At 45.9% G+C, this 67,537-nt stretch overlaps 9 protein-coding genes and 1 long non-coding RNA gene across 13 annotated transcripts in view; 7 read left to right on the forward strand and 3 right to left on the reverse strand.

Annotated features, from left to right (window-relative positions):
• Positions 1-559: 559 nt before the first annotated feature.
• Positions 560-12,760, reverse strand: rpap1 (RNA polymerase II associated protein 1). 2 transcript variants are annotated; one of them, XM_062469717.1, is made up of 26 exons: positions 12,692-12,760; positions 11,956-12,142; positions 11,677-11,831; positions 11,339-11,431; positions 10,829-11,000; positions 10,524-10,691; positions 9,878-10,129; positions 8,677-8,792; positions 8,314-8,412; positions 8,003-8,104; positions 7,751-7,918; positions 7,276-7,455; positions 6,954-7,088; positions 6,511-6,681; positions 6,257-6,414; positions 5,942-6,112; positions 5,567-5,762; positions 5,282-5,391; positions 5,005-5,197; positions 4,664-4,813; positions 3,996-4,138; positions 2,991-3,423; positions 2,028-2,378; positions 1,591-1,767; positions 1,256-1,312; positions 560-922 (listed from the first exon to the last, which is right to left on the reverse strand). In XM_062469717.1, exons 2-26 carry the CDS (start codon positions 12,137-12,139, stop codon positions 773-775), a joined length of 4,284 nt encoding a protein of 1,427 aa, XP_062325701.1. In that variant the 5' UTR covers positions 12,140-12,142; positions 12,692-12,760; the 3' UTR covers positions 560-772. The 2 variants fall into 2 exon arrangements, with proteins under 2 accessions (XP_062325701.1, XP_062325700.1); XM_062469716.1 differs by lacking the exon at positions 12,692-12,760 and having other exon boundaries at positions 11,956-12,604.
• A 605-nt stretch (positions 12,761-13,365) lies between these two features.
• Positions 13,366-18,354, forward strand: si:dkey-13p1.4 (transmembrane protein 151B). The gene is made up of 2 exons (XM_062470256.1): positions 13,366-13,664; positions 16,142-18,354. The coding sequence occupies exons 1-2, from the start codon at positions 13,536-13,538 to the stop codon at positions 17,741-17,743; spliced, it is 1,731 nt and encodes a 576-aa protein (XP_062326240.1). The 5' UTR covers positions 13,366-13,535; the 3' UTR covers positions 17,744-18,354.
• Positions 18,355-18,384: 30 nt separating this feature from the next.
• heatr4 (HEAT repeat containing 4) lies at positions 18,385-24,825 on the forward strand. Its single transcript, XM_062469553.1, has 19 exons — positions 18,385-18,722; positions 18,980-19,463; positions 19,575-19,772; positions 19,960-20,043; positions 20,209-20,396; positions 20,498-20,653; positions 20,951-21,154; positions 21,464-21,607; positions 21,733-21,909; positions 22,012-22,172; positions 22,320-22,424; positions 22,562-22,680; positions 22,878-23,058; positions 23,136-23,205; positions 23,304-23,493; positions 23,796-23,874; positions 24,009-24,162; positions 24,267-24,301; positions 24,522-24,825. The coding sequence occupies exons 2-19, from the start codon at positions 19,006-19,008 to the stop codon at positions 24,642-24,644; spliced, it is 2,826 nt and encodes a 941-aa protein (XP_062325537.1). The 5' UTR covers positions 18,385-18,722; positions 18,980-19,005; the 3' UTR covers positions 24,645-24,825.
• On the reverse strand, positions 24,386-26,733 carry haus2 (HAUS augmin like complex subunit 2). Its single transcript, XM_062470259.1, has 7 exons — positions 26,504-26,733; positions 26,238-26,377; positions 25,969-26,064; positions 25,780-25,849; positions 25,533-25,665; positions 25,205-25,313; positions 24,386-25,039 (listed from the first exon to the last, which is right to left on the reverse strand). The coding sequence occupies exons 2-7, from the start codon at positions 26,325-26,327 to the stop codon at positions 24,923-24,925; spliced, it is 615 nt and encodes a 204-aa protein (XP_062326243.1). The 5' UTR covers positions 26,328-26,377; positions 26,504-26,733; the 3' UTR covers positions 24,386-24,922.
• lrrc57 (leucine rich repeat containing 57) lies at positions 26,632-31,152 on the forward strand. The gene is made up of 6 exons (XM_062470258.1): positions 26,632-26,978; positions 27,322-27,575; positions 27,736-27,871; positions 28,092-28,360; positions 28,558-28,743; positions 29,331-31,152. The coding sequence occupies exons 2-6, from the start codon at positions 27,492-27,494 to the stop codon at positions 29,370-29,372; spliced, it is 717 nt and encodes a 238-aa protein (XP_062326242.1). The 5' UTR covers positions 26,632-26,978; positions 27,322-27,491; the 3' UTR covers positions 29,373-31,152.
• A 147-nt stretch (positions 31,153-31,299) lies between these two features.
• Positions 31,300-44,632, forward strand: tyro3 (TYRO3 protein tyrosine kinase). The gene is made up of 19 exons (XM_062470238.1): positions 31,300-31,680; positions 33,058-33,241; positions 35,047-35,147; positions 35,245-35,415; positions 37,552-37,638; positions 37,820-37,929; positions 38,048-38,228; positions 39,157-39,299; positions 39,984-40,122; positions 40,359-40,485; positions 40,632-40,726; positions 40,863-40,958; positions 41,380-41,460; positions 41,550-41,642; positions 41,832-41,953; positions 42,289-42,398; positions 42,670-42,829; positions 43,043-43,179; positions 43,303-44,632. The coding sequence occupies exons 1-19, from the start codon at positions 31,623-31,625 to the stop codon at positions 43,727-43,729; spliced, it is 2,622 nt and encodes an 873-aa protein (XP_062326222.1). The 5' UTR covers positions 31,300-31,622; the 3' UTR covers positions 43,730-44,632.
• A 332-nt stretch (positions 44,633-44,964) lies between these two features.
• LOC134027091 (uncharacterized) lies at positions 44,965-45,564 on the reverse strand. Its single transcript, XR_009931416.1, has 2 exons — positions 45,319-45,564; positions 44,965-45,218 (listed from the first exon to the last, which is right to left on the reverse strand). It is a non-coding gene; the product is annotated as an uncharacterized LOC134027091 (long non-coding RNA).
• Positions 45,565-50,096: 4,532 nt separating this feature from the next.
• mgaa (MAX dimerization protein MGA a) lies at positions 50,097-61,434 on the forward strand. The gene is made up of 24 exons (XM_062469554.1): positions 50,097-50,177; positions 50,424-50,538; positions 50,937-51,047; positions 51,179-51,301; positions 51,416-51,544; positions 51,717-52,453; positions 52,670-52,943; positions 53,112-53,341; positions 53,424-53,463; positions 53,579-54,138; positions 54,395-54,662; positions 54,833-55,135; positions 55,214-56,136; positions 56,337-56,459; positions 56,766-56,877; positions 56,969-57,171; positions 57,290-57,393; positions 57,632-57,674; positions 57,847-57,951; positions 58,043-58,154; positions 58,386-58,604; positions 58,722-58,880; positions 59,033-59,110; positions 59,425-61,434. The coding sequence occupies exons 1-24, from the start codon at positions 50,097-50,099 to the stop codon at positions 60,291-60,293; spliced, it is 6,021 nt and encodes a 2,006-aa protein (XP_062325538.1). The 3' UTR covers positions 60,294-61,434.
• Positions 61,435-62,299: 865 nt separating this feature from the next.
• LOC134026663 (type-1 angiotensin II receptor A) lies at positions 62,300-63,400 on the forward strand. Its single transcript, XM_062469555.1, has one exon. The coding sequence runs from the start codon at positions 62,300-62,302 to the stop codon at positions 63,398-63,400; it is 1,101 nt and encodes a 366-aa protein (XP_062325539.1).
• A 685-nt stretch (positions 63,401-64,085) lies between these two features.
• Positions 64,086-67,537, forward strand: part of mapkbp1 (mitogen-activated protein kinase binding protein 1) — a 34,750-nt gene continuing 31,298 nt past the window's right edge. The window contains exon 1 of one of the 3 annotated variants that reach the window (XM_062470217.1): positions 64,086-65,006. In XM_062470217.1, the coding sequence (XP_062326201.1) occupies positions 64,893-65,006 (114 nt within the window). In that variant the 5' untranslated portion in view covers positions 64,086-64,892. The remainder of the gene's footprint in view (positions 65,007-67,537) is intronic. The other 2 variants (XM_062470218.1, XM_062470216.1) reach the window with 2 other exon arrangements.

Raw genomic sequence — 67,537 nt, forward strand, 5'->3', positions numbered from 1 at the left:
AACCTTAACTCTGTACTTCACCCGACTTCAGCTTAAACGATTGATTTTCTCAAAAATTGCCACTACAAAGTCCTTCCCTAAGCCTGCCAAACTGTTGTCTGAATCCTCACACAGTGTGACACAAACACGTCTTTGTTCCTAATATCAAATTAAATGAAACTTCAAATTTGATTTTACACAGGCACTAGTTGAGACGGCTTCCACTTAAAAGTAACAGGGTCCATACTGGTTAAGGTTAGAGGGATTCACAGAGAGCATGTCTGGCACGGCAACAATGTGAAGAGACAGAGCTCCCTAGTAGTCTGGTGTCTGACATCTCAGAAAGGAACCAGTTATCCTACATCTGACCAAGTCTGATATGACGTGATTTGTAACCATCTTAAGAAAGTGTTTATTTTCTTTGTTAAACTCTGTTGTGGCAGCCAACCAAAAACACGTCTACAAATTTCGTTTGTGAGGGTTGAACCGTAAGAAATGAATACAATATAATTATTGCCATGTTTACAAGACAAATTGAAACAGCATGGTGCTAAAAATGAGAACAAAACCATACCCCATGCATACTTACAAAACCATCTTTATTCAAAATAACAGTTTTGACAAGGCCACTTTCAGGCACTATTACAGCAATGTCCTCCCCAGTGAATCCAGCACAGTCTCAGACGTACACAAGTGAACAAAAAGGAATAGGTACCAACCCATTCTGCTCTATCCCCCTCTCTCCCAATTCTCTCCTCTGTCCCTAATCCCCCCCACTTCCCCACCCTCTTCTTCAGCTCTGGAGCCCCACCGAGCTCTCTGGGGAGCCCAGGACAGCCTCCAGCCTGCGGGCCCTGACAGGAGGCAGCTGGTTGTAGGTGGAGAAGCCCAGCTCAGAGTGCTGCTCGGGCAGCTGAAACAGCAGCAGGTGGCCTCTCAACACCTGGAGACAGGAAGGGAGGTTGTTAAGAAAAGAGGGGGGGAGAGGGAGATACAGGAGGGTACAGTCAGACACTCAGGAGGAGGGAATCGGCGGAGGGGAGAGCGGGATTGGAAAAGGAGAAAAGTGGGGTCGGAGGGGTGAGGGTGGGGTGGAACCAGAACAAGGTAAGGAAGCCTGTCTAGACCCAGGGAGTTAGAAACAAGGGAGGGGACAGGAGGAAGAACACTCAGAGAAAGAATGAGCTAAAGGAGAGCTAAACAAAAGGGTGGATAAGAGGAAAGGGAGAGAAGTGAAGTAATGTCAAATTGTTGAGGTGAAACGATGTACAGCTACCTTGTCAGTCAGGTAGTGTGTTTTTCTCAGCATACTGCGTCGAGCCGACTCCACCTGCTGCGGTTGGGAAACATACAGGCAACATGACGGCTATAAATTGGGGAGTTCTGCAAAGTATGCCATCTGTCAATCAGGAGTGAGTCATAAGAGAGTGCACATTAACGCACGTGCGCCTATGTGTTCGAGTGAGTGTGTGCGTGAACTATGTGTATGCTTGCATGTGTATGTGTGTGCGAAAGTGTCGTATGTCTGTGTGTGTGTGCTTGTGATTGTGAATGTAGGTTTGCACGAGTACGTGTGAGCGCCCACGTGTGTGTGTGTGTGTGTGAGTGTACCTGTGCGGCGGCATCCTGAGAGAAGATGAAGAGGTTGAGGTGCGACAGCGCCACCACGTAGAGGACAGGACACCAGCGGTACTGCAGGGCCCCCGTCACCAGCGCACGGAAGTAGAGCCGGAGCAGTGGCAGGGAGTCTTCAGGAGGAGAGGTGAACCTCTCTAGAGGCAGGGACAGCTGAGAAAACCAGAGGCAGAGAGAGTCAACCTATTATCTAAGTATACAAGTATTATATATTACATGTATACGGTATATTTCTATGTAAATATGTCTATATGTTCCCATGTTATACTTTCTCATGGCTCAGGGGTTGTTCTCGTACAGAACGTGAGCTCAAGAGCGCCACCTAACGTCAACTAGGAGAATGTTTTTTTTTTTGCTTCAGTTTATAGCTCTCATCAAAAAAACATGACCCTAGTCCTGGTCGTTATGGTTACCTGTTCCATGGAGACCCCCAAGGAGCGTAGAAGCCCTACGTGTTCCCCGAACACCTCCAGCCTCATGGTGGCGCTGTAGCGTCTCTGTAGGGGAAGCAGCACCATGCAGCCAAACAGAGGGTCTCCAAAGGACACAGCCTCGTACTGGGCCAGCAGGGCCGAGTACAGGTCCTGGAAGGACGCCAGGCCCGGAGGGGGGGTGTTGAGGTCCAGGGTGTCCAGCCTGGAGGGCCTGGTCAGCAGCCGCAGCAGGGCCCAGCACAGCCTCTGGACCGGACGCTCCAGGAACAGGTCGCTGGAGCAGAGGAAGACACAGGCCAACCGGGCCAGTTTGGCCACGGGAGGGACCACCTAGGAGCGGGGGAGAGAGGGGAGAGAGGGGGAGCCAGGGGAGAGAGGGGGAGCCAGGGGAGAGAGGGGGACGGTCGCTTAATTCGGGGTGAGACCTGTGCGCACCTGCTTCAAACCCTACGTTGTCCTAGAAACGCTCGAAGACATCCCCAAACACACGTGTCTCTCGTCCCTCTCCTCCACACTCCCCGGGACGTGTGCGTCTGCCCGCTTCTTCTGCATTGGACACGCTTACGACACCCAGCCAGAGGGGAGTGAACAGGCGCACACTTGAGGGACAAAGGGAAAAGAATATTCTCTAGGACTCTTTGATGTGCATGTTTCTCTTTCCCCTCTCCTCCCACCCCTCCTCCCCTGCCCGTCTCCCTCCTCCTCCCCTGCCCGTCTCCCTCCTCCTCCCCTGCCCGTCTCCCTCCTCCTCCCCTGCCCGTCTCCCTCCTCCTCCCCTGCCCGTCTCCCTCCTCCTCCCCTGCCCGTCTCCCTCCTCCTCCCCTGCCCGTCTCCCTCCTCCTCCCCTGCCCGTCTCCCTCCTCCTCCCCTGCCCGTCTCCCTCCTCCTCCACTCACCGTCTCCCTCCTCCTCCCCTGCCCGTCTCCCTCCTCCTCCACTCACCGTGAGCACCTCCTCCCTCCAGACCTCCAGGAGGAGCAGCCACTGCAGACAATGTGTGACCGACTGCAACGCCCCCTGGGGCAGGTCCTCTACCTGAAGCCCTCCTCCGCCCACCACTCCTGCCCGCTCGTACAGGCTGACCAGTGGCAGGTAGGGCCAATCGGACGGCAGGGTGGGGCCAGAGAGCTCCGGGAGGAGCTGAGAGGCGATCGACGTGGTGCGGCCCAGATAAGCATCGCGGGAGGTCAGGACGGAGGGCTCCAGGTGGCCGAGGTGGGTGAGGTAACAGCCGCGGAGGGAGGGCATCTGGACACAGGCCTCGCGCAGGAGAGAGCCCACCTTCTGGGGGGAGGGAGAGGAGGAGGAGGGGCCCGCCTCCTGGAGATGAAGCTCAGCCAGCTCTGCAGCCTCTGGGCCTCCACTCTGTCCCTCTCTGAAACAGAAGACAGAACTAAAGTCTGGATGTGATTTATTATCGCCGTAGTAACGTACTTGCGAACCCCAAAAAGAAGGGCCCAACTGCAGACCTTCCTCCTCAGGCCCCTCTCATCCAGGTGTAGCTGCAGGCAGTTGTTCATGCATTCAGGCAGATCAGTCATACTATCATAACCTGGGGTCTGAGGAGAGGTCCAGTCTGAGGCAAGCAATACATTGGTATCCCGGATGTTGAAATAAGATTTTTTTTTGGCTCCAATTATTTTGCCACCAATTATTTCGGCTCTAATTTTTCCGCCTCAATTTTTTCAGACTCGATTTTTTTTGCCCCGAAGTTCACCATTCATATTAGAGCAGCCTGAATTTCTGAAGCTTAAAAAAAAAACTTACTGTTTGAATTTAAGCAACCTGATTTTCTGAACCTTTACTTTTTTATCTGTTTTTCAGAAGGGGCTGAGCAAATCAATGTTTTTTTTTGCCATGTGAAACAGCAAAAAATATAAAATAAACACTGGGTCACATCTTGACACCCTCTCATCACTACCTTGCAGACACAGAGCAGTGACTCACGGTATGAAGTCCTTGTTGAAGATGATGGTGGACAGGAGCTCGTGTGCTAGGAACTCGCTGCCCGGCAGTAACCATGGTAACAGGACCAGCGCCACCTGATGGAGTAGAGACGCGTGTCTGGCCAGCTCTGGATCAGCAGGCACCTGAGAGGAAGCAGGTACAGAACAACACACAGGAGCATGGTCACCATGGCTTGTATGTTACGGTACTGTGAACATTTACATTTACATTTAGTCATTTAGCAGACGCTCTTATCCAGAGCGACTTACAGTAAGTACAGGGACATTCCCCCGAGGCAAGTAGGGTGAAGTGCCTTGCCCAAGGACACAACGTCAGTTGGCATGACCGGGAATCGAACTGGCAACCTTCGGATTACTAGCCCAATTCCCTCACCGTTCAGCCACCTGACTCCCAGTACACCAACCTGGGAGTGACACACATGACTGTGAAGGTCATGTGTGTTTGTCAGACTGGTCTGGGGTATGCAGGGGTCAAGGGTCAGGGGTGTGGAGGGGTCAGGGGTATGGAGGGGTCAGGGGTATGGAGGGGTCAGGGGTATGGAGGGGTCAGGGGTATGGAGGGGTCAGGGGTGTGGAGGGGTCAGGGTTGTGGAGGGGTCAGGGGTATGGAGGGGTCAGGGGTATGGAGGGGTCAGGGGTGTGACATACCAGCCTGTGCGCCAGCCTGAGAAACAGGTAGAGGAGCTGGTGTTCGTGGCGGAGAAGCCAGGCGCTGGCATGGGACAGGTGAGGGGCCGTGGCCTTGCTACAAGCTTGTAGGTATACCAGGACACTGTCCAAGAGGAGGAGAACACTGAACTAGGGAGAGAGAAACAGAGAGAGAGACAGAGATAGGGAGAAGGAGAATAGCCAGAAAAATTATCGTTTCACAGTATATGACACTTGATTCTAGTTTTACTTAAATAATACTCATTTAAAACTTAACTTGGGTGTTTTTTCAGTTGGATAATATACATAGATGGTCAAAAGCAATCAGATCTCCATTTTACCTTGCGGCTGAGGCCTTTGTGGATGCCAGTGAGAGCGTCCAGGAGGTAAGCCAGGGCGGTGAGGAGAGGGAATGGGGAGCTGGGAGCTGGCAGCCCCAGACGAGCTGTCCATCCTGGGCAGCCCAGGGCAGGCAAGCTGGGGGGATTCTGAGGGCCTGGGCAGGACTGGGGGTTGCACACCACTGAACAGGACCTGGATCGCCCACGGACATGCAAGGTTAGACCGAGACACTGACTTTCGTATGTTTGAAGGGAAGATAGCTAACACATGACTCACTTGAGGTTGTTGATGAGGCCCTGCACAGCCTTGTGGGATAGCAGCGGGAGAAGCACCTCTGATGTCATCTGCTCCAGCTCCTGGAGAGTGTCCACTGGGCGGAAACAGCTCTGAGATATGCACACAAATACATTTATTAAGATGCTCGAGCAAGGCCTATGGTGTGTGTGTGAGACAGAGTGTGCCTGTCTGTGTGTGTGTGTGTGTGTGTGTGTGTGCATGCATGTGTACTGCTTGCATGCCAGGTGTATGTGTGAGCTTGTTTCTGCACGTGTGTGCATCTACCTGTCCAGACAGCTGGGAGTAGTAGGCCCCCAGGTAGAGCAGGTATGCAGGTAGCAGGGTGAGACAGCTGGGCCTCTGAGCTGGGTTGTCCAGCCCCCTCACACAGCCCTTCAGGAGGCCCAGCACCATGGGCTGCAGACCCGACACATGACCCCACGACACTGGGGGGGGCGGGGGACACTCGGCACCCTGGGAACTGTAGTGAACAGAAAACTGTTTACTGTGTGACTCTAAAAACAGAACAGGGTGGAAGGGCTAAGGGTCAATGCTGAGGCCTGTTTGGATAAGGCCACAGGAGAACCTGGAGATGCCAGGGGGAGATGAATAGGGCCTTAGAGGTTGAGATGGAACTCCACACTGAGAACCAGGGCTTACCTAACCAGGCCAGCCTGCAGTTCCTGGTGGCAGCCGGCGGTGTGTGTGACCTGGGTGAGCAGGGTGACGAGGGCCTGGGTCCTCTGGAGCTCGAGAGCCAGCAGGGGGTCCCCAGGGGGCCGAGCATGTTGGCCAGACTGAAACACCCTCACCAGGACTGGGTACAGGTCTCTGGGGACACAGGAGAGGTAGATACACATGTCATGAAATAAACACAACCATTTAACATGACTCTTTTTACATAAAAACAGAAAATATAAATGTTCAGTAAATGTTTCACTGTGTGGTCCATGTGTGTTGGTATGTGTCCCTCACATGTATGTGTTGGTGGCTTGTCCATAGCTGGCAGCCACAGCCCAGAGCCTGTATGTTTCTGTGGTAACTCTGAGGGCCTCGCCCTCCTCCAATAGCAGCGCTGCGGGGTCAGGGGTCAGGAAGCGGGACAGACGCTCCCGTGCCCCCAGAGAGTTCAGCTGGTGAAAGCAGAATCCAGCGCAGGGTTGACAAGTGAAAACAAACATAAAGGTCATGTTCCCTCACTGATGACAAAGCCCTGTAAGCATACTCACCACCCTGGCACAGACATTCCTACCGGAGGTGGACAGGACACGGAGCAACTTCACCGCGCTGGCCAATGGCAGGCCATACACGGACAGGGGGAGGGGCAAAGTGAGTGTGGACCAGGAAGTAGGAAGGAACTCTGACATCACAGTCTCCATGAGTCGAGGGCAATCCAGCACCTTTCCACATCACAAACAGGAAACACTACTTATACACAACAACATATATAAACTAAGAAAATCTTGACCAATGTCCTAAGTGAACTGAATATACTCTAACAAATGGGGTTAGTGTTTTCAGTTGGATTATAAAACAATGACATTCTGTTACAAGGAGAACCGAGTGGAAAAACAGTTTACAGTCAATGCATTTCCTCTCTTGTTCAGGTTGGTGTTGATGGCCCGCTGTGTATGAACAGCTGAACGTCTTAGCTGCCATTGGCTGGTTGTACCTGGGTGGCAGCAGAGGAGGAGTGGCGTGCGATGCGGGTCAGAACCTCCAGCAGGTCCTGGACCACCCTGGGAGCAGGCCGGACCACCTCCAGGATGTAGCGCAGCCTGGGGAGCAGCTTCATCCGTAGCAGACCCTGGGAGGGAGGGAGAGAGAGAGAGAGAGAGAGAGAGAGAGAGAGAGAGAAACAGAGAGAGAGAGACATAGAGAGAGAGGAATGATTACAGAGCGTACCTCACATCTTGAACCTTAGCAAAGGTGAGAAGACCCTGCAGATTAAAAGCGATGTGAACAGACACAACAACGTTACGATCTCTGGTCACCTTGACGACATCGTCACTGGCGACATCGTGATCAGTCTTCTTTTCCTCCTTCTCTTTCTGCGTCTCTCTGAATCTCTCGTCCAGCCCCTCGTCCTCCTCGTCCTCCTCTTCCTGGGCGGAGGGCAGCAGGGGGAACCAGGCCAGGCCGTGGAGCCAGGAGAAGCTGCTGTCCACACAGTCCTGGGTGGAGGACCACATGGGGCAAGACGCAGGCAGAGGAGAGGCAGAACCACAACAGAGGTGTGAGGGAAGAACTCTCCTACCCCATTCCGCATCAAGATGGCTTGAGTCTCTACACTCTGATCAGACTTCTGGAAGGACGAGGAGGTAATGTCATCCAGCCTTAGCCTAAAACCACTTTGCTTAAACATGTCACTAAGAACTGACATTTTATATAGCCTCTGTCTTCATGGTCTGTACATATCTGTAGTCTGTTTGTGTCTGGTCTGTTTGTGTCTGGTCTGTGTTCTGTTACCTCATCCTCAGAGGACACCAGCAGGGCTCTGAGTGCATGCACAGCCGCTGACATCACTCCCCCCACACTGTCGTCCAATGAGAAGCGGAGCAGGAAGAGGAGGCCGGCGTCTAGGAGAGTGGCTACCATGTTGCCCCGAAGAACGGACACATAGTCCCCCGCACGCGCCTAGGTGTTAACACACACACATTAACAAAAGGGGTTGAAGCCCTGACATTCCACGAGGCTGTGTGTGTATGTGTGTGTGTGTACCTTGTTGAGGATGTGAGCCAGCGTGTTGAGAGCCAGGCTCCTCTGCTGGATCACCTGACTGCGAGACAGCAGAAAGAGCTCCTGAAGGGAGTAGCCGGCCAGCTGGGAGGGGGAGGGGGAGGGGGGGGGGATAGAGGAGGACATCAATCAACACAAACCACCTGGCCAGCTGAGAGCATGAACAAGGGACCATGGGAAGGTGCAAGGTGCAGAACTAGCACAGTCCCAGTGTTCTAGGCCCTGTTTGAACACTGTAAGAACTTATTTTTGTTGTTGTTATTGAGACAATGGAGAGGTGGCCCAGTGCTGACCTCAGGCTCGTCTCCATGGTGATGCAGCCCTAGATGGGTGGGCAGGTCCTGGGTGGGCAGGATCAGGGTGCCAGCGAAGTCAAATCGTGCCTGCATGGCCTGTCACACACATAGAAACTGGGCAATTATGTCTCAAGATAAACCCAACCTCCCATCATAACACAATCACACCTTTCATCAGAAAAGACCACTGGCTCTGGTATACAGACATAAAAGCTTTTGGATACTACAGGCACAAACCAGAGGAAATAAAAAACATTTTAAGTACAAGAGTTTAGTGCATAAAAGCTAGGCTATAGGTTGTAAGGGCTATAACATTGGGTTAAGGGTGTAGGGCCTAGGACAGAGGGTTTAAGCTTGGACCTTCTTGGTGCCTCTCCTGCGGGGGGCGGGCAGGTCTCTGGTCCACTCCAGCTTGTCAGGCTCCAGCTTGTCCATGTGGAGCCACTCCTTCTGAGGCTGCACTGGCAGATCCTCCACTGGACAAACACACACACAAATTACACATGGAAAACAGATCCCGAACCGTCCGGGAATAAACCCAACCCTGTCAAATCTTTAGCTTTCAGCCAGTTCTACAGACTTAACATCAGTCTCAGTTCCCTAATCAGTGTCATCAGTTGTCTGGGCAGCAGATGCTGGCTGTGCTGGGGGACGCCAAGATGCTATGCTGTGCTGCCCGAGCAAGAGGTTTACCCAGAGTAACATTACTGCAGGCTGAGCATTGAACTGCAGCCATGCCTGCACAATAACCATCCTTCTCCTACCCAGTCTCCATCCATCCTGGGCTGTCCGAGCTGCTCCTCGCTTATTACCCTGAGTGGATGTGGCCTGGCTCTAACCACAACCCTGGCCTCGGCTCACTGCTAATTAGACAGAGTGGAATCAATGAGGGTCCAGCTCCAGTATTCTAGTCACGCGGTCAGCCAGCACTTCCTACTCTCTGCAATAAGAAATTAGTTGTATTGGTAAAATAAATGACATAGAGCACTCAGATTACACACAAAATACACAATCTTAACCTGCTGCCCATACTACCTTGACAGAAGCAAGAGGTTGTCTATACTATAAATGTCCTTTAATTATATGAACTAAATTGGTGCATCAATAGCTAAGTGTTGCAACAGTGGCAAACGATGTAACAGTTTTATTGGCCTGTTAAATGCAGAGGCAAGGAAAGAGTAAGAAAGAGATGGAGGGGAAGGAGTGCATGTTGGCAGTCATCCAGGGGTGCTTGGTTGGCTGGGCGCAGACAGAGCAAGCTCTCTATCTCACTCTTCTTTAATGGTGCTGGCCAGCTCAAATGTTTTTCTACTGGTAAGGACCTAATAAGTCTCTTATTCCGTCCTAATTCCTATGCGAAGGACAAGGCCTGTACCTGCAAACTCCCAATACGATAGATCTTAGAATGACACCAGAAGACTAAATTGGTCAAAAAAGCAGTACAAACAGATCTGATCATTCCCCAGCTTGAATCTTAGAAATGCCCTCTCTTCCTACTCTGCCCAGTCTCCAGATCTCTCATATGTCTCTTGTAAAGCTGATACTCAGCTCACCATTGTACCTGTAATTGGAGGAGTCTGTTCTTCATTGCCCTCTCCCTCCTCCTCCTCCTCTCCCTCCATCTCCACCTCCGGAAGGTCATGTTGTGGTGCTGGAGGTCGTCTCTCTGAGACCAGGCCCTCCTCGCGGCTCTGCCCCCTGGCCTGGTCCCTGTGTGGGGCCGAGGACAGGGAAGAGGGGGGCTGGGGTGGGGTGGAGGACGACATAGCTTTCTGCTTTCCATGTGACCTCACAAAGTCCACCAGCTTGGGATCTGAGAACCAGAGTGATAATGTATATCTAACACACAGATAAGTAAACAATCCAAAGCACGTCGTAAGCAACGTTTACTACTAGTCAAGACCTGCTCTAAAGGCAGAGCTAGTACACCCAACAGCCTACCAGTATGATCAAAACTTACTGTGAATCAAGGGTTATGATCGAAACAGTGTTTGTACCCCAAACTTGCTGTACATATCTTTTAAGTACTTTGCCATGAGTAGAGTTAGATCTAACGTGACAAGAGGTTTCTTTATGATGGTAGACTAAAGTGAAGAGTCAATTTCATACCCCATCTGTAGACATCAATATGTGTAGGGATGCAATGCTCAAATTGTAATTGGACACGCGTGAAGACAGATAAACAGTGAGACAGCGTTCTTGCTTACCCAACTGGGCCAGCAGTTTCTTTTGCTCTTCCATGATCTGGCTCTGGGACATGGCCAGCAGCTTGGACTGGTTCTCCTGGTGGATTTTCAAGGTCTCCACCTCCCCACTGGAGACCCTGAGACCGTGGCCTGACACCAACCTGGGACCTGCTTCGACCCCCAACAGCCCTGTAGGGTGGGGGAGTAGAGATGAAATAACAATGATTTTATCAGTACATTTTAGCTTCAGGAACCTATGCAGCAATTGTACGTAGCTTTGGATAAAAGCTTCTGCTAAATGAACATGTCATGATAACAGTACTTACTGTCTATCTTATAGGGGGGTTGGTCTGTCTCCATGGCAGCCACTGCAGGGAGGTCCATGTGCTTGGCAGCAGGTGTCTGAGTGCTGCCTGCTGCCCTCCCCTCCTTCAGTCTCTGGGCTTCTATCTGACGGGCGAAGATGCTCCTCCTCCCTCCTCCAGGCAGGACGGGCACCTGGACACGTGGCACAGATAGATTATAGACATGCAAGCAGCGACATATCGACCTGCTGACATCCTGTAGAGGTTACTTTGCAGTGCCTGGTAAATGCAGACCATTCCTTGACTCTGACTATTAAAATACTGTGTGCACTTCTGATCTTTGATTTTCTGATGTACTTTTTATATGCACTATTTGTATGTCACTTTGATTAAAGGCATCTGCTAAATGTCATGTGAATGTAAAATGTAATAAGAGTAATGCACGTGATGCATAAGGTACTTGTCGCAAACCATTCAGCTCAACAATTCCATACAAAAAGTTATTCTACAGTATTTGAGCTCTTGCAATACCTGTTTCTCTGTGTCCGAGCGATGCAGGACTTTAGGGAACGCAGTGCCTGTGAACGCTGGTAGGGACACTGGAATGGCACTAGTGTCCCTCTCCTGGAGAACACGGAGGGAGAGAGGAAACAGACTGCGTCTGAGAAGTCCCATGCTCATCACTTTGCCATGGAAGAATTCCAATGCACCTGTACTTTGGCCAAGGTATTTGAAACTTGATCCTGTAAAACTGTACATTTTCCTCAGGTCAAGGTAACCCTATTTATATACTTCACATGAGAAACACATGACACAAGACACAAACCCAGACAGACACAGTAACTATGTGATGATAACAGTCCACTCACTACAATCCTTGAGAGAACAGCACTGATGTGCGTGTCGTGTCTGTCCAGTCTCTCCTCCGGGTCCTCGTCTTCAAAGTGGACTTTGGCGCGCTCTGCCTTGAAGCGAGATTTCTTTGGGGGTGCTGGGGTCAGGGTAGGCATCTCTTCAGGTAGATCTAGAACACAGAATGCAACGAAAGCTGTTAATGGAGGTCAAATACTAACAGAATAGGCTGTGATTTTGTTATAATGGCATTTAATGGCACTTTATGTGCGGAAGAATGATGATTACGTGAATACCAGCTATTGTGACTAGATCCCTCTGATCTCCTCCAGTCTCTTCTGGGCCTTCTCCTCCTTCTCCTCTTCTCTTGTCGGGCCTCCTGACCATCTTTACCGTGGAGGGGGTCCCCATGGCGAGGAACTGCTCCTGCTCGCGCAGGAGGTCAGCCTCCGAGTCCGAGGGCTTGGGACGCCGCAACATCCCCTTGGAAATTGATACTGTAAATTACACACACTTAAACACAAAAAAACGTAATCGTCTGTACACAGTATATACAAAATTGGTCTTTCAGAAATGCATACAATAAACTGCACCTTTTCAAATTTGCACAGATAACTTTTTGCACCTTAGCTGGATGTCACGAGACAAACTAGATAGCAAACTGGCTGCAACAAATTGAAACTGTCATAATCAAACTGTGCTTCTAGCTAGAGAGATTATGACAGTCGTTCAACACCACAAGATCGTAGCTACAGCTAATTTAAAACAGTTCAAAACACGTTAACGTCAGGGTATCGACATATTACGTTTGCTAGCTGTTAGTTTGAGTTTATTTATGCCAGAATTAGCTAACTAGCTACCTTATTTGCTGTGGCTAACTTAGAGCTAGCTTGCTTGCTAGACAACTAGCTAAGCATTTATTTGGGGCTGAAGAAATCTTTAAATTCTAATCCGAACTAAATATAATATTATTTAGCGAGACAACCCTACCTAAGAAACATTTAATTTCATTACTTGATATATTTCAAATACCTTAAATAAGAGCTAGGTTATGTATTTGGAGAACTGATACAACGTGAAACTCAAGCACACTGACTGGGGAAAGTGTTTGCTGTGACACATAAAACTTCGCCTTCAAAATAAGGGTCCTCAGCCTTCCTTTGATAATAGTAACTCGCAGAATGTTCCGTAGAATAACTGAATGAAAAATAAAAACACTATTAATAAAAAATATATATATTAATATCAATTAGATGTTTATACCAAAGCAATCTCACGTGACCTTAGCAATTATGCCTTAATTTGCAGGACCATGGACAGCGTCGCTGGAGACGGCAACTTGCTACGATCAATTGGCAGGTTATGGTGCAGCGTTCATCAAGTGAGAAACTACTGTTGATATCTTCGAGGAAAGTGAATCAATTGTAATTGTGCGTTATTTTAAGAGCGGCCGATCCAGTTTATAACAGTGACAAAAATCAAAGATAGTTTTCATTCATTCATCAGTTCTGCCTGACATGTAGCCTATTATCCGGGTTTAATACACCAGTAGGCTAATGACTTTTTATCTTACTTAGAGCCAACAAAATATGTCATTCTGTTAGGACTGTGCAGCTCGCATATGACTAGCTGGCCGCATGATACAACCTGCAGCGTTACAAACGTTTTATGTTGTAAAATCTCTGCGGTCAAATCGTCCCCGCCCCCTGAGAGGGTCCAAGTAGTGAGAGTGAACTGCATCTCCGGAACCGCGCTCCCTGGCACCGACCCAGCGGACCTGAGGAGTGAAACGGAGAGGGACACGAGATAGAAGACACTGAGACTGCTGTGCGGGTCCTGAAGTTAGGACTTGATTCTGCCATGTCAAAGCTGCAGCATGTTCTCTCTCGATCTGGAAAGTGATAGCACTGCGGAAGACACAGCGCTTGATACCCCCAACGATGGAGAGGAGGAGGAAGAGGAGGAAGAGGAAGACGCGCCGACCACCGTCGAGGTGCAGGAGGAGGTGAGGTGACACACCGGTGGTCCCGATTTTCTGATACATTATTGCACTGCATTAACTGTGACTGTTAGGACTGCACAAACATATGAAGGCAGTATTATCCATACAACTCATGATCGATAATGACCTGGTACTCTTTATAAATGAAGCACACCGTGATATGATAAACCAATAGGTTGTCATGTGTGGTGGAAAGAAAAGGTGCAAATCAAATTGCCCAAGCAAGTGCCGCCCATTGCCCATGGGGATGAATTTGTCCTATATTGATTGTTTCCTATTGATTGAGTCTATTTCAGTCAGCTGAAATTCATCAGCTGAAATATATCCTACTGACTACATACATATGGTTCACTGTACAGAAGAACCGATCCTGCATCATATGAGCTTGGTAGTCTATTATTGGCTCCACCAGAATTGACTAAGTAAGAAAATGTCATTTCATCCGACAACAGTTCACGTGCCACTGGGGAGCATTACAGTTTTGGAGTCTGTGGCTAGCTATCTAATGACTGTCAGAAAGGCAGCCACTGCTAGAACAAGACCAGACCATAATTGCAGATGCCATAGATGGCATTAAGGCCTCGGAATCTGGTTATGCCACCACTATCAATCATTGGGCTGGAGGTGATTAAGCGTTGAGAGCCTAAACCCTAACCCTGTATGCAGTACTGTACGCATGCTGCTATGGAGTTCCTAAACCTTTTTAAGAACCACCAAATGCTTTAAGCAGATGTAATGCTTAAGTAGGATTCTGTTAATGATGTAATATGTAATACAGTCTTAACTTACAGTCATGCAATGTTGAGTTTTACATTTTTTTTATTAATTTTGTATTTTGGACCAGGCTATTTGTGCTATGAAACAATGCAGAGTATATGTAACTCTATTCTCAGATGTCTGTGGATCTCTCTGCCCTCCAGTCTGTCATGTGGTAATTACTCTGATTCCATCTGGGGAATTGGCTGTGTGCAGCTTACCGTGAAATACAGCTCCTAGGACAGACAGTCAAATGACGCGCTTGTTTTAAATCAGGTCCCCAGAGGTAGAATACTACTGAGTTGTGTGGTTGTGGAGGTAGACTTAACTCTAACCTCTCCTCCAAAGTCAAGGTTGTTTTTGACATTTTTTTTGTGTCACTAAGGCCTGGTGTTATCTTAGTCAGCTCTTTTTACCAGGTCAGGATAGTTCATACTTTATCTGTTAATCTCTTCACTGTGTGTGCATTAACATAGACCATGTTTTCGAAGGGCCCATGTGAGCTTTGTTGATTATTGATTGGATGATGTTGACAGATTGAATTTTCCATTGACTGCCTCTCTGGTCAGGTACCCTAAATCTAGTACAACTGAAGAGATTGGGAAGAGGTGGACTGATGTTCAGAGAGGGGCTAAGCATACGCTACATTTGCAACCAGCTGACTGACCCAAATTTGGATCAGGACATAAACAGATGCTGTAGATAAGCTCTGGATAAGAGCGTCTGCTAAATGACTAAATGTATAGTTAGAGTACTTCAAGGATGGATGCCTCTGCTGAAAAGAGAGAAATGGTTTTGCAGTCAGAATTGCAAATATGGGCAGTTTTGGGCTGGAGAGGAGTTCACCTGACACCCAGCAGATGGAGGGCAAAGAGAGTATGTGTTGGCCAATGACCCGTGTCCGATTCTGCCGTGGACCGATAACATTTACATTTAGTCATTTGGCAAACGCTTTTATCCAGAGCGACATACAGTAAGTACAGGGACATTCCCCCCGAGGCAAGTAGGGTGAAGTGCCTTGCCCAAGGACACAACGTCATTTTGCACGTCCGGGAATTGAACTGGCAACCTTCGGATTACTAGCCCGATTCCCTAACCGCTCAGCCACCTGACTCCCTGAAGGACATTGTTGATTGTAGCTGAGGCCCAATGTCAGAGGTTGTTGAACAAGTCTCATGGGAGTTGTAGCCTTGGTGCCACTGCCAAGCTAAAAACTGGGAACGTGTTCAAGACGCACCCAGAACTAAAGGAATAATCAGTAGCTCAACACAACGTTATATGAAATGCACTGAGATTAGCATTACATTACATTACATTTAGTAGACGCTCTTATCCAGAGCGACTTACAGTAAGTACAGGGACATTCCCCCCGAAGCAAGTAGGGTGAAGTGCCTTGCCCAAGGACACAACGTCATTTTGCACGGCTGGGAATCGAACTGGCAACCTTCAGATTACTAGCCCGACTCCCTCACCGCTCAGCCATCTGACTCCCTGCAGTTAAAGTAAGACTCAGCAGTTAAAGTCTACTCCATTTAATGTTGGAATGTTATGTTTTAAAAGGTCTCAACTTTAAAGCTTGTACAACTATGCTCGATGAAGCTTTTTGAGGAATTTTTGGCTAATGGTTTTAACGCTCTAAAAGTCATGTTGGGATACTGATACAATGTATTTATTCATTATCTTCTCTCCCCCTCCCCCATCCCTCCCGCTCTTTCTCCCTGCAGCAGAGGCCAGTGAAGCAGTCCCTGGGTGCGTGTGTTTGTCGGGAGTCCCACTGGCGTTGCCTGCTGCTCTCCCTTCTCATGTACAGTTGCCTGGGTGCTGTCACCTGGTGCCAGCTCACCAGCGTCACCAAGCTCAGCTTCGACACCTCCCTCACCTCCCTCCGGGGCGCGCCAGGGGACGGGGGGGGGCGCTCCATGATCTACCACGACAGCCCCTGCTCCGACGGCTACCTCTACATCCCCCTTGCTTTCCTGCTCATGCTGTATGTGGTCTACCTGGTGGAGTGTTGGCACTGTCGCGCTCACAGCCAGCTGCAGGTCAAGGCCGATGTGGACAGCGTGTATGAGCGCGTGCTGCGCATGCGACAGGCCCGGCCCTGCGTGTGGTGGAAGGCCATCAGTTATCACTTTGTCCGGCGGACGCGTCAGGTTACCCGCTACCGCAATGGGGACGCCTACACCAGCACGCAGGTGTACCACGAGCGCGTCAACACGCACGTGGCCGAGGGGGAGTTCGACTACGCCCGCTGCGGGATGCAGGATGTGTCACGGGAGCTGCGGGGGCTGGAGGGCCACCCGGCCACACGGTTACGCTTCACCAAGTGCTTCAGCTTCGCTGGGGCGGGGCCGGAGAACACCTACCTTAACCAGCGGGCGAGGTTCTTCTCCGAGATAGAGGGTATGGATGACTACATGGAGGCCCGGGAGGGGATGCAGCTGAAGAACGTAGACTTTAAGGAGCACCTGATCACCTACGTGGATCCTGACCACCTACCCTGGTACACCTCCCGAGTGGCCTTCTGGCTGGCTGCTCTGCTCATGCTGTCTTGGCCTCTGAGGGTTCTGATAGAGTACCGTACGGCGTACGTCCACTACCATGTGGAGAAGCTGTTTGGGCTTGAGTACAGCCACAGCAGCCCCTCTCCCATAGACGAAGAAGTTCCCGTGAGGAACGGGGATTGTGCTGGACTCCCAAGGGTAGACACACTGGACAGCACAGAGCTGGAGTGGCACATCCGTTCCAACCGCCAGCTGATCCCCAGTTACTCTGAAGCCATGCTTCTGAACCTGGACCTGGGGGGCTCTGGTTCTAGAACAGCCATCACTGCTGATGACAACACCACGTCCTCCAACCGCTTCCTGTTGAACGGCAGCCCGAGAGCACAAAGCTACGGGACACTGGTCCAGGACTGCGAGCACTGTAGCCAGCTGCAAGCCAGAGGAGGAGGAGCAGGAGGAAGGAGACGGACCACCACTAGCTCTAGCTGTTCCTCCATCTTCTCCCGCAATGCATTCCACTCACGCCTCTCCCTGGACACCTCCCGGTTCTCTCTGTGCCGTATGTACGGCTCTCGCCGAACTGTAGGGCTCTGGCGAAGCCGCAGCAGCAACCTGACGGACCGGGGGGCTGCCGGGAACGGGAACGGCTGTTCCTACTCCAGCCAGCTGGCCCTCACCGACAGCCCTCCCACCTACCGGGACGCACGCTTCTTCCCGGTGCTCATAGTACACAGGCCGGAGAGCTGCGGCACGTCCGATGGAACGGATGTACGCCGCTACTTTGTCCGGAGAGCGTCCTACTGCCTTGAGACTTCCCTCTGAAATACAGACAGACGCTGAGAGAAACATTGTGAACAGAGTGCAAATACAACACAAAAATATTCTATTACGAAATATCAATGGTGCATCAGGCATTAAGATACAGACTGCCTTTTTGTGTCGATGTCTTGATTCATTTGTCTGTGTTAAAGAAATTCACATAATTAGATCATAGAGAAATTGCAACCCTGGCTGCCAATATTGCTTGACTGATGGATATCCTTGAGGTTCCAGCAAGAATAAAGGGTGCATGTTGGATTGATAAGGTGTAGTTAAAACTAACCCTAATTCTCTGATTTTGTGTGACTGTTGTAGCCAAAGGTGTAGCCTACATTTTGTCTGTCAAAGCTTTGAGTACAGCTGAGTACATTTAGAAACAGAACTCATGGACCTTTGGATAAAATATAGATTCAATTGAACTGTTGATCTGCAAAACGTGAATGACAATGTAAGCATACAAAACGCAATAATCCCCCTTTTAATGGCAAGGACTGTTAATAAAAGAGACATCATTCTTTCTCTAGTTCTATAGTATTCAATAGAGTTGGGTCCCATTAGGGAATAATAGCACACAAAACTCGCTTCACCCTCTTTATAAAGCACTTGATAGGCTACCTCTCTCTTTTTGCATCGTTGCATGCACGACCCAACTGTACGCATAGAACTGCAGTGACCGCACAGGTGATTGACTCCTTGGCTCGTGGGGTGAGTATGGTAGCTTAAACTGCGAATTATGTGTCACGGTCTTCAACTTCCTCTTAGGCGATAAATTGCAATTCATATAACATGTTCGTTGTTGTTTCCGATAGTGTAGCAAGCCTACATTCGTAACTAGGAAAAAAAGATTCCTTCACTGGTGGTGGCTACAAGTGCTTTACTACGTTTATTTGTTGTCATGGCAACCACATCGTCAACATCGTAGCTTTGCAGGTGGTTCTTCCTTGCTCACATGAACAAATACGATGCACAATATAATTTTAAAGTAAGTGTGATTTCTGATTTCTGAAAATCAATGTGATGTATCAAAGAAGATATAGCAAAGTTTTTTGTGAACTTTAAACTTACACTTCCTGATGAAAAATGATTTATTGATCCACATGAAACAAAGTGCATTTCGATCTGTTTACTTATAATTAATCAATAAATAATATCTGATGCAAATAGGATGGTATTGGTGATACATCAAGTACAAGTATAAATTATATTTTATTTTTGTTGAATGACTTCTGCACAAAGCAGAAGAATAACTAGATAAAGCGGATGTGATGAAGCGCACCAAGACTAAAGGGCGCTGCCTCCAGGAGCTGCAAAGCGAGCGTCTTTACAAACAGCACCTCCACAACGCCACCTGTGGCCTCACCTTCTCCAGGGAGGTCATTAAGGAGCTGGCAGCTGAGACCATTCCCTACAGCCAGACTGACTTCCATTGGCTCTTCAGCCCCTCTGGGCCCCTGGCTCCCGCCACCAGGGTGAAGACCCAAGCGAGAAGGGCTGTTTCCATCTCTCTTGGCATTACAGAGGAAAAGGCTGTCCCTGGTCCTCGCTCTCCACTCCCACTCATACCAATGTCCCAGACCACTCCACTCACAGCCAAGGTGTCCTTTACTCTGCCTACCCATCAGCAGGGAGGGATGTTGGACTCCTTTAAGAGGACAGGGTTGCGAGGAATCTCCAATGTCTACAACTGTCTTAAGGAGGCATCTACAGGAGGCAATGAGGACAGGTCTGGTATTCTTTTCATTTAGGTTCATGGCAAGGTTTTCACATAGCCCTCATATAGTATCACTGTTTTTAATTTGCAGCCACTTCTAAACAAAGGTAAAAATTCACACAGATCCAAGAGCTGCCACTGGGACGAGTTTGTTCTGAAGAAACTGACCAAGACCACAGCCCAGTGGATTGTTTGTCAGCAGATTCCCAACCAATGTCAGAACAAGACTAAACTGCAGAGCCTGCTGAGGACCCAGTACGGATCGGCCAGTGCCACTGATCTTGTCAAAGATGACCCCATGAGTGAGAAAGACTTCAGCGGGTAAGAATCCTCCAGGTCCCTCAAAAAATGGCCAACTACACCAGCATCTGGAACAATTCTTGGTGTATGGCCATTTACAATAACCTTAGAAAGGTATTCCCTTGAGAAAGACACTCGTCCAGCGATGACACATTTGCACTGTAACATCAAGATGCAGGAAGTCCAATAGTGTGATCTTGGTCTGCAGGTACCAGGAGCACAGTACACAGGCTGAGAGGCAGCAGTTTCTGCCAATCAGCCGCGCAGAGATCCCTTTACCAGTCTACTACAGGCAAGCAGGATAGACTCTCATAGACTCTGTACTACTGAGTCTCTTATGATTATGACAACATACAAATAAGCAAATAAATAACTGATACTAAATAATTATTTTGAGTATATTAGGTGCATTATCCTGATTCTACATATTATAATATAGCGTCACTTACTCCTCCAGGGTCCAGGGCTACTCTGTGTCCCCAGCCTATGCCAATGAGCCTGGTAGTCTGAACCAGACTGCCACTACAGTGGCGGTCAAACACATTGAGACCCCCTTGCCCCCCCGTCTGCAAGACAGCCTTAACCCCCGTGCTGGAAGCCATGTGCTACACACAGAGAACAACTTTGAGCTGGAACTCTTCTCTGGTAGATAACGTACCCATGAGTCTTGTCTACTGTTCATAGTGACACCTTAATCTCTGCATCGATTTTCCTCATCATCTTGTATACACCTTACATGGTTTCAGGTATAGCTAAGCAAGTCCATCAGCGTGATCCACGAAACCATGACCGCATTATCATGGACAATAACTCGGAGTACCAGAAGAATCTACAGGAGCTGTTCCCCTGCACTCCTGAAAAATGGACCAAGCCCTCAGCAGACACACAAACTGATTCGAAAGGTAAGGAGGCTAGAAAAGCCAGGATAAAAAACAAGGTGTAGTCAAGGGGCGGTCCTAAACAGCTGTATTTCCTGCTGTGTATACAAGAAGATCTAATAGTAGTAGTCGTAGTGTTAGGTACTTATTTGATTCCCATGGGGAGATTATGCAGGTACTGTGGTCAACAGTCAATACCAGTGAATACCATGAACCACAGGTTAGCATGAACCAGCAAACTGTGTAGAACAGTTTTGAAAGGTGAAACCCAGAACGGTTTAATTTTCCTAGTTTTTTACACATTCAGATATCTCCCAACAGTGATGTATATGGTGGAGAAGGGCATGCGACGCTGGGTGGGCCTTCCTACATCAGCTGACTACACTGCAGAGATGGGCCTTCAGCCTCCAGACTACAGCGGGCAGTACACAGAGGAGTCAAGAGAGCGGCCAATCTACCAACCCATGCCAGAGCTCTCTTCCCTGCGCTATGCTGTGGAGGAGTGGAAGAGTGCCTGGAAAATCAGTGGGCCTTTTTCTGCTTAGTTGCTAGATGATAAGGCTACCTATTAAGTCCTGTAAAAAGAGGCCTCTGCTTAAGTGGAATTCTCAACCGAAGTGGAAGCACTTTGCTCCATCAAATGACCTTCATATCAGGCTTTTAAAAGGTCTGGGCTAGCAGTGTTTTTATCTGTAGATTAAGGACGGTATTATGTTGAGCTCAGGAGTCACCATCAAACTTTTATTTCTCATTCATCATTCATATGTTCAAGGACAGTAGTAAACTTTCAGGAAATGAATTGTCACATTTACAGGAGCTATGGGTTTATTCCAGAGACCCCATGGCAGAGTGTGACCATTGAGGGTCTGGAACGGGCGCTGACAGACCTGCACTGCAACATCAGGCTGGCAGCCATCGTCTCTTGTGCCTCTGGAGCTGTCAACAGGCCCAGGGTGGAGCCGACGCCCATAGATGCAGGTCAGCTGACACTCCCAACACTGACTGTGGGTTGGCCCACCTGCAGCCTACATCAGGGAGCACAGAGCATGTGAAAGACTTGATGATGAAGATGTTTGTTTATGAATGTGTGTGCGTGTATCTAGGCCTGTATGGCCGCTTACAGGACATCCAGCCCATTCCCCAGAGTCTCCAGCCTCTGCTACTCCAGGCGCTAGATGACCCGGACAGGAGAGTTCAGCTTGCGGCCGCTGTGTGCCAGTACGCCCTGGGCAATGCCAATTCCCATGCTCAGGAGATCCTCCGCAACACTATCCATCAAGGTACACCCGCTGGACCTCACTTCAAGTTTTGCGTAGGGGAAGTTGAGACTATCTTTGGCATCCCTGTGAACTGTGTGGTGTTGGTGTGTGCAGACTCTACAGGGATGGGAGCGGACAGCTGGGTAGCGGCCCAGTGTCTGGCTATGGATCGAGAACACAGTAGGCCTGTCATCCAGAGACTCCTGTCTCAGCTCTTCCAGAGAGAGTCCCACTCTAACAAGGAGCAGGCTGCCTCCCTGTTGGCCTCCATCAGCAGCAAGACTGTGAGTACACAGCTTTCCATCATACAGTGAAACTGACACCCTCCAGTTGTATTTCATCAAAAGTGCAACGTGTTTAATCTTCTCAGAGCTGCTTTGAAAGTTTACTCTAGAAAGCTTGTGTTGGCGTCATGTCATCCATCCATCTAGACTCTGGTGCGCTCCCTTCTGGCTGAGGAGTTGAACTGTGCCAACTGGAAAACCAGGTTCCTGGCCTGCACCACCATATCCAAGCTAAAAGGCCCAATCAATAAGGTAATCGATAATGACACCCAATTAAGTTATTATTATAATGAAACATTTATATTTGGTTCTGTGCTTCATTTCAGATGTCACAAATACAACATAAATACTGTATATCTGTGTTAACTCATGTGATGTTCCTTTTGTAGGATCTGACTAACAAGTTGATCTACCTGATGTGGAATGATTGGAATGGTAAAGTTCGCCAGACTGCTGCCCATGCTCTGGGGAAGCTTGGCATGGGACGAGAGGTTCACAATGAGCTCAGGTACCTAGCTACGGTACTATCATGGAATAATATAACCCTTCTCCGACTCTGAATTCCTGTTTGTATTGCTCCTATAAGTAATATATAAGTCATTTCATCCTGTCCTATTTTCTCACATTGGTTAGTTGGTCCTGTGATAATGTACTTGTGTTTCTATTAGTCAGCCCCTTGCTGTCTCCTGGCCTGTCTTGTCCCAGAGTGAAGCTGGAGGACGGTCCGGCCTCTTGGAAGGTGGAGGCCCTGGTCCTGGTTGGCACACTGCAGATCATGACGGTCAAGCTGCTTCCAATCTTCCTCTGCTGCCTCCAAGACGACTTTGTAGTTGTGCGCAAACAGGCCTGTCTGACCGCAGCTGCCTTAATGATGAAGGATGAGATGGTAACTGTGAACTGTGAAGTCACGGTTGAAGAGAAACACAAGGACGTTTTTAAAGGGTCTTTACTTTTGCGTCACAGGTTTTTAATCAGTTGATTCAAATGATGGAGAACGACCCAGCATGGGAGGTCAAAGTGGTTGCCATTAAAGGTAAGCACTGTCAATATTAGGTGTCCTTGGCCACTACAAACAAGCTATTCTGCCACCTTCCTTTGGTACACCTGGCCCTATTTGAGTGTGTGTGCTAGCTCTAGGGATGATCGGCTGCCTTACCCCAGCACTGAATAAACTGCTGCTGTGGGCCCTACACTACGAAGAGGAGCCCAGAGTACGCATTGCTGCATGTGAGGTCCTGAAGGTCTTGAAGGTGAAGAGCCCTGAGCTGCAGCACCTCCTCCAGGAACGTTTCGTTCTAGAGCCTCATCCAAAGGTCCATAGGTGAGACTGTTTCTCTCAAAGGGTAGGTTCAGTTCAGCGGTTAGAGCATTATTTTTTTATTTTTTTACTGCAAATCAAGTGGGTTGCAGGTTCAAAGTTCCCTCTTCACGTCGCTTTGGATGAAACTCTCTGCTATAAATGAATACATTATTTATTATTGTACAAAGGTCCCTGTCTCACACTGAAACTTGGTTTCTGCGTAGATATTAGCAGACTAAATGGGTGGAAGATGTAGAAAATGTCTGCCATGTTTAGAACTTTAACAATGGAGAATGTTTTTCGGCACCTTCCTTTACTCAAAGGCATATTGAGGGACTTCTAAAACAAAATGGCTACAGCCTGGAGGGAGACAAAGGCATGTTCCACAAGATCAAAAACCAGGTACATTTTTACATCAGTCCTTATAACCTCAGCTTGTGTTCCTTACAGAGTGCCTACATACAACTCAGCCCACTGCATCTCTGACTCTGTGGGGTACAAGGGTATAAATAAAGATTTGTTAAATGGTTCTTCAGGTCAACAAGCTGTCCAGCAAAAGCATAATCATCGACAAGTTGCTGCTGATGGAGGAACTAGAGAACATGCACCAGCAGCACAGAGGGCTTGTGGGTAACCACAGCCAGCCAGACGCACGCCTGATGTCCCAGCTGCTGCAGGAGCACTACAGGGGTCAGTCTCTTTACCACACAAACAATAACAACTATCTGCCCTCAGACTGTCTGAACATCTCAGCATTTGAAAGGACTAAGAAAATCTGTCTCTTATAACTCCAGGTGGGAATTACTCCTCCAACACCTCAAACTCTCAGGTACTCTAATCTCTGCCCATGCTAAACAATGATACTGATAAAGCACATTCAGTACATCTATATGTATTATCCATTTATTAACTCATATTTGTCAAAGAGAACATGGCAATCAACAGTTATAGAAAAGCAATGGCACTTATTGACAGGCAATGCATTGTACCAAATATATTTACAAATATTTCAGTTACAGGAAACATAACACACGTCTTAATCCTGACAGGGTTCTCTTGAGTGCAGCCCTGTCCCAGAATCCTCCTTACCTGTCAATCAACAAAATCTTGCTACATCATGTGACATGTCACCACAAGAGAAAGGAGGAGATAACATCCAATATAACTCATGAAGTATATGTACTTTGTTATTGTATTTGTAAATAATATAAGAACTGTCAATTTCTTACATAAAATAATGTGCAATATAATTGAGTTCTAGAACTTCTAGGTATAAACTGATTAGAACATTGTTTTCAAGGCAAACATGACCCCATTACATATTTTGGAAACACGTTGACAACGAATGACCATCAGGCACATAATACTTTCTCATGCAAACACACCCATTATGAGGGAGTGAAGAGGTTTGACTGGAGCCTTACAGCAGGCTGTGTGCGTGGCTGTGTGGTCAGGTGGCGCTGTTGTCACTGATGAAGCTGCTGTGGTGGGTCCTCCATTGGAGGATCTGTTTTGAAAGCTTCTCTACCTCCGCTACCTGGGCCAAGAGTTGGGCTAAACCATTGTTCTATAGAGGGAAGGGGGGGGGGGGAGAAATGGTAAGGCAGGAGAGATGAAAGTAAAGAGGAGAAGTGTGTAAAAGGTTTGAAAAAGTAAACAATAAGTAACATTTTTGCAAATCGATAATAACAGAATTTAGGGGTCTCAACTGAAGGGCTTTGCAAATACTCACCAGTTTGTTCATGGAGTCATCGACAGTGGGAATGGTCCGCACAATGTTCATGCTCGTCTCAAGATTCCCAATGAAGTCCACCACCATCTTGATGACTTCCACAACGTACCTATGAAGAAAGTTTAGCACAGTCAAGGATAAGGGATATGAAAATATAAACCTACTATACTTCATATGAAATTGTTTTGTCACTGTTGATAACAATTTACCAATTGTAAACCAATAAACAGTTGAGGGCAGGAAGGAGAACTATCTGTCTGTAAGTGCGTGGCAGAGGAGAGGGGCATTAAGGAGGGAGACAGAAAGGAGTGTGAATAATCTATAGAACCTGTGGAGGTCAGCCTCTACAGGTAGGTTGGTTTGACAGAGTGGCTTCATCAGTCTCTGCCGCAGACTGGCCTGCTCCCTCAGCACATCCTGCAGGTGGCTGGTGAACTCCTGCAGGGCAGAGAACCTCTGGCCTGGACAATACACACCAAGTCATTAGAGGCATTCTAGTAGGATAACAAGGACTGCACCCCACACACTCACAAACTCATAGCAATATGCAACAGGGCTTCTTCTAGTGAACTTACTCAGGTAAAATTTGTGAGTGACATCTGCACTTTCCTTCTCCAACTTCAATAACTCTGTCTCTAGATTCACCTGAACCAAACAGATATCAACATACATAAGGTTTGGGCTTCATACAACAACTACGAAGACAGGGGGCTATTTCCACTGCACCTGACAAGGCCACAGACTATGCATACTGATGAGTTTACTTTGTCAAGCTCTCGTTCCATTGAGATGAGCTGTTCAGCCTCTTGGAGATGTGTGGAGAATACATGGGGTTCCTTGGGGACAGTGTCCAGGTCAGCCTAAGAGGATGGGGATTGTTCTCAGTTGTAAGTCACCGCAGAACCCCTACTTTTGCATGTGACTGTGAAGTATTTGTTTCGGTAAGACATGACATAGTTCAGTTCGTTCTTGATAAAGGCAACATTCGGAACAACAATAGGAACAATAGGAAGCGATCACACGTCAGGCTTACCTGGGACAGGACGCCTGTGGCGACACATCTGGACAACACACTTGCAACAGGTGTCACCCAGTACGGGGTTAGCTCCCACGCCGGATTCATTCGATAGCAACTTTTACAGTTGTTGTTGTTGGAACAATGTCTGCTTCAGACTTGATTGAAAAAAATGCAGTATAAGAGGGGGCACATCATGAGAAATACATCTTAATAAATAGGTGTAGCTATAAAAAAATACAAAAAATCACACAAAGTTGGTGAAATCGTTTCATAAATCTTACCTGTAAATTAATTACTTTGTTGTTCAAATGTACCCCGCCTCAAAGAAAATATGTTCTTCGTTGGAAAGTGTTATTTTGCTTCCGGGTTTTTTAGTCACGATGTTTGATTACCCCCATCTAGTGGTAAAACATTTTTTAACTTGAAGATTCATCGTTTTTGGTCAACCCAGAGCCATCACGTTGCACAGATTAAAGTAGAATTGGTAAACCGCCGGGCTGCTACGTAGAACTAAATAGCAAATTCCTCGTACTGTATGTGTAGAGCTAAACCTACTTATCGACAAACCTGATTTTGATCGAGAAGAAACCGCCAGTCTGTGGCATGCGCATTGGGGTCGCAAGCTAGATAGCAAGCAAGTCTCGGTCTAAACAGGATTAAGTGAAAACTAGTAGGTGTGGTAACCGGATAGGAGTTTAATCGGGAAACCATTTGGAAGTGTTGGACGGAAAAAACAACCGCGTGTCAAACTGTGACGTAAGTAAACAAACACATTTCAAATGGACTGGCTAGCTAACCTATAGGTAGCTACTTGTTAGTTTGTGCCACAACTGAACACTGCTACAATACTGGGCTAGTTAGCACACTAGCTAACGTTACATCTAACGTTATCTAAACTATCGTCTAAGATTTCATATAATGCATTAAGTCGCAAGTAACTGTTGGTTGTTTAATCTCTCTAGTGTAGAACTAGATTAATGTTACTCTGTAAAAAGGAGTTAGTTACGTGTACTGTTGCTAAGTTATGCTGAGTTATTGCTTGTTTTTGATGACAACGCCCACCGCTACAATAATATATCTATGCACTCCATTCTTGCAGGGTGACTAAACATCTGCATCATTTAGTAACAGAAGAAACTAGTCACGACAATACAGCAGCACGAGAAGCTACATCCACTAGCTAGACTTCCAGGTCTTGGTCGCTAGCTGTGTGTGGCTGGCAGGTTACAGTTGCATCTTACTTGGCTCCTGTCAGCAGCTGTGTTATAAATGGGGAACAGTGCTCTTAAGTCTCACCTGGAGACCTCACAGAAGACGGGGGTCTTTCAGCTGACTGGAAAGGGTCTCCCTGAGGTAAATCGTGTCACATTGACACGTCAATGGGCGTGTCAATGTGACCAAGCTTAAACTAAGCTGACAGATGTTGATAGACTCTGCGTAACACTAATGATAAAATACACTGCTTCTGTTAAAGTCTTGTCGATGTTTTCAACCTTTCAGCTTTGTGTTTCAGTTCCCTGAGGAGCTCCAAAGACTGACTGGTAACCTGCGGACTGTGGATTTGTCCAACAACAAGATAGAGGTGCTTCCGGCTTCCATAGGGAACTTTCTACATATGAAGAGTTTGACTCTTAACTGTAACAAACTCAGTAAGTGGTTGTTCCGGATCTTCTCTGTCTAATATATCACTTTACAACGTCAGCCTCAGTCAGATGTATGGGAAATGGTTCATAATGGACAATGTATTATTAGTGTTAGAGCTTCATTGAATAGATTATGTCCATTTCCTGCATTATTGATGTACATCCCTCTCTTAACATGTTTACATGCGTACTACATCACTTTCACATTTGTACTTGTGTGTTTAAGCGAGTCTCCCCTGTGAGATAAGCAAGCTGAAAAAGTTGGAGACACTGCTGTTGAATGGTAACCAACTCCAGCAACTGCCAGCCACCATGGGACAGCTCAAGGCCCTACGGACCCTTAGCCTGGCAGGGAACAAGTTCAGGGAGTTCCCCCCTGGCCTGGGCACCCTCCGACACCTGGACCTGCTGGACCTGTCCAAGAACCACATCCAGGCCGTGCCCCCCGAGGTCTCTGCTCTGCAGACAATAGAGATCAACTTGAACCAGAACCAGGTATCATTTCCAGTTTGGTGAAGTGGCATGTAGGCTATTATAGCCAAGGCAACTCCTCAAGACAACTCTTCTGTAGTTGTAACCCAAAATACTAAGAAACTGCCATGGTATCAAACACAAGGCATCTTAATGAAATAGATTTACCGTAAAGCTAGCACTCACACAGTAAAAGCCAAATCCTTGGTTTTATCCCCCAGATCTCGTTGTTGTCTGGGGAGGTATCCAGGTGTCCCAGACTAAAGGTGCTGCGCCTCGAGGAGAACTGCCTGGAACTTTGCTCCATTCCTACCTCCATCTTGACGGACTCTCAGGTCTCCCTACTGTCTGTGGAGGGCAACCTGTTTGAGGTGAAGGATATGAGGGACTTGGAGGGTTACGAGAAGGTAAGGAAGACGTAGGTTCTGTGCATGTGAGGGATGTGTCGCCAAATTACCTGTTCAAGGTGAGAGGAAGGAACAGAGGGAGAAGCAAGTGACACTGAGGGAATTTCTGCCTTTATCGCTTTGTTTGGAAGCAAAGATTATCCACTGCTTATAAAACGGGCATTATGTCATACTTTTTAACCTTTCACCATAATAATTTGTTCTTTTTTTTCCTGGGTGAAATTTGTCAACCGTCTTTGAATAAATACAGTTTCACCAGAGAGGGGGGCTAGACAATAATGGGATTTCAACTCTTGCTAGGAGGATCAACTGTGAAAGTACAGGCTTAAACAGTTCCTATATTCCTTACCAGTCATAATCCTAATCTAATCATTAGTTAAATTTAGCCAGTAAACTCTCAGAATAGCCAAAGAAATATAACAACTCATAATTCACTCAAGGAGCTTATCTCTTTGTCTTGGCTGTACCTCAGGTGGCTTTATACCTCCACAACATGCAATTCATGCGTTCAACTTCTCAACTCACTGCTGATTATCACATTTTATTGCTCCAGCCTTTGATGTGTTTCACTGCTACTTACTCAACAGTATATGGAGCGTTTCACCGCCACCAAGAAGAAGTTTGCCTGAAGAAGATTCGTAGACTAGAGCACTCCCTGAAGTCAATCTTTAAAACTACTAGCTACTAGCTCTCAACCACCCACTCTCGAAGTGGGTGGGTGTGGCTTTACGACAACAGCAGCTTCTGCAGCATCAGAGCACAGTGAAGGAGGATGGCGATGGAGGGACAGACTAACAGATGGATAGACGGACGAACATGCGGACAGCAGGTTACTGGTCTATGTCTGGTTGGATATAAACACCGGCATCAGATCAGTAATGGAGGTTACCAGTATGTCAACAACACATCCCAGGGACAGCACACTGATTTAGGATGCCCACAGATACTACATTTAATCATACTAAATTATCTTCAAATAAATGTTTGTCTGTTTATGAACAAAATGCACATTGTACTTTGAAGCATGACAGTGGGTAGTGATGTTCCATTTAAAGTGGCATGTCATTGTCAAAACACTGGTATATTATGGTTTCTAATCTATCTAACAAGCACCATGACTGTAGAAGGAAAGTCCCTATTGTTCAGTATTATATTGAGGAGATTATAATGGATGTGTTTTGCTTGTCAGTGACACTAAACCTATGCAGTTGCCCAGAATTAAGCAAGTTATGTGAAGACTAAGAAGCGTGTACATGACCAGGATGAGTTGATGTGAGAGACAATATATAATTGAAGTTTTTGTACAGACGAGGACTGTCTCCACTTGGCCAGTAATGTTGTTTATTATCCGTTACCCTACTGAAATAAGTAAAAACACAGGAGAGCTGTAGTACTATAGGTAACTGGTAATCGTTTTCTGATCAACATGTAGTGGATGAAAGTATAGATGACACTGTTTGTGAGAGGCTTGGCTTGAAATGAAGGAAATGACTTCCCACAAAAAGGTTCATAGCACAAAGATCATCACCAGATAAAGATCCGTCTTTGTGCTATCAATCTTTTTTTGAACCTTTGAAACACTTTGGACTCAGGCCTTCAGTCTGTTTTGCACGCCCACCTTCTCACTACATATAGTTTCTATTTTAATCTATGAATATTTTAGCATATTTCTATTCAGTTGTTTTAAGGAGTGGTACATGTTTCCACCTGCTCCTTTCCCAATATGAACGCGCCTTTTCTTGTGCTGAATCTTGTACTAAATATTTATTTTCGCCCACAACCTCTTAAATGGATTGTTATTGTTTTTAAATCATATTTGCTGATCAGTTGTGTTGTTTCTGTGAAAGGAGGAGTAGTCAGCCGTCTATAACTAATACAGGTATTGTATGGATGTAGGTTACTACAGTTGTCTTTCTTTAAATTGCTAGTGTGGCAAGCTGCTAGCCTTATGTGCTGGGTACAGCTTCACACTGAAACCGTTCCATCGTTTACGGTCAGTGAGAATACTATTCATCAAGATTATCCTACCACGGTTACTCCACAACTTAAAGTCTAAGGGAATCATTTAGAAGAACAAACTTTTTAGATAATTAATGTAGCATAGAATGCCTATCTAGAAAGCGAACTCGACATTGTTGTCATTAAATGTGTTACTTTAACAGTTTAGTTTCTCTCGAAGACTCATTAGCCTATATAGCCCTGTACTTCATAACAACCCTTGAACGCGTTTAGAATGTTTAAGTTGTCCCATACGTGTTTCTGTACAATGGAGTCTTGCTTTGTAGCTTTGGTGAACATTTTACATCGCATTCGCTGATTAGTTTATTCAACTGGACTGTTGAACTTGTATAATCACCACGTGACCTCGTTTTATCTCATTACATTCTCGTATTAAATAGGCTATATCTACGACACTTTGAGTACGATTATTTATTTATTTTGTTCTACAGGAATGAGAATCAAGATTCCATAATCTAACGTTGATTCTCTGTGACTGTGTCACGTCAAGCATACACTAGGCGGCGATAATGCGCACGGGCATTCCATAGGAGCAGAGCAAGCGCTTCAACCCTACACATCCTGCCGCGGAGGAAAGAATAACAAATCGAGGAATTGCCTACATGTTTGAAACAAGTAAAGAAACTTTTTGATGAACGGAGAAAGCGTCAACCACATAGGACAAGGTACTCTACGTTACTGCATCAAGTGGATGAATTTCAGCCGACTCGTTAGTCGAGAATTCACTTTCTACAGCGGAGCTCCTTCATAGATGGGACATTTAGCCTGTTGACCGTCTCCAGGACCAAACTTTGCGGACACTTGGAAATATTTTACTGAGCCAGAAGAGCTTCAAAACTTGTGAAACACATGATGAAAAAATGAAAATTGCTAATTTGATTATATTGTTTTTGGTACAAAGTAATCAAGAAAGCCATGGTAAGTACCACTTAAGATTTTGCAACTTGATCACATGCATTTATCAAGTGCTCTGAAGTGCATACGAGAATACGATGGTCAACACTATCGTATTTTGAAAACATTCATATTTATTTTATCAAAGTGGCCCAGCACTTCACGTTTGTATTAGATTAAAAAGATGAAATGGTTTCATTTAAACTTTAACCCCGCATAAGCTCAACTAAATGTGGGTGCGAAAGGCTATTCATTGTTGTCCTGCCTCCAGTTGTGTTTCATTATGAATTATTAAAGAGGGAAATATCATCAGATGGAACTCCAGAACTGCCAGGCATGACCTCGGAGGGGAAAATATCCATACCCGTCTATTCCATTACAGCCAAGCAACGCAGTGTAGCGCTGTTCAGATTTACAAGATAAATATGCAGAGTAAAGGACATTGTTGACTCTGTCCAGGCTTGTTTACATAGAGCATTTCACCCAATTTTCTGGTATTTCCATGTGTAAACACCAATTGAAATATATTTATTGAGCCATCCACTTGCAAAATCTCCTACAATACACTGACTTTGACTTTGTTTTTTTATCTGTATCCTTGGAGGGAACTACATTTATGGTATTAGAGCATTCATTTCATGTGAAATGGAGAACCATTGAGCTCTGTCGACAGAAAGGTATAAATACATTAAACGGCCTCTGCCTTCTGCCCTGACTGAGTTCTGTAGAAGAATATGGTCATTGATAGTTGTGTTCTACAGGCTGAGTGTCGTTTGGTGGGCCCTAGCTGGAGGACACAGCTGTAGTGAGCTGTCACAGTGGAGAGCTTTCACTCGTTTACAGAACCCTATGACGTCTCTACACCCGAGTCACAACACACCCAGCCAAGATATATGCAACAGCCACAGCACAATAGACACAAACAGAGCCATACAAAAGCTTCTTGAAAAATGATGCAAGCTGACTTTTAATCATATTTTGCTTCCAAAAATATTGGAACATTTTGCGCTGCCAACCATAATCGAATGGTTCGAATCGAATCGAACTGGCAACCTTCTGATTACTAGCCCGATTTCTTAACCGCTCCCTCAAATCATCATAGGTGTTGGCAGAAGCCAGCCACATATGCCCAAGTCTTAAGAAAAAACAAGATATCTAAAGTATGAAGTATTTCTTTTTGTCTTTTGTGTGTCAGACTTCAGGCAACTGTATTCCTCAACTTCCACTTTCTTTGACTCAATGCACTGTCTTGAAGCCAGTCATTGGTAGTAATACATCAGAAACAAAACAACAGTTGACTTCATCCCTTCATTTCTGTCCAGTGGCATGTGCACTCCTCTTCTTTTGAAAGTTATTCACCTCTCTGGCCTCGGTTGGGTTGTGTGTGTTTTCTACCTCTAGGAATACGTTTTACAAAGAACCCTACCAACCTGACGGTAACCCAGGGCAACATGGTGCGGCTGGGCTGTGCAATCGAGGGCATTAGCGAGCCGGAGATCGTGTGGATGAAGGATGGAGAGAAGCTGTACTCCACCGACCAGATGTACATAACTCTGGAGGCTCATCACTGGGAGACCTTCCACAGGTAGTCTGTTACGCTGTCCTGAGTAGACCTAGCCCCGTTATACCTGGCTGAACTGTACAGACACACTAATAGGAGAGTAGCACTAGTCCACGGAACAGATGCACATAAATAACTCTGGAGGTCCACTGGACCTTTTACTGGTTGGTTACTGCTACACCTGCACTATCCACTGATAAGCTACTGCTATGAAGCAGGAGTATGCTACAAAGCTGGTCTGTCACTGCTGGTGCATGGGTTATTGTAACATCCAGTTGTCTAGTTAACTTAAACAGGTAAGCGACTGTATCTAGGTTTGTACTGAAGAGCCACTATGGTCTGACTCATGGCACATAGGTGCACGGTCACTTAACGCTAGTATGTCATTAATTTCCTCGTTAATATGTACAGTAGTTGTCCTGGTAGTTGAAGGATGTTCAAACAACGGCCTTCTCTTTTAGAAAGCTGGATAGTCAACAATGTGCCCAGCTATCTACCCTTCAAACTGACCCTTCAACCTTGCATTACATCAAGTCTGGTCTGAGCCTGTCTGTGTTCATGTTTAGAGGTGACACTGCTGTATGTTGGTGTGTTATGTGGTATGAGGCCCCCCGTTTGTTATGGTCAAACACGCTGGGGCACGGTAAATACAGGCTGCTGTTGCTGCGGATGTTGATCCTGTTTTTAAAGACTTTCCCCTCTTTTCAACATCGCTCACAGGAATTTTGTTGGGCTGGTGAACAGTCACCCATACCGACAGATCTCAAATCTGCTGACTACTCACCTTGTAGGCTTATCCTCTAGTGGCAGAAATGGAAAACTGACCCATGTTCAGATGTCCCTTGATCAGTGTAGAGGAGGATGGGAGTCTGGTAATCAGCTTTGGCACTTAGTTCCTGGCAGGGCCAGTCAACATGGCTAGAGATGGGGGACCACGAGAGACCCAGGGAGAGCTGAAATACATGTTTGCTGTAAAGGAGACAGAAACCCATGCATCACGTTAGAATTTGTTACCGTCCCAATGTACATACCGGTATCCTACACATCAACCGCACACCTCAAGTATCGGAAAGTTCCATGGTTTCAGAGCTCTACTTTTGAAACATTTTTTATTTATTTTATTATTATTATTTTTTAACCAAAGGTCCAAAGTTGTTTTACATTTGTCACAACAGCTCTATCACATGCAATCTTTAGGGGTTCACCTCAGTAGGAGCTAAGGTATAATAGAGACCGGCTACAGACTTGGAGGCAGTCAGCTGCCTGTGAGTAACGTAACCCTTCAGACCGGAGCTGCGGCTGACGAGAGGGAGGGTGATCCCGCGTCTCCGCTCTCAGACCACCCGCTCTAATCTCCTGCACGTGCAGGCTGGCGCTGCGTCTGATGTTGTCAAAGTCTAAAGTTTACATTCTCCTTCCCTCCTTCTCTCTTTCCCTCCTTTTTCAAAAGCTGCTTGATAATCAGAACTGAACCTCACCCAGATAGCAGAGATGTGGAGTGTTGGTTGGAAACTGGAGTTTCTTGTTGGTGTGAATGTACTGTTTTGTATCTAGGCTGTATGTCTATGGGTATGAGGTGCATCATGTTCATAAACTCAGTTACTTGGGCCTCCTGATTGATCATGCTGCTTGTTGTCCACTGTATTGTCTCCTAATGGTTCTCATTGCTACATGCCAGTCCATCTATGGAGGCCATGCCTCAGAGACAGATTTGATTTAGTTAATTTCCGCATTTAGCCAAGTTACATGCTCTTTCCAGTGATAGCAATTAACATGATCATTTCATGAATACGCGGAATGATCTGAGGGAAGGTTGTGTTTGTTTTAAGTGTTAAGTCAGTGCAGCAGCAGGATGCAGGGAAGTACTGGTGTGAGGTAGAGTTCCACAGCCTCACCATCTCCTCCGAACCAGCCTGGATCACTGTAGAAGGTAAATGCACACCTCTGTCCATTTATCTTTATTTTGCCAATAGCCAGAATCCCCCTCTCTCACTCAAATCTGTCTCTTCCATACTACCTTTCTCCAGGTGTCCCCCATTTCACATTGGAGCCCCAGGACGTGGCTACCTTCCCTGGGGTGCCCTTTAACCTGACCTGTGCTGCTGTGGGGCCCCCTGACCCGGTTGATGTTCTTTGGCGGCTTGGGGGGGTCCAGCAGGGAGACGTCGGCCCCTCCCCCTCTGTGTTCCATGTCAACGGTAGGTCTCCATGTAATACAACATCGAACATCCCTGCAGAGATGGCAAAAGTACACACATCCTTCACTCTAGTAGAAGTACAGATACTCATGTTTAAAAAGACTGGTAAAAGTTGAAGTTCTGACTACACTTTTTCACTCTAATTGAAGTAAAGAAGTGTGGGCTCTGACATATACTTAAATAAAAAGTAGCCATTACTACTACCTGTTTTAGTGTCACGCTGGTTACTGGACCTCACATCATATTAATACATGAATACAAAAAGACACAATAGACACGCAGCGCATTTGCCAGGAATCCTTTTTGACCCTGACAATTTCAAACATCTCCCTCATATATGGCCATGGGTGATCAGGAATGTCTCTATTCTCAGTCATGTCGACATCACTAACTCCCTCTGTGTCATCCATAACGTACTTTTTTTCAAAAATATTTTTTAAACCTTTAGAAACATGTTTTATTTTTTTTCACACACAACACGACACAAAAACTTTTTACGTTTTTTGGGGGAATCCTTTTTCCCACACACAATTAAAGGAGAGGAAAGGAGAGAGAATGAGATGGGAGACTAGCTTGTAGACTAGCTATCTTACGTTTGTTGTGCGTGATAGCCAGGAAATGAAAAAAGCAATGACAAGAAATAATATTGATCATGCCACCAAATACAGATTCAAACTAAAGTAACAAGCCTGGCTTAAGTATCTTGGAGTGAAAGTTGAAAGTTTTCAGAAAATAAACAGTGAAGTAAAGTACTGATACTAGAAAAATAGACTTAAGTACAGTAACAAAGTATTTATACTTCATTACTTCCCATCTCTGCCTTCCTGTTATATATTTTTTCTTCACAAAATGAGATTAGAGGGTTAAAATAACAATGCTTTATATAGTCCCCTAGAGCTGCAATATTTGTGTCAAATTGAGTGTGCCTTCTTGCACTGCCCCTCCCTCTCCTTCACTGACCTGTTTAATCAATAACAGGATGAATCATATGACTCATCCAGGAAAAGGTTTCGTCCTGCCATCAGTTTATTTGTAGTTCCAGGAATGTGTGACGTAGCAAAGGCCATCTCATCACTACCATTAGTCAGGGTGTCCTTGGAAGGGATTACAGCTTCCTCACTAGGAGACCGAGCTACCTCACAGCCTGGAGATAAACTTTGAGGAAGAAGTAAAAGAAAGGTCCCTCTTTATGGGAGGAACACTTGCTGCAGGACAGGCTACCCAGGCTCACCTGCTTACTGGTTGACTTGTCAACTTGCCAACTGATTATTTGACAGACTGGTTTGCTGGATGGTGTGTTCATGCTGCACATGTTCTTTACTGCTGCTAACCAGTAAACAGACGGGGTGTCATAGGGTTGGAGGATGTAGGGAACATTTCCAAGTAGCTATAAAAGTCTGGATCTTCTGTTGGGAAAAATGTACCTGCATATGTGAACATGAATGCGTAAGTGGACCTAAACAGCTGTGTCCTAGCTAAAGGGTCATTGGGGTTGTGTTTGGTTTTGCAGTCCAGTCTTGTGAGACCCTGGGCTGTATATTACTATGTGATTACAGTAAAGTGCAGCTCTGTCTGCCTTCCATATGTAACTGTCATTCTTGCATCTGGTATATATTGTGTCATTGTGTTTTTAAAGTAGTGACTAACCAGGCTGTGACACACACACACACACATTCTTGTAAACCGGGGAATGGGTCAAATAGGATTAGCTTAAAGGAAATGAAAATTCAGTAAAACAACATCTAGATAATGAAACATTTGTTATGTTGCCTTCAAACCAGCTTCTTGGTTTCAGGTTGTCAGTTACAAACCCCTTCAACCCTTCCATAGCTGCTCACTGTCACTGTTCTCTCATGGCGTGTCAAGACAGAACCGATAAACCAGCTGTTCCCAGAATAACCTGCTTGATGTGACTGCTATCTTAATGTCTGTTGTAACATGTGTATTACCAGCCTGTTGGGTCTGTTGGTCTTGAATGGCAGGATACAGTTCTGGTCTAACTCACTCACTTTTCACCATCTGACACCTCAGCCTTGAAAGGGCCTTAGAATGTTGTTAAAAGGCACGCTTGTCTGTCTCTCCTGGCCTATGTCTCCTGACTGTCTGTGTGTCTGAGCTGTGTCTGGATCTCCCTAGGTGTGAATAACAGCATTAAGTTCTACTGTGAAGCCAAGAATGCGAGAGGAATCTCTGTGTCGCGTACAGGCACTGTGCACATAAAAGGTGAGCTATCATTTCCATGTAGATTACTGTCATCACTTACGTTGGTGACACAGGGTTGGATAGTGTGATGCTGTATCGGTTTGTTATCAGAAATTTGACTTGCCAAATCAAAACAACAGACTGAAGATTACTGGAGGTGGACTTCACAGACCAGTTTTTGACCTGTGTGTTTGTGTGTCAGTTCTGCCATCAGCCCCTGTGGGTGTACAGGTGGTCCAGGTGCTGGATGTCACGTTGTTATGGAAACCTGGCTTTACCGGCCACTCTGACCTAGTGTCCTGCACCATACAGGTATACCCCTCCACCACACACACACACACATTTGCAAGGAAACATATACCTGATTCAAGATCTGTTTTCCAGTCAGTATCGAACACCTACTTTAGTATGTCCTCCATGCCTTTACAAGATGTCTAAGCGGTCCGGTCGGAGGGCAGATCTCCCTGATAAGATAGTGGCAGTGCCCCCCTACCAGTTGGCCCTCAAGGGGCTGACCAGCCATGCCAACTACAGCGCCAGGCTCCGCTGTTCCAACGAGGTGGGCACCTCGCCCTTCTCCCCCTGGGTGGACTTCAAGACGCCAGAGGCAGGTGAGGAGAAACACACTGTGTCAGGATGACCAGAAAACGAGTGGTGCCCGCAAACAGTCAGGTGGCTGAGCGGTGAGGGAATTGGGCCAGTAATCATAAGGGTGCCAGTTAGATTCCCGGCTGTGCCCAATGACGTTGTGTTCTTGGGCAAGGCACTTCACCCTACTTGCCTCGGGGGGAATGTCCCGGTACTCACTGTAAGTCGCTCTGGATAAGAGCGTCTGCTAAATGACTAAATGTAAATGTAAACAGGACGACCCACATGCTGGTCTGTATGTGTCAACTGTTGTTCAACTGGTTGTTTTGTTGTGAGCCGTTAGTCAGCAGCAGCTGCAAATCTAAAGGGCCACATTCTCTGATCCATGCAACACTTTGGGGACAAAGTAATGGATTGACGAAGACAAAAGGAATGAGAGTGTGTGTGCGCCGCTCGCCGCTAGACAGACAGTCAGCAATCCCTCATGTCAGACGCAGAATGTTTGAATTTCTTTGGGAAAGGGGGGGGGGGGGGGGTCTGAATGTAATTTCAGATACTTCCTAAGTTCCTCAAACAAACACATATGTGAACTGCGCTGTGCAGTGCATGGGGGGAGGGTTAGGGGGGATGACCCTGTTTGTATGTTTGTAAACTGGCAGCACTGGAGGCTGGCCAGTGGATTCCTGCTCTGATGGTACAATGGCCCATTGTGGCTACTGCCCTCAATCCATATCAATGGGCTATTGCTACTGCAGTCCCATCCTGGCCTGAGGGACTCCTCCTAGTGGTTAGCATAGCCAGTGTGAGCTTCATAAACATTTCTCTTACAACTCTCTCTGCGTTCATAATACTCAGAATCAAGAAAGGTTCAGTAAATAGTATCTACATTTTTAAGTTTTCTTGCAAAACTTTTATAATGCCATTTTCTAAGTCTTGGTGTTTGTTTTGTAGTTCCCTCGCTTGCCCCCAGGAACCTGACCTTTGACCTGACGGAGCAGCGTCTGTCCTTGAACTGGGCGGAGCTGAATGTGGAGGAGTTACAGGGGAAGCTTCTGGCCTATAAGGTCCAGTGGAACCTTGGAGGGGAGGGCCAGGTACCACCACCACCACCTATCACAGCCACAGTAACCATAGCAATCAGCCAATCAATCAGACACAGTGAAATCAGTAGTGAATCTGCAATGTCATAAAGCAATTTAGCCAACAAACTATCAACAACGGTGTTGCCAACTGTCACATCTGGCATAAGACTCCACTTTTAGCTACCAGACCATAGAACCCAGTCCACATTAAGCCCTTTGTTGTTAGTTTTATGGAATGTAAGAAATAGTTTATGGATTATGACGTAAGTATGGCCACTGGTCATACCAGAGTACTTGTGTACAGTCATGTGGAAGGCAAGGGGCAGGGCAGGCTGTAAGACATGTATGACTCACTCCCTTATAGCCTGTCAGCTGGTCAGATTGAATACTTCTACTCTTCTGAACTGAATGTATTTTCAGCAGGAAGACAGACTTTTATGCAGACACTCTTCTTAGAAAAACAGCAGGCAATTAACTGGAAATGTGAAGGGTGAACTTTTATCAGCAGCTGCTGTATCAATAGCACTATGGCCTCAACAAGCATAGCTAACTACAGTAGGTGGTTCAGACACTTCCCACCAAAAGTACAAAAAGTTCTTGTGTTTTCTTGGTAAAGCCTTTAAAGTATTCAAATTTGGTCATAATGTGAGTTTGCTGTTGCGAAATCTGAAACTTGAACTGCATGATCTCATGCAGGAGGCGCTGCTGTTCAAGGAGAACGTAGCCCACTTGTCTGGTGGAGGGCGTTTCTTCAACGCCACGTTCCAGGTGTCAGCCTGCACTGTGGCCGGCTGCGGTCCCTGGAGCCAACCCGTCCTCGTCATGCCAGCCTCGGGTAACCACGCCAACCTGTCAGACAGATTAATACATAGATTGATACATAGATTGACATAGATTGAAAATTATATAGGATAGCTTCAGGTTGATCCTGTTTCACTTAGTTCAGCTTTGAACTTTTGACACAAGGGTGTGGTGACCCTCTGCAATCCTACAGGGAGCTGAAAATTAACTTCACGCCAGTCGATTTCCAAGTGATGTGACGCATGCTGTGTCTCTGCTGTCCTCTCCTAGCGGTGCAGGCACAGACCCAGCGGGGGCACATGTGGGTGGGGCTGCTGCTGGGGTTGCTGGTGGCAACCATGGTGGGGCTCCTGTTCACGGTTCTGGTTCACCGCCGAGGGAAGGAGACTCAGTTTGGGTATGCTGCTGTAGACTGGGTCTCTTTCTCTAGCCCTAAAATGGATTGTTAAACTGAAGCAAAAAAAGAGTCACTGAAAAACAAACCCTGCTGTTTTGACCTAAAGAAGCCAGTTAGTCATAATGAATCTGTGTGTGTCACTGCAGGTCCGTGTTCAAGGCCCCAGGAACAGTGAACTCTGTCTCCTTCACCGCAGCACGCTCCTTCAACAGGCAGTGCCCAGAGCTGCAAGAATCCACCTGTAAGTCCTCCACAAATCTTCGGCAACCACCACAAATACTGGTGCCAGTATTGACACATACACTTGACCCAGGGAAGTCCACGACCCTCCCGCAGAGCCCTGTGTGGAGAGTGATGTCATATATGTCTCCCTCTAGTGGACAGTCTGGGGATCAACGAGGATCTGAAGGCCAAGCTCCAAGATGTCCTCATTCCTGAAAGACTGTTGACACTTGGACACATGCTGGGCAAAGGTGAGGAGTGTGTGTGGGTTTGGTAGAGTGCGTGTGTTTGTGAGTTTAAGGCTGCACCGTGCAACTGTAAGGGCGACACAGACCCTGTATACAAAATACCTCACACCCAGAAAAAGTGTAGTAAAGACATCATGGAAACATTTATGCTGGCTTTTGCTTTAAATGTCACTGTCTTGTTTGGACTAGTATGTAATTATGACTGTGTATAGCAAAATAATGGTGTTGTTTCCAGTGTCTGGGTGATGTTTTTGTAGTAATCATATAGTAACCTGACAAACCCAAGTACAAACTAGCTTATATAGAGGCCTGGAGCTTGCTGAAATATTTTATCTTAGAAACTGGAGACAAATTACAATTCCTAGGTAACCAACAATAGTCATTTTGTTTTATTACTGGACTGTTTGTGTGTCTACCTGTCCAGGTGAGTTTGGTTCGGTGCGTGAGGCATTCCTGAAAATGGAGGACAGCTCTGTGCAGAAGGTTGCTGTGAAGGTGCTTAAATGTGAGTGACCATTAGGCTACATTAAAACACGCAATGAATGTACTTGTCTGGTCTTATCCTTACGTTCCTCGCTTTTGCCATAAATACAGCCGACATCAACTCATCAACTGACATTGAGCAGTGTCTGAAGGAGGCGGCCTATATGAAGGACTTCCATCACCCCAACGTCATACAGCTGATTGGTAAGATGACTACGTTCTGACTCACTGTTCTCACCGCACTGGCAGCTAAATTGACGTGTTATAAGCATAAGCAAACGCTAATATTTTTGCACTTAAATTTGATGGGCCATTTTTGCAGTGTACCACTGCTGTATACCATGGTATTCTCCCATTGAGTGTGGCAGCCTCCTTCTCTGCCTGCCTCTCCAGGGGTGAGCCTTCACAGGCGTCACCCGCAGAGGTTACCCATCCCCATGGTGATCCTGCCCTTCATGAAGCATGGAGACCTGCACACCTTCCTGCTCTTGTCACGCCTGGGGGACGAGCCTTTTGTGGGTAGCTTTATACACAAACATAACAGAAGTTTCTCATATTAAGTTAGTAAGTAGTAGGATTAAGTAAGAGTTGCTGTCTGAAATTTGCCCTTAATTACTCATAGTTTCTGTGATGTGTATGAAACAATGCCAGATAAGATAGGTTCTCTGGCTCATGTTTGTCTGGAAAACCCAAGGTTGTTCTTGTTACATTTTTCAGCTCAGATCCATCAATGGCTTCCTTTCTTTTCTGTTGTGGAGGAAACATACATTCTGTATAGACTTCTGGCCTTGAGTAGCCTCGCTCTCTTCCTGACCTCCTCTCTTCTGTCACCCCCTCCCTCTCTCCATAGACACTGTCTCTTCAGATGCTGATCCAGTTCATGCTGGACATCGCTCGGGGGATGGAGTACTTGAGCAGCAAGAGCATTATACACAGAGACCTGGCTGCACGCAACTGCATGTGAGACAGCTTTCATCATAGAACTGAAACATGAACATGCATCTCATTAGTAGACTAGGACATCGACTCAGGAATTAAACCAACTAAGAGCCCCCCCAGCCCCTAGACACATAGGACATCTCAGAGGTGTGGCTTATTGCTTCGGCTGTATTGCTTGGACGTCTCAGACCTGTATGAGGGGGCCACAGGGCCAGGAGAGTGTGTCTGTGTGTGTCTGGCATAGAACATCATGCTAACGTATGTGTGACTCTGTACTCTGTTCTACCACCAGGCTGAATGAGAGCCTGACGGTGTGTGTGGCGGACTTCGGTCTGTCAAAGAAGATCTACAGTGGCGACTACTACCGGCAGGGCTCTGTGTCTAAACTACCGGTCAAGTGGATCGCTCTGGAGAGCCTAGCTGACAACGTCTACACCACACAGAGTGACGTGGTACTGCACACACACACACAGATGTGCTCACAGTCACATGCTGATCATGACACACAGCAGTTATAGGATATATACTCTTGCCATATACATTGTATATTAATTTCTGTAAAGCGACCCAGTGGGCCGGTTCACATACTTTTCTCTTTGATAAACTGTACATTTCTGAAGTTTAATTTAATCGGATGTATCCCTTTGCTTTCCTCCCACACTTAGTGGGCTTTTGGTGTGACCATGTGGGAAATCATGGCGCGGGGGCAGACCCCCTACCCTGGCGTGGAGAACTCTGAGATCTACGAGTACCTCATCAAAGGGGAGAGGCTCAAACAGCCTCCAGACTGCAGAGCCGATATGTGAGTTCAAAGCTTTGTCTATTTATGTATCCCCCATTCAAATAACTAGATCAAGGTTACCTAGGTCATTAATATGCTAATTATAGATTTGCAGTCATAGATTGTAACCTGTATTTCTCCCAGTTATGAGATCATGCACAGTTGTTGGAGCCCTGTGCCCAAGTGTCGGCCTAGCTTCCAGCACCTGCTCGACCAGCTGGAACGGCTGTGGGCCAGCCTGTCCCCCGGGCCCCTCAAAGAGCCTCTGCTCTACGTCAACCTGGAAGGGGAGGAGCGGATGGAGCAGGTGGCTGGGGCCCAGGACCCCGAGGAGCCGCCCCCCTGGGGGGTGCCCTGGCAGTGCGTGGGCATGGAGGAGGACGAAAAGGACTGGCTGATGGTGTCATCTGGGGCGGCCCTGGCTATTGGTGGAGACTACCGTTACATCATTGGTCCTTGTAGCACCATGGAGGAAGAGATGGAGGAGGATGGGAGGAGAGCAGGGGAATCCATGGACAGGTTGCAGAGAGAGATGAGGGACGAAGAGGATGATGCTGTCATTAACGTGTGATGTGAATGCAAGTTCCTTCCTTTCCTCTACTGTAGACTTATGGTCCTCCAGACTGACCTGACCATTGTGAAGGATGGGTCTCTGGGTATAAATGGCTGCATGCTAGCAGGCATATAAAATGACCTCAAAGAGACATACATTGAAGGATGCCTGAACTCAAGTCCCCCCCAGATGTAGTCTGAAATGACATCACACATCTAGACCCAATCAGCACCACGGTCTAAATGAAAATTCTACTGAGTGTACACTAGCACTATTTAAGGCTCATCAATGCTAATGATTATTAATATAGACTGTGATGAAGATATCATATGACAACACTAACAGAAACACACGTCAGAGAGAGATTTCTTGCAGGTGATCAATCACCATTTCAAGGTGATCATTTCTAGGGGACTGTACATACCTGCTGCTTGTACATGAAGTATGGACTCCAGGTATCCTACTGAGAGAATTGCCTATGTGAACCTCTTATAACCCTTCTGGTGGCCAGTACATGTAGGCAATCCTGGACGTTATTTCTAAATTTGTTCTCAATCTCTTGGATTTCCTGTGAGAACAAACCATGGGACAACTACATTCTTTACCCCATAACATAGTGAAATCAGTTTGAATTGCTCAAAACTTCCAACGCCTGATGACATAAGAATTACTTTAAGCGTTTTTTTGTGATGCAGCCGTCTCGTGCAGTTTAGGGGAAACAAATATTTTGGAAGATTTTAATTAATAATGCTCAATGCTAATTTAACAATTTGTTTGGCTATCTGATGCCTTCACTGTATGGGATATCAAGGGATCTGAAGTTTTAATATTATAAATGTAAAAGTTTTGTATATTGTGCTGTTATAAAGTGTTCTTTTCCGAGCAACAGATTCATTAAATACAGAGACTTGAAGCTAATGCCATCATTGTAATGTACATGCCCATGCATTGTTGATTAGTGCACTGAGCTAAACGTGGTTTTCACATAGCTCTAAGAAAGTGTTGGTTGTGTCGTGTCTCATTATTCATAGTTCCTAAGGTAGGCCACAATCACTGACATTCGGTTTTCATATCGTTAAATAAGTAGTCAGTCTGCCAATGAGCAGTCTTGAGAGCAAGCTTAAGAGAAAATACGCAAACACTACCACTAAAACTAGCGTTCAGACAGGACACTGGCGCATTATTCACAACAATGAGACTACGGAGAGACCTGCGAGAACATGCACGCGAGACAAAATAAACAACAAACAGGCTACTAAATTAGTTCATTTAAAATGTGAGAATTCCGTTGTCTACATTGCCAATGCTTAACAACGCATGCCATTGCATCGGCACAGTTAGGGACACATAACTAAATAGTGCTGCCTAACCGTATACGGTGCTAAGCTCAACCGTATGCACAAATCACTAGGTTTTCTGCATGCATTGAATGCAGTTTGGTTCGATCTCCAACCTATTTTGTGTTCGACGATAACAGCTTGCGTCTCACGGCTTACTCTGCAATTTCCTGTATAGCCAACAAAAGAAGACAAGGTAAACGTTGGTATATTGAAGTTAATAAGGGATTTGCTAAAAACTGTCTGGTTATCCGATACTATCGTTATTACCACGTGCTTGAGCAGACACGGAGCTCCATGCACTGCTAGCATGTGTTGCCATCCATTGCGCTCTGTAATACCTGTTGGAGGTAGACACATTATCAAACACATTTTCACAAAATATTATGTTCCCTACTACCTCACCCTTGCTTTTCTTTTGTATGTGATACTCCCTGAAAATGTCTTTAATGGCGTCTCCGCAAGAATTTGTTTTTAAATGTGTGTCAAAATGGGTTCTTCTGAGTCTGCGCATTAGCTAGCTACTGCAATGTGAACGTACACAGATCATACCAGTGACGTTGTGCTGCTAGCACGCAATGCATGTTTACTTCAGACGGAGAGAGCACGATATAATATTTCTACGCGAAATGGGAAGACAACCCAGGGATCCAAACTAGCACAATAGCACATTGATATATTCGAATATGCAAAAGGTAATCCAGGAAAATGCACACGGTCCTATTGAAAGACAGTGCTGTGATGTCTTTAAAACGTGGATGGAGTTAGAGGTCCAATCGAAGGCCTCATGCTTTACGAACGACCATGATGGTTTGGGAATCACGCGCCATTGAATTCGGTTGGTAATGCGCGCGCGGGATCATATTCTTACTGCTTTTATTCCACGTTGTTAAATAGTATAGTCAGTAGGCCTACGTTAATAATATTAAACATTTGAGCATTGTTTGGTGTTGTCAATATCCACCTCTCACACGATGCCCAATGCAAAACAAGCGCCTATTTGTTGTTGGTTCGCAAGTTTCTTTACCAGAAGTCAATACAATTGCCAAGATTTTGCGCTAAATCGTCATTTTGAATTGGACAACTTTGTCAAACAGATGGGTTAACCATTCCGCGTTAAGGATTAATGTACCAGCGGTTTAGTTTAAACGTGGATTTTCTTGCCTATTACATTTTTGTGCTGCTACCTTAATTTAGGCTATATCGCTCGGTCTTCAATCCACAAAAATACAATACGCTGCTTTGTGGTTGCAACTATTGAGAAATTGCGCTTGTTGAAGCTTAAGTTACGCGTGCCGACTAATACATTGGTTGTTTCTTTGACACATTAATGAAATGTTTAATTAAAAGTCTTTTTTTTTAAGTTACGCTAGTAGGCTATAGGCAGCCTATAGCCTTTCCGACAATCCAGTGTTAATGGACTGTCGGAACTATTCATTCAGGTAGGCTAATAGTTCTGTAAAAACAATATGAAGGAGAAATGATTACAGTGTACCACACTTTACAGATTGACATGAAATGTCAACAACCAAAATGCCAATCCTACCAATTTTTAATAATTTAATACATCCAAACACATCTAATGTAAGTACTGGCTTCTGGTCAGCTTCCCTGTTCATACTGGGATTTGTTCACATCAACAGTAACAAACAATAAAACACTCAACTTTTGGCAAAGTCAAACATCATATTAGTGAGGTTAGGATTTTATTTGACTGCAGAGGTAATTACCAAGGGGAGTAGCTCCAAAGCACTGCAAATGGTGTGGTTCTTGAAAGACCTCCACCTTAAAATCAAACTTCCTGTATTTGTCATTTTCAGGATGCTGACTGCAAAGATGAACAGAGTGACGTAAGAGGGTTATATGCCCTCTAAATGTCATGTTCATGGCTGCTAAGAAGAAGAAGAAAGAGAAGGTGATGGTGTTTCATGACGAAGGGGCAGATGCCCTTAGTCCAGTGCCAATGGCTTCCTCTCCTTCTAACCTCTTAGTTGCTTTAAAATCAGGACAGATGAGTAAAGGAGGACAAGGCATTCTTGTCGCCAAGGAAGAAGACAACATGGGAAAATGTTGTCCTGGATCTGCAAAGATGATGAAAGTATCGGCTACACTCCCCTTAAGCAAGTCATCTGTCCAGTCCAATCAGCAACTACAACATTTACCACCGGACCTCAGTTGCAAAGGTATCAAGGTCACATTGGACAACAACAACATGTGGAATGACTTTTTCAGATGCAAGACAGAGATGATAGTAACCAAACAAGGAAGCAGGATGTTCCCATATTGTCGCTTCAGGATCTCTGGTCTAGAACCTTTCCAGAAGTATGCTTTACTCATGGATATCCATCCAGTGGACAACAAATGTTACAAGTGGAGTGGACAAGATTGGCACGCCAATGGAAAGGCCGAAACCCACATACAGAAACGTCCCTTTGTTCATCCCGAATCTCCTAACTCTGGACACTATTGGATGCAGAACCCGGTCTCTTTCTACATGCTAAAGCTTACCAACAGCATGCTGGATCAGGAGGGAAATGTTGTGTTGCACTCATCACATCGTTACTTACCACGGCTGCATGTGGTTCTTGCAGACAAAGCTACTGAAGATCTGCAACTGGACAGACCTGATGTCATAACCATTACATTCCCTCAGACAGAGTTTTTTGCTGTTACAGCTTACCAAAACTCTCGCTTCAGTCAGCTCAAAGTTAACTACAACCCTTTTGCCAAAGGGTTTAGAGAGGATGGATCTAACTCTTTGGCTTTGAAACTTAAGTCATGCCCAGCAAATGACTCCAAGAAAGATGAAGCCAGATCATCAAATGAGCTCAACCCTGTGAAGAAAAGCCTGAAGTCGCTTTTGGCAAATAACAAACCTAAAAACACTAAAGTAGCAAATCAAGGACTCCAGAGGACTGAAGTTCAGGTTGTTACTGGTATTACTACAGACAGGAATAAGGCATCAGGATCAGGGAATACTAAATCCACAGAACCAAACTCAAGGTAGGTACGACCAAGGGGACCCTTCACATTTAAATCTGTTTATATCAAGCTGTCATGAGTGTGTAATAAGAAATTTACTGTTTAGTATGCCGTTGTACAGATATACTTATGCTGAATGAAATGCTCTCTTCTTCAGTAAACCACATCCTCTTCCAAAGAACTTCTCTAAACTGATTCGTGAGTCGCATGTGAAACTGAGAAGATGCAAGACAGTGAAAGAAGTTGAAACTTGCACACTTCAGGTTACCAACACCATTAATTCGGTTCCAAAAGTTGGAGTTAAAGACTTAGCTGAATCTGAAGATGTGCCTAACAGTGGTCATCCCAAAGGGCCATCTGCTAAGACTGTCCGAAAGACTGGTACCCAGAGCAGTGTGATGCTGGCCAAGGTTGACCAGAACTTCATCACTACATCTCCAGTTTTGATAAATCCTCAGTTCATCACAGAGCCGTCAGCAGATGAAAGAGTGGAGAACCGACAAAAAGCCTCCAATAGCTCCCCTGTCGACTTTGACCCTCAAAGAACCAGTTCTGATGGTTCAACACTAGAGAAAGTGAAACCACACAAACGGCCTCCACCTATGCCTTTACCCGCCCTAGCACTATATTTAAAACAATTGAGGTCCAAATCCATGCCTGACAAGAACAAACCAGTTGTTCCCTCAGAATCATCCCCTCAGCTCACTACAACCTCACCATCCTCCTCACAGCTAAATCTAACAGCTCCCCCTGCAGTTCAGGATGTTAAACCCAGTGACCCAAGCACCAGTACCTATGGCCAAGCTCCCAACAATATCTCTGGTTCCACCTCCAGTCTTAATCCTTGTGTTCTTGCTTTGAATCCTGCAGATCCTACTGATTCAAAACATAGTCCAACCAGTAAATACTTAAATGTGGATACTTCGGTTCTTGCCGAAAGTAAAAATCAGGCACCAGATCTACTGTCTCCAGAACCTCACCCAGTGTTACTGTCTTTATATCAGTCTTTACAAGCCTCTGAGCTTTCCACATGCACGACACTCCTGCCTCATTTACCTGTTAGCCCTTCCTTTCCAGAAACACTAATATCATCAGTCCCTGATCCAGTGTTATATACCCCCAACCCAGCCCAAAGGCAGTCATCTTTGGAGTCTCCCACGCTAGTTTTACCTTCCGCATTGAACTATGGTCCACCTGTTTCAGAGTCTTATATCTCACACCTCTCTTCCCATTCCTCTGCATTGTCTTCACTACCTACCATAACCACTTCAAAACATCTCACAGCTCCCTTGCTTCAAGGTCCAGAGCATCTGTCATGTGATGTTGAGTCTTTGTCCCCTAGATTTTTGCCAGACTCTGAGTCCTCTCTGCCTTCCTCTGGTACTTTAGATTCTACCCCAACCCTTTCAATAATACCCCCTACCTCATCATCAGAAACTATTGGGCAACGGCTAGACCCAGAAGTACCTCTTAGGTCTACTACTAAGGGTTCAGGACTTGGGCCATCTGCTGGAGTTTCTTTGCATGAGTCTCAAATGTCTATATTCTCAGCATTACCACCTCCTGATCCATTTCTAACATCCTTCACCTCATTTCTGCCTACCCCTCACTCTGCTTCATTGGCTATGGGGCCTTCCTCAATGTTTTCAATGAGTCGCCCATCACACTCTCTCTCTCATCCTGGCCCTCTCGATCTTGGAGCTGCCTCCTCCTTTCCGTCCGACCCTGATGCCTTTCAGGTCAACGACCAGACATTACCTTTCCCTCCCACACTATCTCCCCTTGCACTCCCTTTGTCACTGTCTCCCAGTTTTTCATCATTAGGGCCTGATCCATTGTCACCAACTCCATCATTGACGGATCTAGTGCATTTCTTTTCAAACAATGATGATTTGGATATCGATGACGACTTTCCAAGCAACGAACCCAGTCCACCAATTGTCTGTCCTAGTATAAGAACACCCAGTATTTCAGTTCTTGCTCAGGCCATACCTGCCAGCCAACCCAGGAAACAAAAGGGTAAATCCAAGAAGAGAAAGTCTGCAAAGACAGTGGATGATTCAGAAATGGGTGTAGCAGCAGATGTGAACCTGCAGCCCAACCTGGAGGAGGTTGAGGAACAGCTCTTTGTCTCTTTCACCTCAAAGGTAAACCTGAAACGTCTGTCAATCTTTGGTCTGTGATGTTTGTCTTTAAAAGTGAATAAAGCTGTCCAGTTCCAGCAAATACTGATTATTACTTTATTGGTGAAATTGTGCTGTTGTTTCATACTTTGGGTTTTCAATGTGATGAAAGAAAAGTTATGCTACTTGTTTTGGTTCATAATCTTCTAATTTCAAGCCTTGTTTGTGTTGTAAAACATAATTTCACCTGTATTATCTTGATTATTTGAGTTAGTAAAGAAAACAGTACTCCTAAATATAGGCATCTTACCATTTCAGGAAGCCCTTGAAATCCACCTCGGAGACACCACCCAAGAAGTTGTACCTCAGAAAACCTTTGAGCCAGGTAAAAATAAATTGTCCATACAATGTCTTGCCTTTAAGCTGCCTTAAATTGATTTGTTACTGTGTTGTTTTCCTGTGCTAAATTGTTTTAGTTTTGTGTCTTCACAGTGTGCTAACTGCTTTATCTGTGGGTCACTTCATTAATTTGTTTGGTACATATGTCACCTGCACTAAATCTTTTGTTTTGTACATATGTTTTATCCCTGTGTTAAGCCCTGTGTATTTTGTTTTGGTAACCTTTATAGTTTACAGTATATATGTTATTTTTTAATCTGAACGGCTGTAACGTTGCAGTTTTTCTTTTTGGGATCATTAAAGTACCTATATAGAGTGAACCTAGATTAAACAATTATTTAGAGTAGTCAGAGTAAATAATTTGTTCTTGCTTTCGTTCCCCAGTTGGAGTAACAGAAACCCTAGAGGAAAGAATAGCAACACTAGAGGAGGTCCTTCTAAAGGATTTAAAACTAATGAAACATCGACAGGTCATACACCCTGTATTGCAAGAAGGTAAAGGAATTTAATTTGAATGTCACAAGCAGTCAACAGATGTTTTACCTACATGAAGGATGTGCTGAGTCTTGAATCCTGTATTTATTCAGTTCACTAACTTTTCCTGTTCCCCTTCCTTTTTTGGTAAGTTGGCTTGAAGATGAGCTTGCTGGATCCAAAACTGTCCATAGACCTGCAGTATCTGGGTGTTCATCTGCCCATTCCTCAATACTCTAACATTCCAGGACAGAGCTCTGAAGCACCCTCTCCAAGTTAGTGATGGTTTGATGGACTAACTGTTAAATGAATGTCCAGTGTCCATAGCACTGCGGTGTCTAATGTACAGTACACAGAAGGTATTGATGAAAGGAAAATTCCTTCTTCAGGTGGTTCAGCTGTTTTTGTATCCAGAACGGGAAAGACTAAAGACGTCACCCAAATTAAAGGCTGGAGAGAGAAGTTTGCTCCTTCAGAGTCCTCAGAGTCCTCATCATCATCATCCTTCAAGCCTGATGGTAAACTAGTTTATGTAATTTATGGTATTTAGTTATTTGTTGGTATAGTTATTATAAAATCTCAAGATATAGCATAGGTTTCCTGGTAACTGATTCAGCACAACAATACTGGAATTCTATTTAAATTATTTTGGCAAGGCAAGACTAAGTTGATTTCCATCTTGTTTTACAGTTGTTCCAAGCTCAGATGGAACAACATCAAAGAACCTGTCAGCCTTCTGCAGTGACATGTTGGATGAGTACCTCGCCAATGAGGGCAAACTGATCGATGAGCGTGCCGCAAGTTTTTCCCAGACAGTGGTAAACCCTGTGACCTATGAGCTTCCCACCAAGAGCACCAGCTATGTCCGCACCCTCGACAGTGTCCTGAAGAAACAAACACAAGGACCCACTTCTTCTATCATCTCTGACTTCATCCCTCCATCTAAAAGACCCAAACTGCCCCCTCTAGGTCCCAGAAATCAGAGAAGAACTAAAAAGGGACAAATGCAAGATTCCAAGGAAAACAAAACAAAAATGTTAACTACTTCCACAACAACAACATCAGCACCAAAACATCCACCTAAATCTGCACCAAAACCTGTGCAGACCTCTGGTTCCATTGTGTCACAATCAGAACACACAGCTCCCTTCACCCCAAATCCAAAAGATACAGTCCAAAAAAAGAGGAAGAAAAAATCCAAGGTCTCAGAAGGACCTCCAGGATCCTCTGCTGACATGGCTCCCTTGGAATCAGACTCTGAGCTGGGGCCTGCTGCAAACACCATTCCCAACTCCAGCACCGTCATCACCAAGACAATGCTGAAGCTGAAGGACCTGGAGGACGGCGTTGTGTGGGAAGGCAGACACCGTACATGCATCACTGAAGAGAGGGCGGAGATTGCTCTTTCATCTCTCTTCACCTTGGCGGTATGTAACATTAGTTTTTGGCCCGTCATAATATACCTGCTTTCATTTTTTAGTGACAAATAATTAAAATTGCATCATTTGTTCAAAACAAATAGTTCAGAAACCTTCTGTCCTAAATGAACATGGGATGGACCAAAACCTTTCACACTGTACTCCACTGTTATTTGTTAATGCATGTATTACATCTGTATTGTACACCATTATGTGTCTCTACAGGGCTTTGTGTGTGAGAACCCTACAGCTCCTGTCAGGATCATTAAGTGTCGTGCTCCTCCCTGCCTGAACGTTTTCTGCCGTCTTGGCTGTGTGTGCTCCAGCCTGACCCGAAAGAAGCAAATCACGCACTGTGCCAAGACAGAGTGCATATTTGGCTGCAGCTGTTTCCGCCAGAAAGTAGTACTGTTAAAGAACCTAGAGGGGCCAGACTCCAGTGCCTCAGATGACGGCTCATCCCGGAAAAGGAGAAAGAGAAGGATGAGGATGGCGTACAGTGAGTAAACATGTTTAATAACAATCACAAGAACATTGTAATAAAACCCCTTAAATTGTTAAAGGTTTCTATATGGATAAACCAGTTTGGTTATACATTATATGTTATGGACTATGTTCATGCTTTGACATGCTCTTTTAATGTTTGTCATCACATTACTTTTATCAGCGCTCAAAGAGGCAGAGATGTCGGCGGTATCCCAGCCTGCATGTTATGTGGGAACCCTGTGGAAGCCAAGAGAGGGAGAGATTGACCCGGAGCCACTGCACGAGCCGGCATCTTTTAACCTCTCTTCTCCGTCATCACTCTGTAACTCTAAAGATGAGCATATGACATGTGCCAGGGTGCGAGCTTTTCAAGCCCGGAACAAGGAAGAATTCAACCAGCCAACTCAGAAAGTAAATTCATATGTTTTTATGATTTAGTCTTTACTTGGTAATGATGCCGTATTTTAACAGAGGCTAATCTCATCTGTTTCAGGACAATGTGTCTCAGCCTCAATCAACTGACTCAGTATCAGGTACACACGCACACTAACATGTCTAAATACCCATTCTTGTGATCCTTTTAGTAGTCTATACTGTTGGCAAATAGGTTACACGCCTTATAACTGCTGTTCCTTCCTATGCTTCTAGTAAACTGCTCCAAGACAGCAGCACTAAAGCCCCCCTTGGACCCCCTACCCAGCACAGAGCCGTCCAAGCGCCTTGAGGTTGTGTCAGAATGCCGGTGGAAGAACCGTAGAGACAGGAACCATGTGCTGAGGGTGGTGTGTGAGCGAATGGCCCAGGACCGCCTCAACAGTCCCTTCAGGGTAAAAGGTTACCTGGTCCGCCCGCTAACCCAGAACCTGGTGCTAGAGGGGCAGGACTGTACTTTCGCCTACAAGGTCCACATCTCCCAAGTGGCACAACCCTCCAGTGGGATACATGCAGAGGAGAAGGAGGGTCAGGAAGGGGAGGATGGTATGGAAGACTGGCAGAGGGAGTTAGAGGATGACTTTCAGGAGGAATTGGAGGACGAGGTGGAGAAGAAGATGGAGGTGGAGTGGAGGAAGAGTGAGCTGGAATCGAAGGAGGAAAATAAAAAGAGTCTGAAGTATCAGGGTCTGCCTTTCCTCACAGGAATCTCCCCAGCAGGCATACTGACAGCCAATAAGAAGCAGCCGGGTGGTTCAGAAAAGGATCTAGTCCAGGTAAACACTGTATACATTCAGGACTAAAGAGAAGTAGCCTCTTGGCTCAATTTAGCATTTACCTGAGGCCTTTCATTAACCATTTTACATAACTACTTAACCCAATCCTGTTGTCCCATTACGTACTCTACATACTACATTCTCTGTCGAAAAGATGTTCTACAATATAGCTTGTTTCTTTTCTATGTTTCTCTGTTTTGAGCTGTAGGTAATATGCTGGAAAGCTCCTCACACTTTGCATTCCATTTCTCTGCAGGTAAATGGTCGATCGTACCCCCATGCAAAGATCCAGCTGGGGAATATGGGTGCCATTCATCCTGCCAACAGATTGGCAGCCTACCTCACTGGCAGGCTATCCCATGCAAGCCAAGAGCAGGTTAAATTAACCTATTCCTCCTCCACCACCAATCCAACCATCGCCTACAACTCAAAAACACAGAAGCAACCCTCAGCAGTGGGAATCTCTGCTCCTCAGCAAACCCTGTCTGCAGCCACCTCTTCCAACACCTCTGTGACCACATCAGGTGAGGAGGACTCTCTGTGCATTGGTGTGTCATGTGTTCCTGTCCTCGCCTGTGGTGTGCATGTTTTACACTGTCTCTGGAAGTGTTGACCCTCTCGGTCCATATCAATTTGCTTTGCAGTGCTGTTGCTTGTCGTCACTATTTTAATGTGTTATGTTCTCTGTTTACAGACGTTGACGCTGTGTCAGTCCAGAAGACGGTGGTGTCTGTTTCAAACACAGCCCCAGGAGGAGTGGGAGCCCCGCAGCCCACTATGCTGATTATCCCTGTCCCTGGGACCAACAACGTGTTCAAGATGCCCTGCCCGACCTCCCAGCCCCTGGCACCCATCACGCCTGGCCAGAGGATGTTGCTCCAGCCTATCTGCTCCACCAAGGGGACCACCGTCTACCGCAACCCAGAAGGAAAGCTCATTCAGCTGGTTCCCCTCAGTCAGCTGCAGGCCCTCAACCCAAACCTGGTGGTGCAGAAAGGTAAGGAGCCATTCATCACCGCAGCTAATGGAAATGTGTAGTAACGTTGCAGTAACAACATGACTTCTGCCATTTCAGCTGTTCCGCTTGCTTCTGCCCAGCCAGTGTTATCTACCTCAGTATCCTCGCCTGCCTCTCTACCTAACAAGACTTTCTCTAGTGGCCAGGTCCTAAAACCTGTACCTCCAGGGCCCTCCTCCACTGTCACACACACCCCTCCCTCAGTACATACCGCCACCAAGGCCTCTCCCAACGTCACTGTCCTATCCAGCTCTAAGTCAGTCACTCTCCATTGTATAACTTGTCCCAGTTCAGCAGCTGGTAACATTGCTGGAAATGCCCCCCCTCCGGATTTCGTAGGTCAAAAGGACACGTGCACTTTTAAAATCCTTCCTCCCTTAAGAAAGAAAAAAAGCCAGGGCTTTATTAAATCTGGAACTGGCTCGATTACAATCCTAAAACCCCTTCCAACCCTGGTCCCTCTTTCAGTCAAATCCCCTGGAAGTCAGGTCAAGGTCACAGAGACTGCAGTAAAAAACAACTTGATTACATCCACCACTACATCAACACGTCCCTCCTCCACTTCCTCATCAGATGCCATTCTGGGAGAGGGGAGAGTGTACAGTCCCACCTATATCAGCCCTAAGTCTACTGATTCTCCCCAAATCCCTGTAACCTCCATAAATCCCCCTGTGCCCTCCCAGAAGGTGTCTCTCACTCAGACCCCCCAAACGTCCTCAGTCACTGAGCCAAGCTCCGGTATGATAGGCCAGGACGTTGTCTGTCGAAGGGAGGAAAATAATAAAGAGCCAGGAAAGAGGGTTGAAGATGGCGGGAGGCTGGATATTTCTGAGGCAAGGCACTCACTAGGGGAGGAGAAGGAAGTGGATGTGGTAGAGCTGGACAGTGACTCAGCGACGGACACGGACTCTGAGGAGGATACAGAAGAGACTGAAGATTCAGAGGTTGACAACAATGCATGTCCCCTGAAAGTTGTTGATGTAAGAATTATGGAGCATGATAGCCTACATGATGACTGTTAATGTAATATTAATTAAGCTCTATACAACACACTGTAGTCAGTATCAAATGTTGAACCTGTGCAAGTGCTTCCCCATCATTGTCTTTGATGTACATTGTCCAGGGCATCAATATGTGTGTGGTTGTGAAAATATAATTTCTTCTTGGGGTCATTCTGTAGAAGAAGATTTTGCACAATGTCTTGGAGAGATTGCGTCGTGGGGACTTAAAGCAACGCTTTAAGCAGCTGAGGGAAGCACTGGAGCTGGATGAAAAATCCCCCAAGATCCACATCTTGAACCAGGTCAGCCTGTCAGACACTAGGATGCTAGACTAGAACTAGAGTATGGTTGCAGCAAGTTGTGGGCTGGTTGGCCTGGGGTTTGAAGGAGAGGACTTGGGGGAAGGCATTTTGATTTGGGATAGATTGGAGGCTGGCCCAGGATGGCCTCTGGTTAAGGTGAGGGGCTGCAGCTTGAGGTGTCGCTGGGGTTGGGCTTGGGGTAGGCTGGTCTGGGGTTGGTGGAGAGAGTCTGGGTCTAGGGCTGGGCTGAGACAGGAGGATCACCACAAGCTATCACCTGGTTTGATATCAACATTGTTCCTTCAGGCAAAAAGGGAAATTAAGATCCTGCAGAGGATGAACAAAAGTCTGAAGAAGGAGCAGGCCTCCTTGGCCAATCGGAGAGCAGAGTGTTTCCAAATCATGGACCAGTTGACAGGTAAGAACAAATGGTAAAAGGCCAGACATAGGTTAGCTTATAGGTTTACCCAGTCTAAACCCATGTTGGAAATAAGTGTTTCTGTTTCCAGCCAAGAGTGGAGATAAAGAGGAACAGGCCACCGGGGCAGTAGGAACCCAGAGGCAGCACTTCCTGGAGGACTCAGAGAAAGTGCCCTCATTGGTCAATGATGCGACTGAAGTGGTGAGCATGTTGGCTGACACAGAAGAAGAAACGGACAACTCCTCAGATGAGCAACCATCTGGACAGACTGGCATCATCAATGTCACCAGCGTAGGGGTTTTACTTTTTAATGTACCATATGCATGTTTGCCAGTTCACAAGGATGTCCTTAAAATGTACCAATATTTCATGAAAATGAAACTTGAGTTATATTGTCATGTCTGTTTAGGATGAAGGTGAAGAGGAATGGGAGTCTGTGGATTCAAAGACTATGCAAGAGAATGTAGATGTATCAACGTCAGCTGGCCCGCCGCAACCGAACAACAACGCAACGTGAGTCAGGCACAACGAGGCCTTAATACTGAGAAATGCTTATTAAGCTGCTTGGATGATCACAGTACAGGGGCACAAAGTATCTGTGCACAGCGATCATTATCTCTGACTTTTATTTGGTGCTTGCTTTTCCATATGACTTGTATGTAAGGGTGAACTTGTTGCTCTGCACAAGCAAAGTTTAGCCCTAATATAGAAATAGCATATCACTTGTGTGGTATGTTGGTGTGTTTCACAGGTGTTCTACAGAAGAAAACATGAAAAAGAATAAAGACAAAATTGTGAGTGACAACTTTTACGTACTCTCTGTCATCCCCTCTTCCATCCTTTACTTCTTCTAATGTGGTTATAGCATCAAGAACAAGCTTTCGAACCATCTTTCTAAAGTAACTTATTGGGCAGGGTTTTAGGATTTTTGCAGACTAAGCTCTATTTGCTACTTCCGGTTTTCAGGGCACTGCCAAGCAGAGTCGAGAAAGGTACACGACACAGTACAAAACTTTGACAGAGATGCTGGACATCAAAAGAAGAAAGTCTACGGGCTTTGTCCTTAATCAGGTGAGAGCACTCAGTCTGCCTAGAAACACAGGTACATTAGGGTAATCGTGGAACAACTAATACTATACTAAAACTATTACTTTCTCCCCAGGCCTGTAGGGAAATCAGAGACCTGAGTGACAAGTGTAAGATTCTGGAGAGGCTGAAGGCTGCTCAGACACAGACCAGGACGGACTACATCCTCAAGGTCTCCCAACTCACAGGTAACGGACCCTAATGCCTCTACACTTTAGTAACCTAATCCGTAGCAATGGTCTCTTTTTACACACAGTAATATACGCATGGTGTAAATACACAATAATGCTATAATGCAACAAAAACTATTATGAAAAAGCAATGTCGTAACGTGTAATACCATGCTAAACAACATTCATGCAGCCTCACTTGACCATGAATCAGGACCGATGGTGTGTTCTGCGTTGTACCTCCCACAGGTAAGAAGGAGGAGAGGATCCTGTGGAAAGTACAGGAAATCTCCACGATGCAGAAGGAGGACCAAAGAAGAAGAGTTAAAGAGAATGAGAGAAGAAAGGCTGTCCTAGCAAAGAGGGCTGTCCTCCAGCCTCCCGCCCAGCTCAGCAACAGACCAAGAACTGTCCCTAACATCCTGTCTCGTGGGAAGAAACCTCCCTCTGCCACGAAGCCCATGGAAGGTGAGCCCCTCCGCCATGGACCAAATGCGACTTTCTCCTCCTTCCCATATTATATCCAACAATATGACCTTATAAAGGATCAAGTCCATAGTCCATAACCTGACATCCTCTTTGCAGGCGGGTCTCCATACTTCCACACAGACCTGCTTCCCACTGGGCTGCTGGTGATCCCAGGTCAGCAGGTCATCACAATGGCACCCCTTCAGCCTATAGGCTCCTCCCTGCTTCAACCAGTCAGTCTGTCAGGGCTGGGCCTGCACCCTTCCCCTACACCAGGTACCCAACAGTCTCAACACCTCAACACGTGCTTGATTTGACATTGCATACAGAGTACTGAAACAAATGGACAAATCCATGTATTGCTTGTACTTCAATGATCTAAATGTATATGATTTGTATGATTGTTTCTTTTGTTCCATAATGTTTAGGTGTGGCTTCAGTCACAATCAGCATCCCATCCCTGTCACAGCAAGTCAAAGCCCCCCCCCTCTCCCTCAACCCACCTGGTAAGACCTTCAACAGAGCAACACACTGACCTAACTAACCTGTATAGTAATGGACAATAGTTAGTTACCTGAGAGGGACTATCTAATAGCAGGTGATCATAGTTTGAGGGGCATTACATGAAAAGCTGACTTATAATCAACCTTTGTATGGGTGAACTGTCATCCTAGGATACATAGCTGATATTCTGCCCCAAACCATCAAGATGTATTTATCTAAGAAAGTCTTGGTATATTTTAGATATTGTATATTTTAGCTAGATTTGCTGTACAGGAGGTGATACACTGAAACTCTCTTTCTATCCCTCTCTCTCCAGGTAATGTAGATTATAGGATATCTTTGGCTGCACAACAACCCGAGGTCTTGACACAAAACATTGGCCAGGCCCCTGGGGCTCCTGGCCCTGCCTCCATGGCCCAGAGCAGTGCTCTAACGGTGCAGGGGGTGGGGCTACACGCAGAGAACGTAAGGTTCTTGGATGAGGGGATTGATTCTGCAGACTGTGTAGAGATGAAGGATGCTAAACAGGCTTCCGTCTCTGGGGATGATGCTGATAGCGGTGATGACGTTGATAGTGAGGATGAGAGTCTGACAACTCTGCTTAATGAAATTGTGTTCCTCAACCAGCAGATCAGTAGTGAGGACCCCGACATGCCACCAGAGCTCCCTAGCTTACCCCCCCCTGTGTCAGGGACGGGTAGGGGGCCACAGAAAGAGAGGGAGGCAATGGGAGAGGGGGATGACGAGCGCTCCCTCAGCCCCATGTTCCTCAGTCTGGATGAGGACATGACTGGATCTCAAGGGGACATTAAGTCATCCAGCAGTCTATCACAGCCACCGGGACAGTCACTTGTTCTGGAACTTGACCATCACCCAGGGAAACTGTCCAACAGTAGGTCAGGTTCTGTGTTGGATTCTGTTTCCAATTCCATGTTGGGTTCTGGGCACGGCTCTGGTCCAGCTGAAAACGGACACAGCCAGGAGCAAAGCCCACTTCCACCTCCTCTTGGAACCACTAAAGGAGGTACCTTGACTCCACCCCCTTTGCTGCAGATGAAAGTGGGGGGTGTGGCTATAGTGGCGGACACGAATGTCAGAGCAGAGGAAAAGCAGGAGTCAGAGATTGCCTGGAGACCAATGCCCAGACTGGCTCCTTTGGGCTTGAAGACCAATCCACAATCCTAGCATCTCCTCAACTAGCTCCCAGCTACAAATACACTACCAGCACTATTCCACTGAACGCTAAACACACATCCAACAGCCATGATGCCCTCCCAGAATGGTTTTTATGTTAAGCTTGGTTTGGTTTGCCTAAATATCAAAATAGTAATTTCAGGTTCATTTCTACTTATTCTAGTTCTCAAGACTTGTTCAGACATTTAAAGCAGCCAGGGAGAACAATAGACAGTAAAGGTTGCATAATGTCAGTGTTAATACTGCAACTAGCATCTCCTCAGCCCCCTAATCAGAAAGCAGAGCTGTTGTATACAAATTGTACTTCATAAATGCAAAAGACCGGGCTTCTGGTTCCACACACTCTTATCTCTTAATGGGATCTGTATTTTATCTTTCCCCTGTTTTAAAGAGGAGATAGGAGAGAGATGTAATGACTCATGGGCTATATGAACTTTCATGAAAACCTGTACAGTATTGTTCTGCCTCGTTCTATCAAAGGAACCTACAGTTGTTGATAGTACTATGTTCTTGACTGTTTCAAAGGGTCCCTCCATGTTTCAAAAGCTCATATTTGAAGAAAAAATCATGTAAGAGCGATTAGGAACATTTCAACTGCTTTCCCTCCCCACGACCACCCAAAGAATAGGACAACCTTAAGATTTAAAGATGCTTAAACTTGACCCACATATAATTGTGCTCTTTATCACCAAACTGTGGTATGTTTTTGGCCCTTCAGATCAGTGATCTTTACTACTGACCATTTACCTGCCCACTGGTGTGTGAGGAACGTGACCAGACATTCAAAAACAAAAGCATGGAAGGTCACTTAAATGTTCAGAATCGCCAGGGATTGTATTAAGTACAAGAGACGGGTTTACCGTAATCTTGTTCTCATTTGGCGCTGCTAAAAGGATTATACAAGGTGTAACACTAAAAGCCTCTGGTTATTCATCAAGTTACACCCTGACATGTGACAACGGTTTTATATTAGCCTCAGTATGGGATTATACTTTACCTATACTGTATGTCCTGGTGGTAAGCTCATTGTGTTTTTAACATTTTATTTTGTAAAAGCAATATTTTTGTATGTTGTGTAAATAAGTTATCAGTGTTGTCAAAAGGAGACCTTGCAATAAAATATATTAAAGTTGATGTGATTGGATGATTGTAACACAGGCTGTAGTGCCATACGTATGTAACTTAAGTATTGAATAATGTTATCCTTTTTAATGTATTGAAGTATGGAATGCACACTGACATTTAAATCTCTACACTTGGCAAAGAAAGCAGACATACAGCAACATCAAAACAAATGTATACACACTCGACATAACCCTTAAACTGTATACCACATTGTTTCCTGTGTATAAACAGAGTGCTAAGGCGATACCGTAAACAAGTCTTACAGTTCTGAAACTCTGTTTCATCGTATGCCCTTTAGAATGTTGTTGACTGAGGAAAACTGACCTTTCTGTCTGGCCTCCTGGGACCAAGCAATGAGATTGTGACTGACCACACACCATGGCCTTTTCCATAACTGGCAAGACCTGGTCTCCCAGGAAAGACAATTTAAAAGCATCTCTCTGGAGACTTTGTTTTAGATCATGAAAGTTGGCACTGATACTTTAGTCTCAGAAACATACTGAGTTTGATCTCAGGAACTGCTACCAGCTGTGTTGTGTGGTAAGTCCTAATCATACAGATTTCGTGTTTTGACTATATTCAGTTTAGTCTTATTCAATCGTAGCCTACTAAGAATGCCTGTGTGTGAAGCTAGTAGTAGCTGTCTTGCTGAAAGTGTTAATTGATTGCACAGTGATCTGCTTTACTGAGGGAGTTAAGTATGTTTGAATGTTTTATGGGTGTATGTACATTTAGTTTCTATCTGCAACACATGGGATTCACTGAAAATGATCAGACATAGACATGAAGGGAGCTTTCTGTACATACATAATGTATTCACCCTTCCACAATGATTTGTGTGTTTTGGAAGAACTGTAAGAGGAGGGAGCGTCATGGAAGACAACTTAAGCATCTCCTACCATGATTGGTGGAAGGAACGCAACAGCATGGACCTATCCCTTCCTGTGGTCCTCTACTTCAACTGCTCCCACATACACAGCTATGGCAGGGTGGTCATCCCACCACTCTTCCACACCCTGGCCCTGATTGGCATCTTAGGGAACCTCTGGAGCCTGTGTCTCTGCCTGCGGCCGATGCGACCCTGGACCATCGGTTCTATCGGCGTCCTGAACCTGGCACTGTGTGACCTGGCCTACCTGACCTCCATGCCCCCCCGGGCCCTCCAAGTCTACTCCAACTATGACTGGAGTATGGGTCGCACGCTGTGCATCCTAAGTAGCATGCTGCACTTTGTGGGCCTGACCTCCAGCACCATGTTCATCTGCGCCATTAGCGTCGACCGCTTCATGGCCATCATGTTCCCACTGGAGTCGAGGATGGTGCGGACGCCGAGGAATGCAGCGCTGGTTTCGGGACTGCTGTGGGCCATCACCGTCCTGCTCATCTACCTCAGCTACCCCAACATCGTGTACTGGGAGCGAAAGAGTGGCTTGCGTTACTGCGGGGTCATAGTCACCTCTGACCGCATGTCCGTAGGAGCCACCTACTCCCTGCTCTCCTACTACTGCATTCAGGTCTCCGTCCCCCTCCTGCTCATCATCCCATCCTACATCAAGATCATTGCCCGCATGAAGCAGTCACGCCAGCAATGGGCCGCGTGCGGCATTATCACGCAAGGCCGTGACAAGACCATCTGGCTCATCGCCGTCTTCATCGCTAACTTCCTGGTGTGCTGGGTGCCAGGGCAACTGCTCCACATCGTCGCCTGCATCATCTTCTTCACTGTGTATGACCGCACCAACATGTGCAGGGTGGCCAACGTGGTGAATATCCTGGTGGAGATCTCGCAGCTGCTGTACTGTCTGAACGCCTGCCTGGACCCGATCATCTTCCACATTCAGGAGAGGGCTGCAAAGAGGATCTGCATGGCTCTGGTGTGCCCTGTCAGGTGGTGGAGTAATAGCATCTGGAGGAGCAATAAGAAAAACTTGGTACCGCCACCCTCAGTCAGTGTAGTCAAAGTCAAAGTTTAGACCAGGCGGCTGTACATGGGTTTTGATGGGGTTGGTAGGGGGATTTAGATGTTTAGACTTGTGTTGAGGCATTGTATAGAAAAAAAGTCTGCATGTATGTTTATGATACAATAAATATGCTTTTTGTGGTTTCTAGAATATCATTAGATAAATCAGTGCAATCAACCTGAATATGAAATAATATGAGCCTGACTTATTACCTTTAACCTGAAGATTAAATCAATATTAATGTCAGAGATGTGTTGTCTTTTGTCAAAAGAAACACCGTTCAATGTTTTAAAGTGTGCACTTTTAGTGATATATGGTTACCTACAATTCATATTTTAAGGAGTCTGTCTAGTAGTCTAGTGTATGTCTCATAAATAAAAACAATAAAAAAGCTAAAGTATTTAAAGACTTAGCTCGGATTCCTGTGTAGGTCCAGTTGTTGTAATCTTTCTCAGGACGCAATGTCAGTAATTTTACAACTTTGAACGATGCCTCGTTCGAGCGTTGATGTCGCTAGTTGCCAATTGCAACAGTTGCTAAGAGCTGCTCAAGATATTTTGTTATGCGGATTCACTTCTTTAAAATGCGCAGCTAAATAACTAAACGTAGTTAGAGAGCTAGCGTACAAGAACATTAGCACGCACTGGATAGGAGGACACATGAACAATTTGGACGGGACATAATTAAGAGTAGCCTTAGCGCACATCTCTACCACACTAGATGGCGATGTTGACTTGTGTTCTTGGTCTGAGTCAAAGTCTCGTGCCTTTCCCTTATTCAAAACAGACAGCTGTCAAACAAATGAGTTACTAGTCAGCTAGCTGTTATTGTCTCTAACGCTAACCGTTACAAGTTTCTATCTAGCATATTATTAGCTGTAGCAAATTATTATTGTATTATCATTATCTTGGTTCTTTTGACTCATTGGTTGCCCATAAGGTGACGCAAGCTTCAAATGAATCAGATTAGCAAACTAGCAAGTGCTAGCTACAGTAGCTGAGTCGCTAACTAACCGGTTAGCTGAGCTAGGGGTATTTATTGTGCGCCGCAGATTCTGATTCGTCAATGCGAGGCAGCTAGCAGCTGTCAGATAGCCTACGCCAGAGGAACCTCGGCACTCATCGATGTCAGGATGTCAAAGAGAACGAACGCAGTCGCCTAGGACCAGGGACATGGACATTTTCACTAAATGCATGCATTTTCATATTTTCGAATGGAGCTGACTGTGCTTGAATACTAAGACGCTGTTACGAATAGTCGGGTATGCGGAATAATAAGCCTTCTTAGCACAGCACGTTCATTGAACACAGGACCAGGTGCCTACAACATGCATCGTCTCCCATCAGAACTGCACGCTCAAGCATGATATGAGACCACTTGGGGTTTGCTGTTTATATGGTTTAGTGGGTACAAATATGCTTTTTGCTGAATACCCGTCTGAAAACACCCGTCAACATTGGTGTGTTGGTTGTCATTCATAAATCTCAGACTATTCCATTTCAAGATGACAGTAGAGGGGACCACGATAAAGAGCCGGATTAAAAATTTGCTGCGCTCGCCATCTATTAAACTGAGACGGAACAAGCCTACTAACAACAAAGAAAACCTCAGTAATAAGGTATGTAGTCAGTCTTTACATCCACCATGGTCGCGCTGTGCTATGCATTTGCGTTGTTCTGGTGTTTAACCAGTTCACACAGCACTGCACTGCTCTGTCCTTTGTGGAAACACAATGTGCAGACAAACACACTCAGACTTGCTAATCACAGTTTCGACCTATTGGTGTAGACAATGTAGGTACTTTATATGCATTTTTATTGCTGGCATTTATTAATGGTATTTAAATAGTCAAATCCGTATATCTGTCTAGCACTAAGGCTCCCTCTATTCACCATCCCTAGAACACTGTAAATGTGCCTCAATCCTCCCCAGTCTTCAATTCTGAAAGACACATCACACACATGGTAGTAACACCCTAATAACACCATCATAACATAACAACATAATAAGTACAATGCAGTGACTTCAATATCCCAAATGGCTTGTTTATTGAGCTTGTCTGTAAATATGTTGTTGTTGTAGCCTATGTGAAGTGCTCTCAGAGCAATATGAGAAAGTAGCATATGACATGCATACTTCTCACAGCTGTGCTGCTGTCTCTGACAAGCCATCTGTATTTCAGCAGTGCAAAATGTCCTAATGCACGTACACACACACACACATACGCACACATACATTCTATATTTCGCTCACCCAATTCAATGACCATGTCTCTCTTTCTGTCATTGCCTTGGTTGACTCCAAACTATCTTTATAATTTGAGCTCTCCTCTTGCATGATCGATGTTTGATGTGGATCACTGTGCTGTTTTAGCCTTGTGTGGTCCCAGTGTTGACTATTGGGCAATCTGAGGTGCTGCTGACAAGTAAACGTGTTGATGTAGTACACAGAGGAGACAGAAACAGAGGTAAAACAGATCTAAACACTAGACCTGTTGTTTTAAGTCTGTTATGCAACAGGCTACAGGCCAGTTCTATCAAAGAGGTACCCTGCCAAGTGAAGATGTCTACAAAGACCCATCTTAGCCTAATCCTTCATGTCAACAGGGCTTTAATTCTCTACAGCCATTGTAGTGTTCATGGTATTGAGTTGAATGAAGTCATTAGGTTCCATTTGGTTTGCTTGTACAATAGGCTCAGATCTCTCTGGAGGGTTGTAGGAAGTCAAGACAAAGGAATACTAGAGCCTTTGTTTCAGCTGCATATTAGATGCTGTAGATATGGCTGGGAGAGATGTACAGTAGACTCTTTCCTGAGGCTTTCTTTCCTGTGGAGTTTCAAAGGCAGCAACACAGACTGGAATAGACCAGAGCAGGCCTAACCTTCCCCCCTCTGTCTAGGACTGAAGCAGACTAACCTGGTGAACCAACCTGCTATAGCTCACTTCCCACAAGGAACCTGCCTGCAGCTGGTGGAGGCTTCAGAAGTAGGCTAGAACTCCCCTGGCCATTCTCAGCTCATCATAGAAATACAACACCACAAACAGGCATTTTCTCTCTATAGGAAACAGTAGACATACCACATTCTTTGGATTTCCGTGTGAGATTAATCTACAGTGGGTTATTTCAAGGAGCGCTATATCAGCATGTTGTGTTACTTTCCGAATGATAAAATGTGACAGTGTGGCCTCAGTATTCCACAGAAGTACAAGATTCAATCTGCATGTGTTCCCTGTAACTCTAGGCTAAGCCTTGTCTTGTGGCTCAGACTCTGCCAAGTGACTCCTGCTTGGCGTTACATCGCTTGAGCGTGCTTGTCCTTTTCACTTTGTCACGACTGTCATGTCCAGAGCAGGCCTCCACCTTGAACCCAGGGGTGTCTGGCTGGGGCGCACTGAGCCGCGAAGACAGAAAACATCCTGGTGGAGGAGGAGGAGGAGGAGGAGGAGGAGGAAAGTCTTAGGGTAGTCATGTGAGGAGAGGTAGTTATCTCCAAACTCTGCATTAGGGAGAGGCTGCAAAAGATAGAGAAGAAGGGAGGCGATCCAGCCTAGAAGCGAACCTGTCCAACCAAGTGTCTTGATTGGTTGTTTGTTGAACTGAGATCATTCTTATTGGCTGTGGCTGTCTTGGCTGTGGCTGTCTGCTGGACGGAGTTGGTCTCGCATGGTGGTTGCTGTGGATATGAGAGTGCAAGAGGAATGTTTCTAGACAGAGAAGAATACCAGTCAATCTGACAGACTGGTGTTTGGTGGACGGATATCTGGCTGGTCTGTTTTGAAATATGCCTCTGGTTAGGAGGCTCTTCAAACCCAGGGAGTATGAAGTAAGTGTGTGCGTAGTATATCAGATGCAAAACATCTGATATCAGAATAACTGACTTCAACACAGATTTTTTATCTCTGTCCAAAAATGAAACGTTCACCCTTTCAGACGAATGTTTTAAAATGTCTGTTGGGTGTCCATGCAAGACAGAGAGCTCTTTTCCTCTTTTTATCCAGTCAAACCCAGTCTGGTCGAGTCTAAATATACAGCATGTTGCTTCTCATCAGGGAGCACAGGAAGAAACAGTACGAAGTCACAGTGTTCGTCCACAGTGCTCCTCAGACAACTTTCTTGTGTCACTCATGTTTACATTTACATTTAGTCAT

This window comes from Osmerus eperlanus, chromosome 9, assembly GCF_963692335.1.
Source record: "Osmerus eperlanus chromosome 9, fOsmEpe2.1, whole genome shotgun sequence".
NCBI lineage: Eukaryota > Metazoa > Chordata > Actinopteri > Osmeriformes > Osmeridae > Osmerus > Osmerus eperlanus.

Bases quoted from the DNA above. Each gene is read 5' to 3' on its own strand.
- rpap1 (XM_062469717.1), bottom strand. From the start codon at position 12,139: ATGTTGCGGCGTCCCAAGCCCTCGGACTCGGAGGCTGACCTCCTGCGC. The intron at 6,415-6,510 runs GTGAGTATGCTT...TGCTTTCACCAG, and splicing joins GGAATGTCTGTGCCAGGGTG to CTGAACTCTCTGGGGGCACG. The intron at 4,814-5,004 runs GTAAAATGGAGA...CTCTCTCCCTAG, and splicing joins ACAAAGGCCTCAGCCGCAAG to TTCAGTGTTCTCCTCCTCTT.
- si:dkey-13p1.4 (XM_062470256.1), top strand. From the start codon at position 13,536: ATGTTCTCTCTCGATCTGGAAAGTGATAGCACTGCGGAAGACACAGCG. The intron at 13,665-16,141 runs GTGAGGTGACAC...TTCTCCCTGCAG, and splicing joins CCGTCGAGGTGCAGGAGGAG to CAGAGGCCAGTGAAGCAGTC.
- heatr4 (XM_062469553.1), top strand. From the start codon at position 19,006: ATGAAGCGCACCAAGACTAAAGGGCGCTGCCTCCAGGAGCTGCAAAGC. The intron at 20,654-20,950 runs GTAAGGAGGCTA...ATCTCCCAACAG, and splicing joins CACACAAACTGATTCGAAAG to TGATGTATATGGTGGAGAAG. The intron at 22,681-22,877 runs GTACCTAGCTAC...GTCTTGTCCCAG, and splicing joins GAGGTTCACAATGAGCTCAG to AGTGAAGCTGGAGGACGGTC.
- haus2 (XM_062470259.1), bottom strand. From the start codon at position 26,327: ATGAATCCGGCGTGGGAGCTAACCCCGTACTGGGTGACACCTGTTGCA. The intron at 26,065-26,237 runs GTAAGCCTGACG...CCATCCTCTTAG, and splicing joins CCACAGGCGTCCTGTCCCAG to GCTGACCTGGACACTGTCCC. The intron at 25,040-25,204 runs GTGAGTATTTGC...TTCCCTCTATAG, and splicing joins ATGACTCCATGAACAAACTG to AACAATGGTTTAGCCCAACT.
- lrrc57 (XM_062470258.1), top strand. From the start codon at position 27,492: ATGGGGAACAGTGCTCTTAAGTCTCACCTGGAGACCTCACAGAAGACG. The intron at 27,576-27,735 runs GTAAATCGTGTC...TTTGTGTTTCAG, and splicing joins CTGGAAAGGGTCTCCCTGAG to TTCCCTGAGGAGCTCCAAAG. The intron at 28,361-28,557 runs GTATCATTTCCA...TTTATCCCCCAG, and splicing joins TCAACTTGAACCAGAACCAG to ATCTCGTTGTTGTCTGGGGA.
- tyro3 (XM_062470238.1), top strand. From the start codon at position 31,623: ATGAAAATTGCTAATTTGATTATATTGTTTTTGGTACAAAGTAATCAA. The intron at 40,486-40,631 runs GTATGCTGCTGT...GTGTCACTGCAG, and splicing joins GGGAAGGAGACTCAGTTTGG to GTCCGTGTTCAAGGCCCCAG. The intron at 43,180-43,302 runs GTGAGTTCAAAG...TATTTCTCCCAG, and splicing joins CCAGACTGCAGAGCCGATAT to TTATGAGATCATGCACAGTT.
- mgaa (XM_062469554.1), top strand. From the start codon at position 50,097: ATGGGTGTAGCAGCAGATGTGAACCTGCAGCCCAACCTGGAGGAGGTT. The intron at 54,139-54,394 runs GTAAACACTGTA...ATTTCTCTGCAG, and splicing joins CAGAAAAGGATCTAGTCCAG to GTAAATGGTCGATCGTACCC. The intron at 57,675-57,846 runs GTGAGTGACAAC...TCCGGTTTTCAG, and splicing joins AAAAGAATAAAGACAAAATT to GGCACTGCCAAGCAGAGTCG.
- LOC134026663 (XM_062469555.1), top strand. From the start codon at position 62,300: ATGGAAGACAACTTAAGCATCTCCTACCATGATTGGTGGAAGGAACGC.